At 38.9% G+C, this 68,246-nt stretch overlaps 5 protein-coding genes and 2 pseudogenes across 8 annotated transcripts in view; all 7 read left to right on the top strand.

The window, feature by feature from the left end:
• The first annotated feature begins 13,889 nt into the window (after positions 1 to 13,889).
• LOC101477150 (arrestin domain-containing protein 3) lies at positions 13,890 to 19,383 on the top strand. 2 transcript variants are annotated; one of them, XM_012917229.4, is made up of 7 exons: positions 13,890 to 14,329; positions 14,408 to 14,474; positions 15,205 to 15,352; positions 16,242 to 16,344; positions 16,455 to 16,720; positions 16,866 to 16,960; positions 17,913 to 19,383. In XM_012917229.4, exons 1-6 carry the CDS (start codon positions 14,059 to 14,061, stop codon positions 16,956 to 16,958), a joined length of 948 nt encoding a protein of 315 aa, XP_012772683.2. In that variant the 5' UTR covers positions 13,890 to 14,058; the 3' UTR covers positions 16,959 to 16,960; positions 17,913 to 19,383. The 2 variants fall into 2 exon arrangements, with proteins under 2 accessions (XP_012772683.2, XP_004544496.2); XM_004544439.5 differs by having other exon boundaries at positions 13,890 to 14,474.
• Positions 19,384 to 21,417: 2,034 nt separating this feature from the next.
• LOC143421407 (arrestin domain-containing protein 3-like) lies at positions 21,418 to 29,448 on the top strand (annotated as a pseudogene).
• A 2,695-nt stretch (positions 29,449 to 32,143) lies between these two features.
• LOC101476095 (arrestin domain-containing protein 3-like) lies at positions 32,144 to 33,345 on the top strand. The gene is made up of 3 exons (XM_024804431.2): positions 32,144 to 32,233; positions 32,738 to 32,994; positions 33,079 to 33,345. The coding sequence occupies exons 1-3, from the start codon at positions 32,197 to 32,199 to the stop codon at positions 33,334 to 33,336; spliced, it is 552 nt and encodes a 183-aa protein (XP_024660199.1). The 5' UTR covers positions 32,144 to 32,196; the 3' UTR covers positions 33,337 to 33,345.
• A 4,335-nt stretch (positions 33,346 to 37,680) lies between these two features.
• Positions 37,681 to 39,919, top strand: LOC143421406 (arrestin domain-containing protein 3-like; annotated as a pseudogene).
• Positions 39,920 to 44,635: 4,716 nt separating this feature from the next.
• Positions 44,636 to 54,210, top strand: LOC101476867 (arrestin domain-containing protein 3). The gene is made up of 7 exons (XM_014413985.3): positions 44,636 to 45,058; positions 47,193 to 47,234; positions 48,005 to 48,065; positions 49,799 to 49,949; positions 51,210 to 51,306; positions 51,386 to 51,642; positions 53,495 to 54,210. The coding sequence occupies exons 1-7, from the start codon at positions 44,797 to 44,799 to the stop codon at positions 53,759 to 53,761; spliced, it is 1,137 nt and encodes a 378-aa protein (XP_014269471.2). The 5' UTR covers positions 44,636 to 44,796; the 3' UTR covers positions 53,762 to 54,210.
• Positions 54,211 to 55,091: 881 nt separating this feature from the next.
• On the top strand, positions 55,092 to 58,905 carry LOC101476581 (arrestin domain-containing protein 3). Of its 3 annotated transcripts, none has more exons than XM_076890806.1 (6): positions 55,092 to 55,443; positions 55,534 to 55,594; positions 55,682 to 55,829; positions 55,943 to 56,033; positions 56,856 to 57,115; positions 58,637 to 58,905. In XM_076890806.1, the coding sequence occupies exons 1-6, from the start codon at positions 55,185 to 55,187 to the stop codon at positions 58,838 to 58,840; spliced, it is 1,023 nt and encodes a 340-aa protein (XP_076746921.1). In that variant the 5' UTR covers positions 55,092 to 55,184; the 3' UTR covers positions 58,841 to 58,905. The 3 variants fall into 3 exon arrangements, with proteins under 3 accessions (XP_076746921.1, XP_004544492.3, XP_076746923.1); XM_004544435.4 differs by lacking the exon at positions 58,637 to 58,905 and adding an exon at positions 57,536 to 58,371; XM_076890808.1 differs by lacking the exon at positions 58,637 to 58,905 and adding an exon at positions 57,348 to 57,508.
• A 7,044-nt stretch (positions 58,906 to 65,949) lies between these two features.
• The window catches only part of LOC143421351 (arrestin domain-containing protein 3-like), a 3,031-nt gene continuing 734 nt past the window's right edge, over positions 65,950 to 68,246 (top strand). Inside the window, exons 1-4 of the mRNA XM_076890465.1 lie at positions 65,950 to 66,702; positions 66,790 to 66,931; positions 67,050 to 67,140; positions 67,499 to 67,758. Of these exons, the coding sequence (XP_076746580.1) occupies positions 66,671 to 66,702; positions 66,790 to 66,931; positions 67,050 to 67,140; positions 67,499 to 67,758 (525 nt within the window). The 5' untranslated portion in view covers positions 65,950 to 66,670. The remainder of the gene's footprint in view (positions 66,703 to 66,789; positions 66,932 to 67,049; positions 67,141 to 67,498; positions 67,759 to 68,246) is intronic.

Genomic DNA, 68,246 nt, shown 5'->3' with positions numbered 1-68,246 from the left:
ATCTCCACCTAGGGGGATCTCTCTTCAGTCGCAAATCTTCATATATTAACGAGTTTGGCGAATGGTCAGATATTAAAATATTATCATAGTGACAGTCCTTTATTTTATAACTCAAATTGGCAGAAACTAAAAAGTAATCAATACGCGAGTATGATTTATGTGTATGTGAATAGCAGGAGTATTTTAAGACCTTAGGGTTCATATCCCTCCAAATATCCCTCAGATCAAGTTCTTTCATAAAATGTTGAATAGTTTGCCTACTTTTAGGATGCGAGAGATCAATACCTGAGCTCCTATCCAATTCTGGGTTCAACGTACAATTAAAATCCCCTGCTATAATAAGGCTACCAGACAGACATGATACTGTAAGAAAAAGATTATGAAAAAACTTTGGGTCGTCAGTGTTTGGAGCATAGATATTTATCAGGATTATTTTTTCCGTAATAAGTGTGCCCTGTAAAATAACATATCTCCCAGCCTTGTCTTTAATAACCCTTGTCACCTGAAATGGTATAGATTTGTGGATCAAGATCATAACACCTCTTGCCTGAGAAGTGAAGGGCGCAGAATATATACTGCCTTGCCACCTCCTCCTAATCTTCGCCTCTTGACTAGACAACAGGTGCGTTTCCTGTAGCAGCATGATATCAGAGTGCATAGAGTTCAGCCTAGACATTACTTGTTTTACCTTCTCCAGTTTTTGTAGTCCTCTGCAGTTCCAAGAAGAAATTTTAATTCTTATCCCACCAGACATAACATATAACACTGAATGAGCTTCCCAACACATTTGAAATATTAAAGGACAGAGAAACAAATAATACCTGAATGTCAAAAACTACATCCATAACCATGAATACTGAATATGCCCCTTTAACTTGAACTTGGGCACCCATTTCCCTCCCCCTATACATATTGGCACCTGTCTAACAGCTAAAGGTTGTTCCACCCAAAAGTGAGGATCAACCGACTGTGCCTGAACACTTTTCCCTTACCCCACCCCGCTATGCAAACAAAAAACTCGTTATTGAATACGATAAGAAAATCAGGGTACTAATAATGGCTGTGAGCCTCTGGACCAATAAACAAATAAATATAACAAACTGGCCTTTCTCTTTCTCCCTCTCACTTCTTTTTAAACTTAAAGCTCAGTAATCACCCCTCCATGCCAACACACTGTAGTATGACCATGATTACATCATCTCACCCCGGTCCACTTTCTGACCTCAGAGCCTTCACAAAGTTCTCCGCTTCACCTGGCAGGTTAAAGATGCGGGACTGTCCGTTGTGTGTCACTATCAGTCGCGCAGGAGGAATCATGCCGTACCGAATACCCATGGAGCGAAGCTGTTGTCTCACGGCGTCAAACTCTTTCTGTTTTTTGTGCACTCCGGTCGCTAGGTCCTCATAAAATCTCACCGGGCGATTCTTGAAAAGAATCTGTCCCTTTGCCCTGGCAGCTCTTATCACGGTCATTTTATCCTTGTAATTTAGAAACTTCATGATCATAGTCCTTGGTGCAGCGGTATTTGACATATTCTTCTGGCCGACCCGATGCGCTCTCTCCAGCGTCAGAGTGGTTCGTAGCGGCGCCAAGTTCAGAGCCTCCGGTAGCCAGTTTTCCAAGAAAGCGCACGCGTCTTCTCCTTCTGCGTCCTCGGGCAGGTTAACAAGTCTCAAGTTAGATCGTCGCGATCTGGTCTCCAGATCCAGCACTTTGTCCTCGAGGTTTTTGTTGTTATTTTCAAGAGTCCGTACCTTTGCTTCCAAGGTGGTAATGCTATCTTCCGCTGCAGATATCCGGGCCTCCGCCTCGCTGACCCGCTTGGCACACTCATTAACATCCTTCCTCACGGTCTCTATTGCTGACAAAATACCATCAAGTTTGGAGGAAAAATCGGATTTCAAGCTTGCAATAGCCGCCAGTATTACGTCTGAGCCTTCGGCCGTCTTTTCTCTCTCAGTCGGCTCATCATTTCCCTCCTCCACCGCCTGGCTAGCGTTAATATTAGTCTCGCTATCTTCACGGCTAACGCTAGCTTCACAGCTAGCCTCAGAGTTCAACTTAGAAGTGAAGTCAGATAATTTCGATTGAGTCGGTCTACCAATGTTTTTCCCGGGTTTCCTTTGCGAGAGAGGCATCACAGCTGTCCTAGGTGTCGTTCAATGTCTAACAAACGAGTATTATTCAGGATTTTACAGAAAGATAGCGGAGCAGAAGTGGGCACGTCCTTTCAGCCAGCCGCCATTACCGGACCTCCGACCCCCTATTTTTAACCATTTAGGGCAGGGGTGTCAAACTCAAATACACAGTGGGCCAAAATTCAAAACTGGAACAAAGTCGCCGGCTAACATTAATATTTATTGAAATATATTTATTCCTCCAGATATAAGAATGAATCTTTTCTCATGGACTCAAACACGTTTTGCTGAAAAACTGAATATGGAACAAGCAAAGCTTAATACTAAACAATATATATATTAGCTGTATAATACCAGTAGGCCAGCTCTAATAATAATTTGGTATGGCTTCGCGGGCCAAATGTAATTAGGCTGCGGGCCAAATTTGGCCCGCGGGCCAGAGTTTGACACCTATGATTTAGGGTATTTACATAAAGTTAGGCAGTGAGGTCCAGTAGTTTCCAAATTGGTTGCACCTTCTTACAAAAGACCATAAGAAAAGTTGCTTGTGAAAGGACTGCTGGGATGGGAGAGAAGAAAAATTTTATTGGACAAATTAGTATTTAGTTGTTGAGACTTCTCACTGATGTTTGCTTTTTATGTGAAAACTGTGAGCTTCTTTTGGCCTTGAGCAGTTATTTTAAACAAAACCACCAGAGAAGTTTGGCGCCCACATTTTTCTAAAAGGTCATAAAGATTGTGACTCACTATAAAAAACTTCTCTCCTGTTTTTATCATCTGTTTTCTTCCTCTCTACTCCTCCTTAAATGATGTTTCTTATTCCACCAATAGGCACTCTTTATTAGCTTTGCATCTTCAAGTCATTTATAAGCAAGTGAGCATATTCACTTAGTAAAATAGAAAATACAGTCAAAATCACCGTAATCTATGGGGTAAATCCAAAATCCGCCCATTTCTTTTTCTCTCTCGATACTCTGAGGCACACTTTGTTTGCCTCTTGTATGTCACATAAATAGTATTAACACACAGTAGGCAACACACACACGCGCAAGTAATATATTTTCCCTTCCCCGGCTTTACACCAACTGCCTTGGTATTTTGGCAAACAGCCTTTGTTTACTGAGCCTGTCGATGGGCTATGTAATCGTATATTTCCACTGAGAGTGTCTGTTAGCAAGGACGCTAATTAGCAAACGATTAAGCTCTCACACAAAAGAGGTTCTTCAGATTAATTGCTACTGAAGTTTACAGAAGCTTGTGTCTCAGTAAATAATTTAGTATGAACAATAGTATACCTTGTCACACTGTTTTGTTTTGTTTTTTCTTTTTTTTGGGGGGGGGCTCTCAACTAAATGCTGGTGTCAGAATTAGAGATGTAACGCTGTTTCAACAGTTGTTTACTAAAGCGGACAGCGGAGGATAGACTGAGCTAAATCAGTCTTCTTTCATTTGCATGCAGTCAGAAGCTCACCTGTTCACCTGCTAAAAATGCTTTCTCTTGCAAAAAGAAAAAAGAAACTAGGACACTGGGAAACATGGAAACACATAATACAAATGAGTAACATGCTAATGCACTAAATGCACACACATGTACAGATGTTTGCATGTAGATGCACATATGAATAAGGTGACATAAACGAAATAAAACCCCTCAGGTCCACGGGCATCTTGAAACTGTCTCCTTTAAACAGCATTTGCTGTTTCCACCCCCCTTTCTCTCTGCTGAAGAGGCTATCCCATCTGGGATGGGTGTGTGATTGTGTGTGTGTTGGGGGGGGGGGGGGGGGGGGGGGTGTTACAAAACTCTCTCTATTACTGTGTAAAAAAACCATAAAAGTTGCATTCATAAGCACAGTGATACTTCTGATATTGCCCGTATAAACAATTTGCCTGTGGGTGTAATTTGATTAGCACTGTAAAGCGAGTCAACTTACAAACTGGTTACACAGTTTATCTAAAAGGAATCAACAAGGAAGCGCTGCAGCCCCAAGATCATCCAGACTGGGCTGTGAAATAAACTTGGCATTCAAGGAAAAAAAAATGTGTTTGCTTCCTGCAGCTGATGCAACAGGGAAGCAAGAGTTGAAAACATCCTAATAAGCATGTCTAGTATCATTCTACGTCTCACCGACTTCAAGCAGTCGTGAAAATACAGGCCCCGCTGTGCCAACTCTTCTGTTCTGATGCTGGTTGACTCAACAAATTAATGCCTGGTTGTAAAATAGCCTGTCAGTTCTTTGCAGGGAATCAACCAACCAATATGTATTTAACTTGAAATAAGATTCCTCGCTAGCTCAAGTGCTGGCCTGTTTTTGTTTTAAAGGAGTTTGGACAGCCCGGCAAACATTTAATGGCGCCATCAAACAACCCCACCACCCCCCAAAAGAGAGATGCAGTGTATACAGTGGTGTTTAAAGTTCAGCGAAAGCATCATCTGTAGCATCATGTGGCGCTCATGCGGTCACATTCGTTTCTAATTTGTTCCCAAGAATTTTGCAACATGGAAACATAACTGTTGACGTGCTGTTCTCATTCAGCATTTAAGTTTCTCAGAGCTATAAAAATGTAAAAGTAATGGCAGAGCCAGAGTAAATGCAGATCTGAGTTGCTGATTCATACACCAATTAAGCAGCTGTTAAATGGCTTATTACTTAAAAAAAAAAAGGGCCTTGGGCATTTCCACTCAACAGATGTTCAAACATTGTGCAGATGATATCACTTTATTATAATGAGTGACTTGCACACCGTGATGGCCACTGTACTGTATCTTAAATTAGAAATAGCCACTATAATGATTGGTAAATTAGTCTACTGAAGACTCAAATAGTCACGGTGATTGGAAGATAGTATAGGTGTTTTACTATGGGAGCAGGCAATGCAACAATCCTGATTCAGACATGCAAAACTGACTTTTTTCAGTTTAATTTCTTCAGTTAATTTGCTGAGATGAAAGAGCATTTCATCCTGTGACTAAGCAGAGAAAAAAGAGCAGTTGAGCCAAGGTGGAAAACTCCATCACAATTAGATGTATGCACAGGCTTCTTCTGAATTCTGAGCAGGTTTTCCATCGGTGAAATTCCTGATGATCTGAGCTGAGCTGAGCGTGTGCTGGGTGCTGATGTGACTAACAGAACACTCCAGCAGCAGAGCAGCGATCGGGCTGCCGCAGAGGACTCTGGGTAATAAGGCTGCAGATGAGTGCGACCCAAAAAACAAAATGGGAGCGTGGGGATTGGATGAGTGTGTGTGTGAGCATAAATGTGTATGAGTGTGCAACAAAGACACAGCTTGCATGCTGCCAGCCAAAAGCACATTCTCAGATCTTCAACACTGAGAGCACAAGGAGCTTAAATAAAAGAACAGGCAGGACTATAGGCATTCTTCAGGTGGTACACACACAATTTCATGGCAGTGATCTCCTTTTCCTGGTATCCTAACTAAAGCCACTAAAACAAAACCAAACCAAAGTGAAGTAGGCTAAAGGATCTCAAGAAGCAAGGTGTCATGCCATGAGCTAAAGAAACTCAAGAATAGATGAGAAACAAAATCATTGACATCTATCAGTCTGGAGAGGGTTACAGGCCCGGAACGCCAGTGAACCACGGTGTGAGCCATTATCTGCAAAAGGAGAAAATTTGGAACCTGCCCAGGAGTGACCAGCTGACCAAAATGACTCCAAAAATGGCATCAATGGGAGAGTTCAAAGAAGAAAACCAGGACCTAAAAGGACCCAGAGCCTAGTCTCACATTTGTGAAAAAAATCTTGATGATCCCCAGGACTTGTTGGAAAATATTCTTGAAATTGATGCAACAAAAGTTGAACTTTTTGGAAGGTTTGACTCATCTGGTGGAAAATGAACTCAGCATTTCATAAAAAGAATATTATACCAGCAAAATGATGGTGGTAGTGTGATGGTCTGGGGCTGCTTTGCTGCTTCAGGAAGTCTTGCTGTAATTGATGGAACCATGAATTCTGCTCTCTACCAGAAAATCCCGACTGAGAGTGTCCGACCATCAGTTCGTTGCCTAAACCTCAAGGAACATCTGGCCCATGCAGCAGGACAGTCCACCTCTGAATGTCTCAAAAAAAACAAAAACAAAATGAAGGTTTAGCTGTCACCTAATCAATGCTTTGGTATGACCTTAGGCAGGGCATTCATGCTCAAAAGCCCTCCAATATGACTGAATTAAAGAAATGTGGGGCAAACTTTCTCCAGAGATGTTAAAGTCTCTTCTCTCAATAGGGTGACACAACCAGTTAGTTTTTAGGGCCAGGTATGTTTGGATAACGTTTTTCCCTTCATTGTCATTTAAAGCTCTATTTTGTATTTACACAAGTTGTCCTTGTCTATTATAAAATTTGTTTGATGATCTGAAACTTGTGTGACAAACATGCAAAAAGATAAAAGGAAGAGGGTAGTGTAGGTTTCAACACTTCTTACTTATAATCCATGTGAATAATTATCACTATAAGTCCTGTTACTACTAATAATAATGATAACCTTTATAATGAGAAGAATAACAATAATAATAATACAAAAAAATTGTTGTTTTAGGGCTAAAATAAGACAAGCTATTCTTTTTTTAATCCCAAACTTGGCAAATTTCTGAAATGGGATATTGGAACTAACTCTGCACTTCTCCTCAGCTCTGTGGAGATTTTCCACATCTTTAAGCTCTTTGGTTTTCTGACTCTGGTTCACTCTCTTTTCTCTCATGAGTGTTGTTTCCAGCCACAGCAGGCAAACGCTCTCATTAAACAACTTCTAAAAGTCTTCTGTACACTACAGAGCAGCACTGGGAGACAGACAAATTCAGCTGCAGATATTTCCTCGAGTGTTGATAGGGACCAAAAAAAAGGAGAAAGTATTGTGCTTTTAAAACAATGTGAAATGAATGCTAATGTAGCTCCACTGCTAAGGGATTTTTAAATAGGCAACCAGTTGCTAGTACAACTTTAAGACTAGCCTGCTAAATACCTAAATAGATATGAACAGAGTGGCCGAAAGTAAATGTAAGATAGCTGTCTGTCTCATCTAGGCCCTCACATCTAAGAGTTCAGGCAACTTTGAACTCAATCCCATAATACCAATTAACAGTAAAATATTAACTTTTATTATCAGCACTACTTATCCGTCTGTATTTATCACTGCCACAGTATTTTTCTGAACAACCCCTTGCAAATCCCACACGTAGGGGCTTTAATATGAAATCAGAACAGAGGTTTTATACTACATAGGATTGAAAACTCTAACCTTGGTGGATACACCTCTCAACCTTATGTCTCCTCTAAGCTTAGATGATGGATGGTCCTGCATCAAGGTCAGGACAGAGGTTGTGTGGCCATATTAACAACCCTCTTCCACTGATAGACTGTCAGAACCTTTGCGTCTGGAAGCCTCCCACCGGCCCCGATGTAAACAACTGCAGCAGCAGTGAGAGCACTACAGTGTGCTGGAAAGGGTCATTTTTTCATTCCAACTTGTCTTTTATGGCATTTTAGTGCCTGATAATGTGATCAAAGCTGCATTACACTTAAATGGGAAATGGGAAAAGCTTAATGAAGAGTCAAGGCAAAAGTGATTCGAGTGATGACATCTCTTTCTTCCCTGATTTATAAAATAAGAGTTTTGAGGGGAGACCGAGTGGATTTTTAAGCATTACCACTGTTGGCAAAAGATTTTCCATACTTTTCAAGGCAAATATTTGATTTAAACAAGCAGACGTGTGCAGAATTTTAGAAGTAGGCTTGTGTGTATCTTTTGTGTGTACATAGTTTAAAAATATAGGGATTGCCATGAAAACATACAAGATATTGCTTCCCACAGTAGTAGTACCAGTGACTTTAGTGATCCCCTGCCATTCTCTCACTAGAAACGCCTTTTTCTTATGTGTGAAACAATGACAAACGGTCCTGCTGTGGAAACTAACAGAATCAGAAGATTTTATTTAAAGCTCCAGACACAGGCAGATGATGAAGAAGAACGGCGATCTGGCTTTGACTGTAGAGCGCCACTGTCTTCATGCTCCACTGCCTGCTTTAAAAGAAAGAGTGTTGCTCTGTTCCTCGCCGAGGTCTTAGGAAGGTGAACGGTAATTGCTGAGGGAGGATTTAGCCTGACGATGGAACAAAGCACCTCTTTTGTTTTACTGAGGTAACTCTTATACTCTGAGATGGAGCAGTACTTTAGACATTAACTTTAGACATGAATATAGCATGTGGGCTGACAATTGTGTGTGGGTTGTTTGTGTGTTAACCACAGGCAGTGAGACAGACACACTCTGACTGACTGATTTGTAGTCTACATTACAGAACCCTGCAGTTTCTGACTCACTAGCTGTAGCACTGGCTCTGTGGTAATGACATCATGGTGGCAATAGCTTTTAAAGTCCGACCACAAAGAAACACAGACCGCAATCTGTGATGTTCTTTTAAAATAGTATTTTTTCGTACAGTTACTTCATCTTGTGGTAAACTTCCCAGAGAGCAAGAAACAGGTCGTCTCTCATTGTGCAAATAGTGCAGAAACATCATTACAGGAACGAGGACTGAATTAGTTAATGTAAAGACAGATATGAATTTAGATATTTAAAAAGGTCTCTCACAAACAAACAACAGAAAGAGAATAATTAGTTTGTTTAAGAGGAAAAATAGTAGCCCGTGCTTTAGAAAAAAACATTTTAAATGAAGCACGGAAATGAAATGATAAAAGCACACAAAAAGAAAAAAACAACAACAACAGAGGATATGAAGCATTAAGTGGCACGATTGTTCTGAGGTGATTTAGCTATATCTTCCTGCCACTAAATGAACGTGTCTGAGTGTTGAGCTGTCAGAGGCTGATAGAGAGCTTGGCTCTGCCTGGTTGTTGGGTCTTTCAGCACCCTTCTTGAGCCTTTCTAGTCTGGACCAGCATTGTTTGTGGAGAAGAAAGCTATCAGAGGATCTGCACAAGATTAGGTTTGCCAACTGTTCCCTTTGCGCTTTCCTGTTTTGCCGCAGGAATTCTATCAGCCAGTGCAAAATAGAAAAGAAAAGACATAACTGAAGAAAAACGTCTGACATAGTTAATCCTTTCCTCTCAGCATGAGCCTTATTAGAAATGTAAAAGTTCTCTTTTGAAGCTCTATGTTAAATGTTTCCATCAGACACTAAGGTTCCTCCACATCCTGGTTTAAGGAATAGTTATGAGATTTTAGAAACATGCTGATGTTAGATGAGGAGATTCTTATGTGTGCACAGAGCTCCTGCTTTTCAAATGAACAATTCATATTTTTACAGTTTGGTACTGAAAGCTGTGTTTTCAGTTCCTATTAATTTTTTGTCTTTATCCTGATCTAACTAAGCTGGAGACAAAATTTCCACATAACCATCAGGAAAACTGCGGATAAGCATATTTCCCCCAATTTTGAACTGTTTATTTTCATAGTATGTATTTGGATTTGGTGTCATTTGTCATACATTTGTAAGACATGATGTGCACAACTAAGCTGCCCCAACTCTTTCCACATTCTGACTTCCTGTCATTCAAATCCACCTGATGTATTTTCTGTCTTTGCCTTCCCAAAATCTTTTCCTGCAGTGCATGCATCCCTCCTGTCTTTCTCTTTCAGCTTACCGCAGTTCTCTGCCTCATCTTTTCCTTTTCTCCCCCGTCTTTCAGGTTCTCTCCTCATTTTCACCCTCATACACCTCCTCCTCCTCGTCTCCTTTCCCTCTATCTAAATTGCAAATGGCAGCAGTGCTGACTGCCAGAGGAGCTCCTCAATGTCATTAGAGCTGACCCTGTGGATTAACTAGAGGAGAGAGGCGGTGTGTAGAAACTACAGATCAATAACGCGGCTTATCCTCTGGGTTCTTTTACTTCACTTTGGATTTAGGTCTGAATTACTGAAATGTCTGCTCTCCTCTTGAACAACAAACAACGGGGTTACATGTAGCCAAAACAGAAATCATTTCAGAAATCAAGATTGTGAGGACATTAAAGTGGTGAAATGTAACAAGAAAAAAGAAGAATCACAAGCAAATCCACAATTCGAGCTCATGTAAAACAAAAGAAAACAGTCTGCAATACAGAAACTTTGATAATGATGGAAACATGTTGCACGAACCAGCTGACGAGATCAGAATACCAGCTGCTGTGTGGTTTAACTAACACTTCGATGTGATATCTCAGAGATAAAGATATGGATAGGCAGATGTGTGCGCAGCCATCATACTACGTGTGGTTGATTTACTGAGTTGGCAGGAAAAGTCAAGTCACCATGAGCTCAACTAAACCTGATAGGTGCCCTTATCAGAAACTGCTAAGCCTATTATGAATGGTCGTGTGTGCTAGTGCACTCAAGCAGTACACACACACACACGCGCATGTGAAGATCTGAATCAGCAGATCATGTTGCTACAACTCTCTAGCGTAATAGCAAAATGTGCCAAACACTCATTCACTTTAAATTTCCAGATTCACAACAACCAGGTAACTTTTACTACACTGCATCAACTCTGAGAAGACTCGTTGCAGGACTTCAGATCATTCACTCTGTCATTCAGGTCTTTTTGACTCAAAAATCTGCTTTGAAGATAAAACAGGTAAAGTGACTATATTCTCCCAAACATTTCAGTTTGTCTGTCAGCAATGTACCTGCGTAACGACACGATTTAAAACCAGTGTCTTGCTAATTTATCTGTTTTGTGTGGTTCAGTTTGTCAAGTTAGGTCTGAATGGTTCACTGTTTAGTGTTTAAGTATCTTAATAGACAAAAACCATCTTTCCAGAAATGATCAGGTACAAGGACAGGACTGAAAATGAGTGAAAAATAGAAAAAAGACCAAATCTAATGTTGTAAACAAGTTGCAACCTTGAAATAATAATTAACTGTAAACAGTAAAATAACTACTAGCTAAAGTTAATGAACTAATTTACAGTTTAAAATGGCTCCGTGAGATTTTATCTTTTATTTTGTCCAACAAAGGTAAACAAAAGCAGAGGAGAAATGGTTCCTGTGCTTTATATGTTATCTTATCCACTAGCTAGACTTGGTGCTAGTGTTAAAGGGATTGTAATTGTTAACAAAACCAAAGTTCTTCTGCAACAGCTGGGATCTTGAGCTTTCCACAAGTGGCGTCTCCCGCGCTATTGCAACAGTAAATTCTTTCCATTGTTTATAAGCCTGGAGTCTTTGAGTGGTTGAATAACAGACATCATTAAAGTTTGTTGATTAAACCGACCTCTGCTTTTCAGCTCGTCCTGTTTTAAAATGCAGCTGAAGCGCTGTCTTGATATTATGATCTAAATATTGCAAACAGTCTTGTCAAACATTTACATTTATAAAGGCCCGCACACACACACACACACACACACACACACACACACACACACACACACACACACACACACACACACACACACACACACGCGCACACCTAAAACATATAACATAAACCATAAAATAAATGTTCAGGCCTTTATAATATTGGCACCAGACTGGAAGGTCGGTTTAATGAAAGATGTTCTTAGTAACTTCTCTAAACTCGATGGTAAAATGTGTTCTACTGGCAGCGTTGAACAGTTAATGTGAACGGTTATCTGTGTGGGGTAGTCTGTGATCGCTGTCAGTCACTTGTATATGTTTTAACATCCTGTATATATGCACTACAAAGCAGCAAGTCTCTTACACATAGTGATATTTGGCTGCCGAAATCACAAACTCCCGTAAGTCCTTTGCACTGCATGTTGTGGCTCACTATACTCTCCATTGAAATTAAAGAGGCTGCTGACTGGTCTATTCCCTTCTCAAAAGTGGCAAGCGAGCAGGTCTGAAAAGATATGTGTCCAGGTTAACTTGTGCCAGGAGTTTTTAAATGTCGTGAGCTGTCAGTTTTAATGGGTCATTATCTTCATTTTATGGCTGTATTGTGTACTATAAACCCATCAAAGGGGAGTTAAAACACTTCTTATTAAAGCATAACACAGTAAAATGCCACTGCAGCTTATTCAGTGAGTAGTTCTGAAATAATTGATTTCCACATAATGGAAACATGACATTTGGGTTTTGCAATGGCGAGTGATGTTGTCAGTATGTTTTTGTATAATAATGCATGGCTTTACAATATATGATAGAGTGCCTCAATAAAGTATGGAGTGCCATCTAGTGGTGTAACAATTACACATTGTTAAAAGGTCAGGCTAGTTCAACTACAGTCATGTCAAGGAAAGCCTGCTCTCTTTCAGTTCTCGATGCAAGACATTAAAAAAGCGAAGTACAAAACATGACATATCACACCATGTTATTATTTATTTAACAGAAACTGAGCCAAAATTCAGAAGCAGCGTGCAAAAAGCTAAGTACACCCTTACTGCTTTCATAGGAATTAAAAGGGTAAGTAGCAGACAGGTGGTGCTAATCAAATGCCAACTGATCATCAGCAAGTGTGAGCGCATCTAAAGCAGGGGTTTTAGCAGTTTGTGGGTCTGTGTTAACACAATGCCAAGCAGGAAAGACATTACATTGTTACTGCACATCAATCTGGGAAGTGTTGTAAAAACATTTCCAAACAATTTGAAGTTAATTATTCATAAGTGAAAAATATATATATAAAACATTCTTCAGTGTCAAACTTGCACTTCAAATTTTGATTAATGTTCATCATTAAGAAATATACTTGCTTTGAAATATGAAAGTGTAAGTCTCTTAACAACCTTGATGATGATAGTTTTTTCTAAATGTTTCATTGTGGATACAGTCTGTCTCCTCTTATAATAAGAGATCACATTTAGATTAGAAAAACACAGTTAATTAGACAGATGAGAAAAGCAGTACCTCGAGGCCAAAACGTTATTTTGAAGCATGGAAGAGGAAGAAAAGCAAAAGGGAAAAAAAGGGATTTGGTTGTGTAACCCAATAATACCTGTGTAGACAGATGATTTTATATTATATACAGTGCTCAGAAAATTCACAAAGCCTTCTGTCAGAAACACAGGAAAACATAAATATTTTACAAAAACTTTATATTGTTATTTACTTACTATTTTTTTTTCAGCTTTTGTAAAAATGTTAACTTAAACAACAAAACAAAACAATAATTGTAACACAATAATAATAATAAAAAAATAAAAATAGATTAAAAATATATAATTTTGATTAAACAGCTGGAGAATACTGGTGTAGTTATTTTGGATATTACCAGTACTGTTAATTTATGTCAGCTGTGGGGCATAAGCATTGGGTGGTGCTCTAATAAATTGGTTGTACTGTGTATTATAACTGTTTCTTACAGTCTCCAGTTTGTCAGAAGAATGCTATCAATGGAAACCAATCTAATTTAATTTTTAAAAAATAATCTACATAAGAAATAAACTATGTAATGTAAGGAAAGATCCATCAAATAAAATAAATTAAGTAATTGAATAATAATAAATTAAATAGTCGTAAATTACAATCAGTGATATTTCCATAAGAAAAAAGTTAATCACACATAAGTTAATACATTACAGCAACACGTCAGGGATGTTACAGCTTCATAAATATGAATATTTATCAAAACAGGCTCAACTCATATTTACTAAAAGTAGATTAGTTACTTTCATGTAAAAACAACAACAACAACAAAGGTGGTTGTGAATATCTCAAATGTAAAAGTAACGGGAGCTAAATGGAGAACGAAAAGCGACAACTTTAAAATGCTTTTTTTTTTTCATTTCGACGGATCCACGGAGGTCACGGAATACTTGACCCGTGACCCCGCCCAATGTCAGGGCGATCCCCCCGGAGTAACGTGTCGCCTACGCAGTTTTATTTTTGTTGATTAGAAAAAAGTTATTCGATTCGGCTGTTCTCACTTTCTGTCTGATTGCATTTATCAGACGTATTAAACTTTTTCTTTCCTGTAAGACTTGTCTTTAGTTTTGTTTCTCTGCGATGTTCGAGCAGACAATCCGAAATTTCAAAATCAATTTTATCAGGCACGATGGACGAAATAGTTTTTCCAGTGGCGACCAAATCATAGGTCACATCTCTTTTGATCTGACAAAAGAAACAAAGATCACTTCAATAACAACGAGGCTGAAGGGAAACGTGAATGTGCACTGGACCGCCGGAGGAGGTGGAGGGAAACAGGAAACGAGGAAACGTTACTCTGCAAGGCTGGACTTCTTCGACTTAAAAGGAGTTATTTTGCAAGAAGACAGGGGTATGCTGTTACTGGTGCTGTTTGGACGCAGTGATACATGGCAAACAAACAGTCACTGTCTTTGTCCTTTTCTTATAGCTACTCGTGGGACAAAACTTCAACTCGGGACGCATGTGTATCCGTTCACATGTCAGCTCCCACTAGGGTGTGTATGACCATTTAACTGTGAAACACCCACTAGCGTGTGAAGCGTTTTACTCAGGGAGGCATGCTGACAAAAGTCTTTACCCCCTTCCTGATTTCTTAGTTAGTTTGTTTTTTCATCAAACAAATTTTAATAGACAATGATAACCTTTAAAAAAAATGCTAAATGCATTTCTATTTGTTAAATCATGAATGAACGGTGAATAGCCATGTTATTTTGGAAAGCTGAGTTTAAGTTCACAAAAAGCACCCAGACCTGATTACTCCCAGACGTGTTGAATGAAGATATCACTAAAACAGAACGTGTCTGACAAAGTCAAGCAGGCTAAAAGATTTAAAAACGAAGTCCAGTCCTCGAGGGCTGGTGTGTCCCCCCCTTAGATCTTCATTAAAAGGGCATTTTGTATTTACTTGAGTTATATTTGTCTGCTATTAAATTTGATTGCCGATTTGAAAAATGCAAGTGTGACAATTATGCAAAAAGCTAAGAAATCAGGAACTGTAGATTTGACTTAAGTAAAGAGCCACTGTTAAAAATGAAGGGATTTTGGTAGATATAAGATAAGAATGGGCCCTTGGTTTTTAAAATCCAAAACCTACAACTTGTGTTGTAGTTCAACCTTTTGATTCATTAACATAATGCTTACTTTTATTGTTTATTGTAAAACTGTTGAATTTGTATGCGCCTGAATCACTTTTTTTTCTATCTTTTCTATTATTTTGCATCCCAGAAACTTCCCATCGTCCTTTCATGGGGTTCACGGAAAAATAGCATATACCTTGACAGTGGGCATTAATAGACCGTGGCGTATGTCCAAGGACTTTGTGACAGAGCTTAAGTTTGTAAACCACATTGATACCAACCAGCCAGGGTTGAATGTAAGTGGTGCATTTTCAGATGAATCAGCTGAGGAGTCCTTGTTTTTGTTGCAGTGTCTGCAGTTTCTCTGTAATCAAACTGATATTTCTCACAGGCCTCCCTAAGTACACCTTGTTCGACTAATTGTCCCAGGAATCCTTTTAAGTGAACCAAAATTTGAAATTACTTGCCACACCTATGTTTTTCCTGCATTCACAACTCAATATGTTGACTTTGAAAAAGCTCTGCAACCCCAGGTTTGCTTTGTTGTACTTTCATTCAACCCTATGGGAGCAATTATTGTACAAGAATGATTCAGAGTTGTCTAACTGCATTTAGAGACAATTTACATCTTTAAAATCTGATTATGTTCCAGTCGTAACCAACACAGACTGAATGACCACTATTATATTGAACCTTGTATTGTGCTTCAGTTGTTCATGTTCTCAGACGTATTTTTCGAATAAATGGACACAAACCAGACTGTACACAAGCTCTCACTTCTAATAAATGAATCCCACCGAGGCTCTGAGTAACTATGGGACCAAAAGTGATGAATTTAAGATTTTTGGGGTTTTTTTTGTTACTGTAACTATAGCAAATGTTGGATATGTTTGGAGTTTTATACGGTTCCACCATGCAATGCCAAAGGAACCTGAGCTGCTACTGCAAATATGCAGTGAAACAGAGAATGATGGGATTGCTCCATTTCTTCATATTATTCTAAAGCCATTGTTTGATTGATTTGGTCCGCTGATGCTCATTTTGTGCAACTTTTTCTGCATAAGAGTAATAAATAGGTGTTGATTTCTCGTAATCCCAAAACCAAAACAGTGTAGTATTGGTATATTACACTTTTTTTTTTTTTTTTTTTATCTGTGGCACTATCAGTGTGTTGTTTTTCTGCAGGCGCCACTCTCAGGTTCAAACAGCGTGACACCGTGTAGCTTGTGGTGTAACTCCAGTCCCGTCACTCTGACAGTTAGTGTAGCGACGAAAGCTTTCACCCCTGGTATGGTTTCCATCCATCAGATAATCGTTTTATCTGTATAATCAATAATAATAGCTAAGTTTGAAGAATTTGATTGAAATAACTTGCCACTTTGTCTTTTCTTCCACTAGGCGAAACAGTGAAAATATTTTGTGAATTTAGTAACCCTTCATCTAAAACAGCTACTCCGAAGGTGAAGCTGCAACAGAAACAGACTTTCTACACCCACAGTAAGCGCAACAGGAAGATGGCTATCAAAACTTTGGCGTGTGTGTCAGGAGAACCTGTTGGTGCTCAGGTTTCTTATGTACGCACTGAGATCATGCTCGCTATTCCCTCGTCTGCATCTTTAACCATCTCAGAGTGCAGCATTCTGGTTGTTGATTACATTATTGAGGTTAGTACCTGTGATGGGTTGAGAAGTCATGGATGTATTGATAATCCAGTTTACCTCAGCTGTTCAGACAGCAAAAGCCTGTTTGGATCCATTTCTTTTTTTATTCATTAAAATCTAATGAGCTTCTGTTTTTTGTTTCCTGCAGGTTAAACTCCACGTAGGAGCATTGGATGAGGTCGTTGTGCTGTTTCCAATCATCCTGTGTGATACCCCCGTGCAAACTTATCCCCCAGTGTGATTGTAAGTAAAATTTGTTTCTACTATTACAAGATAATAATACATGATGCAGAATGGTATGATGTTGCATTGGGGGTGGCCTTTTTTCCACTTGTGAGTTTTAAATGTTCGCAGCTTAATGTCGATTTAATATTGTATTAAAATGTCTCCCTTTTGGTCAAAATGCAAAACATCATCTGTGCACCGCAGTCTTGACGAATAAGGCAATAACAATAACTTGGGGAAGAAGAATTATGCATTGTCATGAAAAAAAAATCTGTGTTCACAGTACTCAGGGGTTAATCTGACAGAATTCATTGAGGCATTTAAACATTTACTCTTCAGTGTTGTCACAGTATGCTGTGTGTCGATTAGAGAGCGATAAGGACCCATAGTTTCAGACACAGATGGTAGAGCTTCATAGAAAAAGGTGAGCCATTTATTTGAATTGGTACAAAGTTCAATAAACAAAATAACAAAGCCCAAAAATTAATAAAAACATAAATCTAGTAAGACCATGAAGATATTCAAAAAACAGAAATCAAAGGAGAACACAGATGACTCAACAATGATGAGACTGTATATACATACAGGGGCTTGGTTAGGAATTGAGGATGGCAATGAGGAGATAATTAAGACATTTAAACACAAAGCAAAGCTCACAACAAGACACAAGAGAAAGCGAGTTAAATAGTTCGAATAGCAACATAATGGTTTGATTCCATCCCTACAAACCTGTTAGTTGTTTTTTTTCTCAGTCTAACTGTAAATAAACTCTGGAATTAATTGCAAACCAAATTTTAATCTTAACTTTATAGACAATATTTTTTGAACATATTTTTTTAAAGAAATTAGTGAATGTATTTTATTTCATAACATATAGCACATATACCATGAGAAAAATCTACTTTTACCTCAGCATTGACTTACAGCGAGCATGATATTTTCACAAGCTTTTCATTTTTCCTTTGTGCAGCAACACAGGGTGTTTTTGAGGATCCACATGGAGCATATCACCACTGCTCTTCCTACACGTGTTACTGTTCATATGCCATTCATATGTTGATGACATGCAGTTGTACATGTTAATTTCCTCTGATGACCTCGATGCATCTTTCATTTTATCTTAACCATTTTTTTTTTTACCTGTTTACCTTTTTACTTTAAATGACTTAGATACTGTTTGTGCTAGAGACAAATTGTAAACAGTTTACAGTTTCTTTTAGTCTGCTTCACAGCTTCCTGATATCTGGTGTATTGTAAACGATACACCAGATATCCCTGTAAACTGGGATATCTGGTGTATCATTGAAGCACAAAGCATTCACAAGCTACTGCTGTCTGATCACCGATAGAAAAATCAGAAAAGTTGTTTGATGAATTGGTTAATGAAGATGATACAGCCTATCACCATTTGAGTAGGCATAAATAATTAAAATATTTTGCCAAATATGACTGGCTATACTAATTATGTGTTACCTTAACTTTACATTTTCATGTTGATAGTAGATTGAAGTAATACACTCAAAATCCTTTCAATAGTCAATAGAGCACCTTTATGCTTGTGTTCCTAGTACGGCGATGACTTACTCATTTATTAAATCCCACTAAGGCCTTTAAGGTCATCAGGCAGAGGTCTTGTAACAACACTCAGAATAAGATCCAAATCTGGTGCGGGTGGTTTCAGCACTCGCTCTTACAGAACTTCAAATATATTCCCACACCTGTGTCAGAAAACTGTGTATATTTGTATGCTTTTATGTGTCTGTATGTGTGTTTATGCTTGTTGTACAGTTTATTACATGTGTTATGTGTTTTGAGTGTTGTGTTTGATGTACATCAGGTTTATGCTTTATAATCTCATATATGCCACTTTTAAAAAAATCATCCCTACAGCCGTCTGTTACCAATTTTCACGTTATTGTGAATGTATTTGTATAAGGTGTGCTGTACTGCAAAGCTGCCATGGTGCGCACTGGCTAGACGCGACGTCACGAGTCACAGCGTATATCACTGCATTCGGGTGAAGGTCAATAAGTGTTGGTGTAAGTTTAATAAAATCCTTGACCTTTCCATCTCTGAGAAAATATGTGGTGGCTGTCAGAAGTTTAATAAATCATACTATGGAGTTTCTAACACTAAATTTTCATGGAGAGAGCCAGTATAGACTGCAAGACTGGAGGAGAATAGCCAGGTAAAGGATGTTAAAACTGGAAAGTCTTAGAATTGGAAATCTTTCTTTCCATCTACATGATGTGAATAGTCTGTGGCGAAGTTTTTCATCATAGTGACTGAAGAAAAAGGAGACTTGTGTAACAGTGTCATAGTCCAGTTTTGGACAAATTATCAAATTTATAAATTTATATGTACATATTCACAAACGCTGCATGTTATATTGTCATCATTTGCATTTCAACTGTTTATAAAAATAAAAACAATTAGTAGAACGTGTGTGTGTGTGTGTGTGTGTGTGTGTGTGTGTGTGTGTGTGTGTGTGTGTGTGTGTGTGTGTGTGTGTGTGTGTGTGTGTGTGATGTATTTCTTACTCTTAAAGATGATGTGGTGTATCTTGATGGTAATATTTGGGCCAATGATTAGGTCAGTGTATCTACAAGTAATCACTGTAACATTTTGCCTCTTGGGTCTTTGTGATGCTGGCAAGAAGGGATACTCATAATGTGGTCATCCCAGGAGACATCCAATCAGAAGATAGCCTGCTTAAAGGGAGGGTTGTCTACACAGTAGAAATAATAGATTTTACTGCTTATAAAGATTATTTTTAACTTTGAATTAAGCAAAGGAACTCCAGTGCAAAGTTAGAATAAGGAGCTTGTTAAACAAAGATGGATGGGAAAACTACCAAAAGTGGCTTAAGAGTCGGGATAAAGTCTGGATGGATTTGATTCGAACGAGCAACTGTATTTCAAATATATGCTTAGAAAGTTTATTGTACCTGTAAATCAACATAATATTTAAACAAAGTGGACTCAGCAGAAAAGGTTTCACTTCTTTTTATTTTATTCTGTCTGATTTCACTCATTTTCTTTGTGCAACATTTTCATTTATTATGACTAGAACAACATCAGTAAACAAAAAGCAATAATGAAGCCACTCAATTTAAATCGTGGGAATTCAAAACAAAAACAAGTTTGTCTCCGGAAAAAGAGGCACATGCAACGAAATGTTTAAGTTCAAAAAGAACAAGCCTGCGTGGTTCACAACTACTATTGTCAGCATCATGGAGCTTTTATTTTGCCTTTCTTAGGTTTTAGGTAAAAAGCTGACAGGCCACACTGCTTTTAAATGTAGTATTTAGCTCTTAGTGAATTTGCATATCAGTGCTAGTCAAATTAACAACAACAGCAACAACAAAACTATGCATAAATCAGTACATTCTTAGGGAAGCATGATTTATTGGGGTCATATTGTTTAATTATTAATTAAACCCAAGTATCTATCAGCAAATTCCTTCCTCATCACCTGCTCATAAAACCTCCATCCTCTCCGTCTCACGTATCACTTTATTGTACCGGTAGTACTGAGTAGGATGTTATGCCAAATAATATTAAGACCTCCTCAGCGGGATATAAGCCCCAGAAATAAAAGCAATTCTTTCAACAATAGTGATTTTCTGACAGGATAAATTACAAATGGGCTGTCACAAGACTGCAAAATACACTCAAGACAAACTTTATCACTGAGGAAGGTCAGGATAAGTAAGTTTTTTTGTTTTTTTTGATTGATTGATTTTATTTTGGTTTTTCTTGCATTGTTCATTAACTAGTACAGGACCATAGTATAGGGCCAATATTATTGCAGCTAGAAAAGTGATGTACTTATTCATATTGAGGAATAAAAAAAAATAGGGGTAGTACATTGTTTTTTTCATTTTCAAAAGTGACTGTACTTACTTTTTTGAACCCTTGCGTTTTCTATGCATTGTGGTGTGTCCACCTTCATATGCTATCAAACTTATCAAAGTATATTGAGGCAAACTGTAAAAATAAGCCAAAGTCCTGCTCCACTATAACAGTTTAGTCTTTTGCTAAATGGTTGCAAGGCAGTGTGATGGCATAATAATAATAAAGTAGGTGAAATGAAAATAACGTAATGCTTTTATAAGGTTTTATAGATCCTTTTTGGTCTTTCTTTGTCTTTCATTTTTTAAAATTTGTATTACAAAATCATTTTTCTTTTTCTTTTGCCTTTCTGGTATTTTGACAAAACTAGTCTACATGCTAAACATATTCTTACAGTTTACAAAATCAGACCCTGACTGTTGTAAGATGATCTTTTTTTCCCAAGACGTAAATGTAATCCTGTCCTATTCAAACTAGTAGCACAAATAATACAAGGAAGACTTACTAAATTTGTTTCCTAGTTTGTCCTCCTCATGGTGGAAACCGTCCTTCAGTAAAATTAGAAACCACAGTGACAAGAGCAATCCAAGAGTCTGTTTATAAGCCTTTCTTTAATGAGAAATGAAACGCTCTTTAAATGACTGCTTTAGTTCCCAGTCAGGCTGCCATGTCTGCCCATTCACCTTTCAAGTCCCTTCACAGTGAGTTGTCTCTGAAATGTATCGGGAAAAACTATTATTACCACAGACTTTAAGGATTAACACTTTCAAGTGTGTTCTCTCTTTTCTGAAAGATGTCCTGTCACTCACCCAGTTTGATTTGTACAGTTTGTGGTCACATCTCACAAAGAGCTGACGTCCTCCTTCAAGGGGAAAGGCTTTGTATGAAGTGGAGGCAAATCTGAGCTGCTTGATGAGAAAAGACAGCAAAGCAAAGGCAGTTCACTCTCATCCATGGTACCCTTACAAACTGCCAGACACCCCCACTGAGTTTGCTCAGTGGGGGTGCATTGTACATGCAATATTAATACTGCATGTAACCAGTTTGTGATTTTCCTGTAAGACTCCACAGCCAAGATAAGATTTCAATTCAGTTCAGTTTTATTTATACAGTGCCAAATCACAATAACAGTTGCCTCAAGGTGCCTCAAGGTGCTTTATATTGTACAATAATAAAAGATCAAATTTATTTATTTAGTGCATTTAAAACAAAAACTGTTGAGCAAGGTGCTGTACATTTAAGATAATCAAAAGAGATAAAAAGATACAAGGAAAACAGAAAACCCCAACAATTGTACGACCCCCTGAGCAAGCGCTTTGGTGACAGTGGGGAGGAAAAACAGGAAGAACCCTCTAGCAGAACCAGGCTCAGGGAGCGACAGCCACTGGGGCTGCGACTGATTGAGGTGATTGGAGGAAGACTGCACAAAAGACATGCTGTGGAAAAGAGTCAGCGAATAATAATAAGTAATGATTAATGCAGAGAGGTGTAGAGACGCACTGGGATCGAGAAAGACGACTGAGGAAGATATGAAGATGAAGCGCTTCACATCAGGATCAGTGACCATGGATGTTGCATGTTGTCCACGCACAATCTGTTATCTCCGTGTTGGTGTTCTTCCTGCATCATCATCAACATTGCAAATGGCCAGTGATGTTGTCTGAGCTTTCAATTAGCATTAGCCGAGAAGTTAGCTAGTGCATTTGAAAATTATCACTGGCAAACCCGCTAGGAACACAAGTAACTTAAATTTTGCTAACAGCAAACCTAACTTGATAATATACTTATTATATTGTATAAATTATTAAAGAAAACACTTAAACTGCTTATCGCTTGCTCCAGAAGTGAGGCTTTTCTATTGCAGAGCTGTGGCATCACAACAGGTAACTTTACAAATCCCTTTGTACATGTTTGAGCCTGAATCTGATCCCACATATGCGAGTGAACACAACAGAAGTATCCTGCAGCAACAAAGATTACAGCCAAAAATCTCAGCTTAGTAAACGATTCACTCATTACCTGCTTACTGTGGGACATGTGCCTTTTAGAAAATCTGTTAATAACACACATGAAAATTTTATGTAGGAGGCTTTCTTTACATTAAATACTTGCTTCAGGCCATTCAGCTATTTTTGTGTTGGATTGATTTTAGTACTTTTTAGTGCCAAAACAGTCATAATGTCAGTAAATATGGACTTCAATGCAGGACTCACTAACAGTTTAACAGGTGAGTGCACTCTTTAAAGGGGTGACGCAGTGATTTCTGCTGAAGAGGAGAGATCAAGCTAGAGATGGGTGAGGGTTACTTTGATTGCATGAAGTCATGTAGTCTTGGATTGATTACTACAGCAAGTTGAGGGGAGAGAAGGCTAGAGAGGCAGGTGGGTGACAGGGAAGTGTTTCTCTTTTAGCATAAGTAAACTAGCTCAGGGATTCAGATGAGTAGGATTTGTAGGAGTCAGCTTGAGTTTTTTCCAGCGACTATAACACCAAACGACTAGTCGGCAAGAGGAGCGAGAATAAATTGGTAGCCTTGTGTTGCAGCACCACCACTGAGCAGGCAATGATCTGGCAGAGAGTGCAGGTTCTTTAAATACTGCAGATTAAACGAGCTGATGGCAAGGATGATCTCAGGAAAAAGCTGAGGAGCCAGCTCACTCCAAACCTGAGAGGAAAAAGAAGCAAAGACAGAGAATCTTCTATTGTCCAATTTTACTGAGCCCATGCAAATTATGGTTTTAGTTTCCTGTTTTCTCTGATTTCGAGAAAAGTAAGACTTACATTTAATCTTTTTTCCACCACAGGTCTATCTGTATGTGAAGTATGCCTCAGGGCCAGAGATCAAATTCACCATATTTAAATTTCACTTTAAAAAAATGATCAAAGCTTTCCTTGTTTTCTGTTTAAACTCATGTTAAAATAGAAAATACCTAATCTCAGTACACTCTTTCAGAGCATCTTTCAGAGATTGTCTCAGATAATGTAAAGATTGTGATACCAATAGACTGCACTGTAAATAGTAAACAAAAGAACTATGAGTTGAAACAGCATGACCCGCATTATTTTCAGGCTTTGAGTGTCTGTTTATGTTTTTGTGTATGTGTTCCTGGAGATATGTAGCTGGAATGATTGTAGCTCAAATAGATTATTCGCTAATGGGAGATCAGTGGTTTGAACTTCCTTCAGTCCAGTATACTAATTACAATTTATGCCAAATAAATGACTTCACTGGAAGGAAACTTCTCTAAGTGGTCTGGAGTTCAACAACTCCCACGTTATCTGGGACTAGCTGCCATGGTGAATTAAGCTCATGAGCAGCGCCAGAGTGCTGCTCTCAGTTGAACAAATAAAGAATTTTACACCATATGTATATATATTTTGAAAAACTGCTTTAAGACAAAATGAGGTCAAAGGCTGATGCTGAATCAACCTAAGGAAACATAAAGAAAAATTTCTGGTCAACATTTTCTCCAAGCCAACGTTAGAGGCTGGTGGTGAGTTGGGATTTGCTCCTACAGTAGGTAGGTTGCGTCTTTTTGTTCCAGATAAAAAATGGCTAATGCTCACTTGCTATTAACATTATTTTCAGAACAGAAACATTCTTTTATTATTATCTCAATGATGTCACCCCCTTACAGTCCATCATATGCAGACTTTTAGAACCATTTTAATTAGTGCTAGCATTAAGGTGATCTAATGTAGTATTTGCATAAATTAAATAACACACACGAACTTCAACTAAAATTTGATGCAGTCCATCTTATTTCCCATAGAGGGCAGCAGCGTGCAGGTTTAAGGATGAAAAGGTGCAATTTAGCAGTTTACCTCTTACCCAAAGACACAGAACTCAGGGCGCTGTACATGAGCAGTCTCTGTTTGCCACTTTCCCTTCATGATCCATAACTAACAACTAACATAACAAATAATTAAGATGAAAAGTGTGTAACAATCTGCAGTGGTCATTAGGGTAGACAGAAATGACATCTCCTATATTACATGTAATGAAAAATATATATTGGTATGTTGGTGTGGTTTTAAAGTTCCCTCACTTTTTGGTTTCTCAGCATCCTGTAGTCTGCAATTACTTGCTGAAATCAAATATACAGGATCAATATTAGTCTCTTTACAAGTTTAATACAGGATCAATATTAATATTCACAACCTGCTGACATCCTTATAGTATTTTCAAACTGTCAGAGGACAAACCAGATCATCAAGGCACACCACAATAATTGAAAATAATATAGTTATATTGATGTGAAAGTTCAATGATGTTTGCATCAAATCAGGTGTATGATATGTGCAATGAAATGGCATGCAGTATAATAAGTAGTACACTCAATTGTCATGTGCTACGATGAGTCGAGTTTAGTCCAGAAAGCATTAGAAGAAAACACAGTTGAAATATATTATTCATCTCTTTTGTAAAAAGACAAGACCTTAAAAAATCTCAAATAAGAAGAATAAAGATTTCATTTTGGCTACACTCTGTAACACTACCTTTAAATACTTCATATTTCCCTGGAGTATTTCCACTGTGTTTAGTCACATGACCCATGCTTGGGACTGTAAAGTTTAACACACCCACAACAGGTGATTTAGGAATATCACGTGCTACCACGTGCTGTGTGAGTAATGCTGTTTACATGTACACGTGGTAACAGTGACCTCATTGAGGAAACTGCATTATTTCAATTTCATCATTCATTCACTTACAGAAACAGCATGCTCATATTTCATACATCATACATATCATTTCTTTCCTAAAACATTTCTATAGCGGCCTGCTTCGGAAGGTCTTCATATGCATGTCTCGGGACAGATTTTGTCAACCTGGTAGAACAGCGTTTTTGCCATATCCGCTCACACAGCTTTTCAGATTTTTAGTTGAGATTAACTCCAGGCCAAGTTTGAATGTGTTAGGTGAGGTCCTACATACAGCTCAGACTAGACAGATTACAGTTCACGTAAAAAATAAACAAATAAACAGACAAGCAAACAAACATAGCTCAAGAGTAGAGGGCTTGGGTGTGGCTTTCCCAAAGAAGACAATTTGTGTAGCTGGAGTGGCTGATGAATAGAAACAAACGGGTAAACATTAAAACATGCGTGAGACCAGATTTGTCCATAGGGCTTGACCATAGACTAATTAATGAGGATTTTATATTTATTTATTTTTAATAGCCTTACCTAGATGCACTTTCCTTTTAGTAAATATTTAATATTTCCCCAGTTCAATCACATGATCATATATATTGCTCAAAGTTTTCCAACAATCCCACAACAGGTGGCCCGGGAGAACCACGTGCTAGCACTTATTTAGGTCCCTGTGGTTTAATTATTACCAAAGTTCTTTGTAAGATGACTCTCGTCATGAGATAGAAAACCTCGCTGCTCACACTTAGCTGGCACTTGCTGTTTTTGTAGCACTGTGCAGCGTTTGATAGCGTTATGCCAAATATTATTAAGAGCTTTTTAGTGGGATATGATCCCATTAACAAAAGCAATACTTTTGCTAGTGGCGATTATATTACAGGACAAAATACACTGGAGTTGTCACAGGAATGCAAAATACAGTCACTCTTTGTAAAGCTGAAGGGAAAGGCGGAAAAACCGTCATAACCTTTTACAGCAAAGACAAATACTTCACCATCAAGCAGTTTGTCATTCAGGAATCTCAGGGTAAGTACGCTTATGTCTTTCAATGAACCCCCAAAATGAATCAAAGCACCCCCAAAGATTTCTTACTTTTTTGACAATATTTGCTGTTTGTGTGACACACTACTAAAAATATAAAAAGCATACAGTGCTTAATTGAGACGGAACATTTTAACAACAAAAGTATAGATACCCTCCCCAAATGGTTTGTTCCAGCTCGGCTCTCCCCTGCTCTGGCTCTAGCGTCCTTTCTGCCAGAGCGATGGTGGCTGAGATGCAGCGGAGCTGAGGTGTGAGTGCCTGGCTTAAAACAGGACATATTAGCTGCATTTAACCTTCAGTTACTCTTTATATAATTGGGTAGGAGTCAGACCATGTTTCTTTTTAGCTGAAAAACTTTACACCCAGGTAACCTACAGTGTTGAAAACGTGTTTTCCGACATGTTCGCTACAATCCGTCCTACTGTGTAATAAAATCAGCGACATTTGACCGCCCTGTTGCTCCCATTAAAATTTATACAGCCAATTTAAAATCGAAAACTTTAAATTGCTTGAAAGTACACTGAGAGAGGACTTTCTTATTAGTGATCGTAATAATATTTTTTTTTCATCTAATTGAATACAGTCTATTTGTGATTATCATTCCAAAGAGGGAGAGAGGATAGATGGGAATGTGAGGAGAAAGTACAAGGTCAGGAAGAACCAGGTAAGAAAACAGACAGGGAACAGTGACAGGCAAAACAGAAACTGTTAAACTGCTTGAGAGACTTGACCACCAAAAAGTGATAGACAGATTTTCCAACCTCAGGGTGAGGCGACATAGGTTAAAATAAAATAAAAAATCTGCAGAGCCATAGTAGTATCTGCAGTAAAGATCTTTTCATACATTGTATACATTGTTGCCTCCATTTTTATAATTTTTCTATCAATATTTTGTACATTTCAAGGACTCTATTTTTGGAGTGTATTTTTATGTATCTGTATTATACATACACATTAAAAGTGAATCTCTGTCCAAAAAATGCCCTCAGTTTACTTCTTACTCACTATGATCATCATTCATAATTTTCCCCCAGTAATTAAGGTTAGGATATGTATTTTTTTATTCCAATCCCTTCTTCTTTTGCAGCATTTAAATAACCTTTATCAGATTTGATGGTTTTGTTACAGACTTTTGCTTTTCTTTCACAATTGTGGGAATTAACTTGTGTTAAAATTTACAAAACAGTGATGTCGTGTTTTTTTGACAAGGACCCAAGCACAGAGAGACTTGATGAATTTAAGAATCTTATGATTTAATAAAGAAATTTGCAGACTTGCACAGAGATGGTAAAATTATGATGACTGATAACGGAGATGAAGACAACAGATGATGAGGACAGGAAGGAACAGGGGTTTAAATGCACCAAAGAGACATCCAGAGGGAACTCTGTACAACTGGAGACATTTAAGGATGCAGGGACTGACAGAGACAGGGTCTCAGCGTGACGAGTAAAGATTATCTTGCCTGGCTGAGCAGCTCTCTGGGTGCTCAGCACCCCCCAAAGCTCTGATCCTAGAATCGCCCCTGCCTGCAATCATATTTTTTTTCTTGCAACTTTAATTACCGTGCAAGTCAACCCCCAATAATTACTTATTAAAAAACTATTATTATAAGGATAAGCACTCTTGAGTGTTTTCAATTTTTCCTTAAATGATATCCTGCCACTCACCCACTTTGATTTGTTAATAGTATTGTCCTGTCTTACAGAGAGCTGCCCTCCTCCTTCAGGGGCTCACATGGAAAGATTGTGTATAGATTGGAGGCAAATCTGAGCCACTCAGTGAGAAAAGATAGCAAAGCAAAGGCAGAGTTCACTCTCATCCACAAAGGAAACCTTGATGGAGAGCTTATGGTACCCTTACAAACTGCTATATGTTACACTCCTGAATTAACACTGCATGTACATAAATTGTGATTTTCTTCTCAGACTCTGCAGCAAAATATGACTGATAAGAAGATGAACCTCTTCACATCAGGATCAGTGGCCATGGATGTAAGCATTCCAAAAACAGCCTTCCTCCAAGGTAATTATGACTTGCTCGCAATCTCACATTACTGAAATATACATTCACTCCACAGGGAATCTTTTTATGACTGAAGATAGACTATGATGACAGATAAGGCATGTAGTGCACATGTTGGTTAAATGTGAAATGTGTTATATTTTTGCAGAAATATAGAAAATCTTAAAACCTTTGCGAACTCATTCCTGCAAAGATCAAACAGATGATGACACAGCTTAAACTCTTAAAAGTTTGCAGTACTGAAATCCACAGCTCCACAGCTTTGTATGCAGCATAACATCAATGTAATTATATTGTAGGACAGAACTTTAACCTGATGTTGTTGTTTTTCCAGGAGAAGACATAAAGGTCATGGCTTCAGTTCAGAACAAATCCTCTCGTGACATTAAACTCAAGTACTGTCTCTACAGAAAGAACAGCTACTTTGCAAATAAGAAAAGGAAACTTGAAACAAAAGACATCCTGAAAGAGGAGGGTGAAGCCATCCCACAGTCAGTCACCAGACAGTCACCAAGATCATCACCGTCCCTTCCACCATCATCAAATTAGAGAACAGACTCCGGGTGAATAGGCCTATTTCATCTTCCTGAAAGTATTTCCCAGGCCTTGTTAATATCTTTATTTAATCAAGTATGCATTACGAGTCTAATAAGCACTGACTCTTTCTAGGTCCATCTGGATGTGAAGTATGCTTCAGACCCAGAGATCAAGTTCCCCATAATCATCCTGCCTGCTTTAGAGGGGTCTGATAAGCAGCAGTCATCTGACTATTCAGCCAGTGGATTTGAAGCATCTCCAAACTCTGACTTTCCAGAAGGGACAAGCTTTCTACAAAATCCAGCTGCCCCTGGAGTTGATGGCTTACCACCTTCCTGTGAGACATATGACATGTACCCCTCCCTGAACAGTTCAGACAGAAAGTCCTAGAAGCTCGGCTACAGATTTGGAGGGTACTGGGCTCTTTTTATTTTTGATTCTGATTTAAATATTCTGAATAGCTCAAGGAAGTAACACGATGTGTTACAGAGATGATATGAAATCTATAAAAAAATCACTGTATATAGCCACTTATAAAAACATTTATTCCAGACATTACTTAGTGCCTCAGAGAAAATGTATATTTTCATTTATTTTATCAGTGTGATGATAGAAGATTTCCATGACCGAGGCGTATTTTGATACATTTTTAACAGATGGATTTTTAAATATCAAATCTTTGCCACTCAGTGCATAAATATCTTTATTGCTGTAGAGTAGAACAGGGCCAGCAGGAGCAGATTCTGTGAATCCATAAAATACACTCATTGAATATATTTAATTATAATTATAATATTTTTAATATTAGTTCGTTTTAAGTTTTAAAAAAGATGTAGTCAGGCTTATTTGAGCTTTTTTTTTGTGATCTAATGTTTTGTTGGGAAGCACTGTGTGATGTTTATCTTGAAAGGTACTATTGAAGTAATCCTTTTATTTGGTCTACAGCATTAATACACAGAGCTAATTTGTTCTAAATATATGGATTTATAAATTTCACTTTATATGCTGCGGTATATTGATGCTGATGGGTATTGAGGTTTAAGAAAAAATGTGTTTGTACTGTTCTTCAAGTACTGTTTATGGGAAACTGATAAATAGCCCATAACAATAATCCTAATGCTGAGATTGTTTCTGAGACATCCACATGTCCACAGCAAATATACTGAGCCCCACAAATGGGCCCTAGTGTATTACCAGTGTGGAATAAAAAAAATGTGCATGTAAAAGAAATGTGTATGTAAACAGGTATATGTATTATGAAATCCTTTGAGTGATGGATAAGACTAAAAAAGGCTTTTACAAATGCACTCCTTTAACCAAACACTTTGAAGCTCTGCTCTGGGATGTCTTCATACGACTGTGTCCGGACAGACTTTGCTAACAGCAGCACCACATCTGTGCCAGATACAAACTCAGACCTGGTGTATAACACTTCAATAAAAAAAACAAAACAAACGAATGTGTCAAAACTTGAGATATGAGCTGTGCGGGGCTTCCAAAAAAAGGCAACAAGTCACGGAGTCTGAGCCTTGTAGCTGGAGTGGCTAATGAATAGAAACCTGACTGGCCAACAGGTGTGCATGAGAACACAATGGGCCAGATTTGGCCAATGGGCTACGACCACAGAATAATGAGGACTTTTTATGTAACTTTACCTTTAGACACACTGGTATATGGATGCACTCTCCTTTAAGTAAACACTCAACATTTCCAGTGTTTAACCACATGTTTAACTCCATGATCCATGCAAGTCACACCTTATTGTCCATAATGCTATTTGCGCCTACACACACTAGTACGAGGTTAGTGTTTCATAATTTCATTTATAGAAGAACCATGCCTACACATTTTATTTACACAAGATTTAATTACTCTAGCAGACATTTACAATGTTTCTTATCAATAAACATGAATATTTTAGGGCCCTGTGGTTTAATTATTATCAAAACTCTGTGTACTTGCACCTACAAACCCTCCTCATGACACATAAAACCTCTCTCCTCATGCTTATCTGGCATTTACTGTACTTGCAGCTTTGAACAGTGTACTATGTCAAGTAGTGTTAAGAACTTTACAGTGGGATACAATCCCCTAAACAAAAGCAACACTTTCAGTAGTGGTGATTATCTCATGGGACAAGTTACATTTGAATTAACTAATGAGTGTGAAGTACAGTCACTCTTTGTAAAGCTGAAGGGAAAAGCTCAAGTGTCATGGACTGAAAATTATGGGGAAACTATTGTGACTTACCAAAGCAAAGAGAAGTACTTCAGCATCAAGCAGTTTGTCATTCAGGAATCTATGGGTAAGCTAATGTCTTTCAATTTAGCACAATGCTGTAATCATTTTAAATCGTGGTATGTTCAATTAATCTGCTACTGTTAACAGAAAAGCTTTTATTTGAATGATCATTTATACAAAAAATGCCTTTTAACTAGTAAGGTTAGTACAATCTTGACCAGCTGATGGCAGCAATAATAGCAGGAATAACATTATCCTGCTCTTCTCTTTCTGTAATTTTCTCTCTTCTTCAGAACTATTTGCAAACCTGCTATTTCAATGAACAGCCCTTCTAAAAACAGTCACAGAGACAAATTTACAAACCTTCCTTTAATCAGACATAAAAAAAAACATGCTATCTGACTAATTCATTGTTCCTTAGGCAAAAATGATCTTTCCCCTGGCTGCCATGTCTACCCATTCACCTTTCAGATTCCAGTGCAGTGAGTTTTCTTCTGAACAAAATTATTTCCATTGGTGTTCCATATAAACATATTCAAACATGTTTCTTTATTTTCTATAACAATATCCTTTCATTTAAGTTTCATTGCACCTTTTGTTGCCACATCTTACAGAGACCTGCCGTCCTCCTTCAAGGGCTCATGTGGAAAGATTTTGTACACAGTCGAGGCAAATCTGAACCGGTCGATGAGAATGGACAGCAAAGCGAAGGCAGAGTTTACCCTCATCCACAAGACAAACCATGATCCAGTGATGATGGTACCCTTACATTGTTGTTGAACAAATACACACATGCACACACAGATTTTCTAAAATTCACCCTTTTTTTATGTTAGAGCCCACAGCAAAATATCATTGATAAGAAAATGAAGCTCTTCTCAACGGGATCTGTGGCCAATGGATGTAAGCATTGCAAAAACAGGCTTCTGCCAAGGTAATTTAAACCATTACTGAACCACACAGTCAATCTGCACATCATTCTAATAGTGGATTACAGTAGAAAATGGCAATAGAACACATTGAAATTCATCTATAGCTGAAACATGTGCAGCTCAAGGTCAATTTGCTCATGGAACACATTTATGGTCTAAAGATAAGATGATATCTAATGTAGGTCACAGGCCATGGAAGTAAAGACTGGGAACTAAATGTGATGTAAATACTTCACTCCTAAACGCATACCAGGAAATGTCCAAATGTAATCTTGGTACATGACCTCAAACCGTCCTCTCCTTGTAGTACTGCTGTCAAACTTTAAACTCATATAATTAAATGCATTTGTCTTCTGTGCGGAATTAATGCAAGTCATTGATTTTGTAATAGTGACACTCGCAACTTAAAAGTTTCATATTTCTGTAACCAGTTTTTTGATTATTTGTAAATTCATGGCAAACAGAGCGTAACGCTCATGTATAACCTGTTCTTGTTGTTTTTCCAGGAGAAGGCATAAGGGTCATGGCTTCAATTCAGAACAAGTCCTCTCGTGACATTAAGCCCAAGTACTGTCTGTACAGGAAATACAGCTACTTTGCAAATAAGAAAAGGAAAGTTGAAACAAAAGACATCCTGAAGGAGGAGGGTGAAGCCATCCCACACTCGGCAGGTCAGACTGTCACCAGGATCATCACCGTACCTTCCACCGTGACCACCTCAATCCTAAACTGCAACATCATCAAAGTAGAGTATAGACTCCGGGTGGGTAAGCCTATCTATCTTCACTTTTATGTTGTTCTGCATCAATGGGGTTGCATGGTAATGTTGACTCTTTTTCCACCACAGGTCTATCTGGATGTGAAGTATGCTTCAGACCCAGAAGTCAAGTTCCACATAGTCATCCTGCCTGCTTTAGAGGGGTCTGATAATCAGCAGTCATCTGACTTTTTGACCAGTGAATTTGACCAATTTCCAAATCCTTACATGTCAGGAGGGATGAGCTTTCTACAAAATCCAGCTGCCCCTGAACCTTCTGCTCCACCACCTTCCTATGAGACATATGGGATGTACCCCTCTTTCACAGGTTTAGATAGAAAGCCCTAGAATCTGTAGTGCAGATGTAGTTTTTATTGCTATTTTTTATAATAGCAATTAATTAAGAGCAAGAATAAGAGAATAAGAGTAAGAATAATTGGTAATAGGTTGATTTACAGCTTGATATTCTGGTTTAATTTCAGTCGTTGACCATATTTGTTCCCTTTAAATGTGTAATAGCAGGAATAAAAAAATATTTAATAAATAATCCTCTCATTCCAGAGATTATATATTGTCCACATTAATTATTTTTAATCCATCTGACAACAGAAGACTCACATTTGTGATCTCTGAACTATGACCAGCAACAAGATGCTGTTGACCAATCATGTGTCTGAACACTAAATGTTTGCATTATTTTCCCACTGAGGAAATGCAAGTCACATTACAGGTGTGCTGGAAATAGAACAGTGGACAGTCCTGCACTTTGCTTTTCTGTATAGCCTACTACCATGAAGCATCTAGGAAAATCTTGATTAAATGTTTTTGTAGTAACGGGTGGTGTTATTATATTTTTTAACAAATAACTGAGCAGACAGTTGAACACAACAATCTGCAGTGGCTAGTTCCTATACTACGATTAATAAAAATCATACGCACATTTTCTCATGCTTCATCCCTTTTTTCTCAACATACTGTAGTGTCTTTATGGTTAAATGAGTTTTACTTGTGGTATTTTAGCATGATAGAATTTCATCAGCCTGAAACAGTCTGGCTTCCTTAAAAAGCTGTGCTTGCCTCAGAGCAGTTAAAGAAACACCAACGTAAAGTTTAATGCTGCTTGAAGTTATTGTTCCTAAGTTTCCAAGCTTTCTGTTGATTCTGCACTTCATGGTGTTAATTTGTGCTGGGTCATTCTCATATAGATATAATGCCACATGTGACATGGCTCATTGTCTTTAATAACTACTGGTAGCAAAACCTGTTAGTTGTGCTCTGCTGCTCACCTTTTTAATTTTTTTTTAAAGAAATTTATTAACACCTGACTTTCTTTTTTTTTGTTTTGGTTTGGTAGAAATGACTGAAAGATTAATTGGCTCTGTTTTGAGTTTTGTTCAAAAAAGAATGACTTCATATAGGGAAAGATATATATCACATGTGCAGGACACCTGAAACATCACTGCTCTCGAGAAGATCTGCATGGAGGAATGGGCCAAAATACCAGCTACTGTGTGTGCAAACCTGGTAAAGACCTATAGTAAACGTTTGACCTCTGTTATTGCCAACAAAGGTTATGTTACAAAGTATTGAGTTGTATTTTTGTTATTGACCAAATACTTATTTTCCACCCTGATTTACGAATAAATTCTTTACAAATCCTACCATGTGAATTCATGGATTTTTTTTTTCACATTCTGTCTCTCACAGTTGACGTGTACCTCTGGTGCAAATTACTGACCTCTGTCATCATTTTAGGTGGGGGAACTTGCACAATCGGTGGCTGACTAAATACTTTTTTGCCCCACTGTATAGATTGGAGGCAAATCTGAGCCACTCAGTGAGAAAAGACAGCAAAGCAAAGGCAGAGTTCACTCTCATCCACAAAGGAAACCTTGATGGAGAGCTTATGGTACCCTTACAAACTGCTATATGTTACACTCCTGAATTAACACTGCATGTACATAAATTGTGATTTTCTTCTCAGACTCTGCAGCAAAATATGACTGATAAGAAGATGAACCTCTTCACATCAGGATCAGTGGCCATGGATGTAAGCATTCCAAAAACAGCCTTCCTCCAAGGTAATTATGACTTGCTCGCAATCTCACATTACTGAAATATACATTCACTCCACAGGGAATCTTTTTATGACTGAAGATAGACTATGATGACAGATAAGGCATGTAGTGCACATGTTGGTTAAATGTGAAATGTGTTATATTTTTGCAGAAATATAGAAAATCTTAAAACCTTTGCGAACTCATTCCTGCAAAGATCAAACAGATGATGACACAGCTTAAACTCTTAAAAGTTTGCAGTACTGAAATCCACAGCTCCACAGCTTTGTATGCAGCATAACATCAATGTAATTATATTGTAGGACAGAACTTTAACCTGATGTTGTTGTTTTTCCAGGAGAAGACATAAAGGTCATGGCTTCAGTTCAGAACAAATCCTCTCGTGACATTAAACTCAAGTACTGTCTCTACAGAAAGAACAGCTACTTTGCAAATAAGAAAAGGAAACTTGAAACAAAAGACATCCTGAAAGAGGAGGGTGAAGCCATCCCACAGTCAGTCACCAGACAGTCACCAAGATCATCACCGTCCCTTCCACCGAGACCGCCTCAGTCCTAAACTGCAACATCATCAAATTAGAGAACAGACTCCGGGTGAATAGGCCTATTTCATCTTCCTGAAAGTATTTCCCAGGCCTTGTTAATATCTTTATTTAATCAAGTATGCATTACGAGTCTAATAAGCACTGACTCTTTCTAGGTCCATCTGGATGTGAAGTATGCTTCAGACCCAGAGATCAAGTTCCCCATAATCATCCTGCCTGCTTTAGAGGGGTCTGATAAGCAGCAGTCATCTGACTATTCAGCCAGTGGATTTGAAGCATCTCCAAACTCTGACTTTCCAGAAGGGACAAGCTTTCTACAAAATCCAGCTGCCCCTGGAGTTGATGGCTTACCACCTTCCTGTGAGACATATGACATGTACCCCTCCCTGAACAGTTCAGACAGAAAGTCCTAGAAGCTCGGCTACAGATTTGGAGGGTACTGGGCTCTTTTTATTTTTGATTCTGATTTAAATATTCTGAATAGCTCAAGGAAGTAACACGATGTGTTACAGAGATGATATGAAATCTATAAAAAATCACTGTATATAGCCACTTATAAAAACATTTATTCCAGACATTACTTAGTGCCTCAGAGAAAATGTATATTTTCATTTATTTTATCAGTGTGATGATAGAAGATTTCCATGACCGAGGCGTATTTTGATACATTTTTAACAGATGGATTTTTAAATATCAAATCTTTGCCACTCAGTGCATAAATATCTTTATTGCTGTAGAGTAGAACAGGGCCAGCAGGAGCAGATTCTGTGAATCCATAAAATACACTCATTGAATATATTTAATTATAATTATAATATTTTTAATATTAGTTCGTTTTAAGTTTTAAAAAAGATGTAGTCAGGCTTATTTGAGCTTTTTTTTTGTGATCTAATGTTTTGTTGGGAAGCACTGTGTGATGTTTATCTTGAAAGGTACTATTGAAGTAATCCTTTTATTTGGTCTACAGCATTAATACACAGAGCTAATTTGTTCTAAATATATGGATTTATAAATTTCACTTTATATGCTGCGGTATATTGATGCTGATGGGTATTGAGGTTTAAGAAAAAATGTGTTTGTACTGTTCTTCAAGTACTGTTTATGGGAAACTGATAAATAGCCCATAACAATAATCCTAATGCTGAGATTGTTTCTGAGACATCCACATGTCCACAGCAAATATACTGAGCCCCACAAATGGGCCCTAGTGTATTACCAGTGTGGAATAAAAAAAATGTGCATGTAAAAGGAATGTGTATGTAAACAGGTATATGTATTATGAAATCCTTTGAGTGATGGATAAGACTAAAAAAGGCTTTTACAAATGCACTCCTTTAACCAAACACTTTGAAGCTCTGCTCTGGGATGTCTTCATACGACTGTGTCCGGACAGACTTTGCTAACAGCAGCACCACATCTGTGCCAGATACAAACTCAGACCTGGTGTATAACACTTCAATAAAAAAACAAAACAAACGAATGTGTCAAAACTTGAGATATGAGCTGTGCGGGGCTTCCAAAAAAAGGCAACAAGTCACGGAGTCTGAGCCTTGTAGCTGGAGTGGCTAATGAATAGAAACCTGACTGGCCAACAGGTGTGCATGAGAACACAATGGGCCAGATTTGGCCAATGGGCTACGACCACAGAATAATGAGGACTTTTTATGTAACTTTACCTTTAGACACACTGGTATATGGATGCACTCTCCTTTAAGTAAACACTCAACATTTCCAGTGTTTAACCACATGTTTAACTCCATGATCCATGCAAGTCACACCTTATTGTCCATAATGCTATTTGCGCCTACACACACTAGTACGAGGTTAGTGTTTCATAATTTCATTTATAGAAGAACCATGCCTACACATTTTATTTACACAAGATTTAATTACTCTAGCAGACATTTACAATGTTTCTTATCAATAAACATGAATATTTTAGGGCCCTGTGGTTTAATTATTATCAAAACTCTGTGTACTTGCACCTACAAACCCTCCTCATGACACATAAAACCTCTCTCCTCATGCTTATCTGGCATTTACTGTACTTGCAGCTTTGAACAGTGTACTATGTCAAGTAGTGTTAAGAACTTTACAGTGGGATACAATCCCCTAAACAAAAGCAACACTTTCAGTAGTGGTGATTATCTCATGGGACAAGTTACATTTGAATTAACTAATGAGTGTGAAGTACAGTCACTCTTTGTAAAGCTGAAGGGAAAAGCTCAAGTGTCATGGACTGAAAATTATGGGAAAACTATTGTGACTTACCAAAGCAAAGAGAAGTACTTCAGCATCAAGCAGTTTGTCATTCAGGAATCTATGGGTAAGCTAATGTCTTTCAATTTAGCACAATGCTGTAATCATTTTAAATCGTGGTATGTTTAATTAATCTGCTACTGTTAACAGAAAAGCTTTTATTTGAATGATCATTTATACAAAAAATGCCTTTTAACTAGTAAGGTTAGTACAATCTTGACCAGCTGATGGCAGCAATAATAGCAGGAATAACATTATCCTGCTCTTCTCTTTCTGTAATTTTCTCTCTTCTTCAGAACTATTTGCAAACCTGCTATTTCAATGAGCAGCCCTTCTAAAAACAGTCACAGAGACAAATTTACAAACCTTCCTTTAATCAGACATAAAAAAAAAACATGCTATCTGACTAATTCATTGTTCCTTAGGCAAAAATGATCTTTCCCCTGGCTGCCATGTATACCCATTCACCTTTCAGATTCCAGTGCAGTGAGTTTTCTTCTGAACAAAATTATTTCCATTGGTGTTCCATATAAACATATTCAAACATGTTTCTTTATTTTCTGTAACAATATCCTTTCATTTAAGTTTCATTGCACCTTTTGTTGCCACATCTTACAGAGACCTGCCGTCCTCCTTCAAGGGCTCATGTGGAAAGATTTTGTACACAGTCGAGGCAAATCTGAACCGGTCGATGAGAATGGACAGCAAAGCGAAGGCAGAGTTTACCCTCATCCAAAAGACAAACCATGATCCAGTGATGATGGTACCCTTACATTGTTGTTGAACAAATACACACATGCACACACAGATTTTCTAAAATTCACCCTTTTTTTATGTTAGAGCCCACAGCAAAATATGATTGATAAGAAAATGAAGCTCTTCTCAACGGGATCTGTGGCCAATGGATGTAAGCATTGCAAAAACAGGCTTCTGCCAAGGTAATTTAAACCATTACTGAACCACACAGTCAATCTGCACGTCATTCTAATAGTGGATTACAGTAGAAAATGGCAATAGAACACATTGAAATTCATCTATAGCTGAAACATGTGCAGCTCAAGGTCAATTTGCTCATGGAACACATTTATGGTCTAAAGATAAGATGATATCTAATGTAGGTCACAGGCCATGGAAGTAAAGACTGGGAACTAAATGTGATGTAAATACTTCACTCCTAAACGCATACCAGGAAATGTCCAAATGTAATCTTGGTACATGACCTCAAACCGTCCTCTCCTTGTAGTACTGCTGTCAAACTTTAAACTCATATAATTAAATGCATTTGTCTTCTGTGCGGAATTAATGCAAGTCATTGATTTTGTAATAGTGACACTCGCAACTTAAAAGTTTCATATTTCTGTAACCAGTTTTTTGATTATTTGTAAATTCATGGCAAACAGAGCGTAATGCTCATGTATAACCTGTTCTTGTTGTTTTTCCAGGAGAAGGCATAAGGGTCATGGCTTCAATTCAGAACAAGTCCTCTCGTGACATTAAGCCCAAGTACTGTCTGTACAGGAAATACAGCTACTTTGCAAATAAGAAAAGGAAAGTTGAAACAAAAGACATCCTGAAGGAGGAGGGTGAAGCCATCCCACACTCGGCAGGTCAGACTGTCACCAGGATCATCACCGTACCTTCCACCGTGACCACCTCAATCCTAAACTGCAACATCATCAAAGTAGAGTATAGACTCCGGGTGGGTAAGCCTATCTATCTTCACTTTTATGTTGTTCTGCATCAATGGGGTTGCATGGTAATGTTGACTCTTTTTCCACCACAGGTCTATCTGGATGTGAAGTATGCTTCAGACCCAGAAGTCAAGTTCCACATAGTCATCCTGCCTGCTTTAGAGGGGTCTGATAATCAGCAGTCATCTGACTTTTTGACCAGTGAATTTGACCAATTTCCAAATCCTTACATGTCAGGAGGGATGAGCTTTCTACAAAATCCAGCTGCCCCTGAACCTTCTGCTCCACCACCTTCCTATGAGACATATGGGATGTACCCCTCTTTCACAGGTTTAGATAGAAAGCCCTAGAATCTGTAGTGCAGATGTAGTTTTTATTGCTATTTTTTATAATAGCAATTAATTAAGAGCAAGAATAAGAGAATAAGAGTAAGAATAATTGGTAATAGGTTGATTTACAGCTTGATATTCTGGTTTAATTTCAGTCGTTGACCATATTTGTTCCCTTTAAATGTGTAATAGCAGGAATAAAAAAATATTTAATAAATAATCCTCTCATTCCAGAGATTATATATTGTCCACATTAATTATTTTTAATCCATCTGACAACAGAAGACTCACATTTGTGATCTCTGAACTATGACCAGCAACAAGATGCTGTTGACCAATCATGTGTCTGAACACTAAATGTTTGCATTATTTTCCCACTGAGGAAATGCAAGTCACATTACAGGTGTGCTGGAAATAGAACAGTGGACAGTCCTGCACTTTGCTTTTCTGTATAGCCTACTACCATGAAGCATCTAGGAAAATCTTAAGATAAGACCTTGATTAAATGTTTTTGTAGTAACGGGTGGTGTTATTATATTTTTTAACAAATAACTGAGCAGACAGTTGAACACAACAATCTGCAGTGGCTAGTTCCTATACTACGATTAATAAAAATCATACGCACATTTTCTCATGCTTCATCCCTTTTTTCTCAACATACTGTAGTGTCTTTATGGTTAAATGAGTTTTACTTGTGGTATTTTAGCATGATAGAATTTCATCAGCCTGAAACAGTCTGGCTTCCTTAAAAAGCTGTGCTTGCCTCAGAGCAGTTAAAGAAACACCAACGTAAAGTTTAATGCTGCTTGAAGTTATTGTTCCTAAGTTTCCAAGCTTTCTGTTGATTCTGCACTTCATGGTGTTAATTTGTGCTGGGTCATTCTCATAGATATAATGCCACATGTGACATGGCTCATTGTCTTTAATAACTACTGGTAGCAAAACCTGTTAGTTGTGCTCTGCTGCTCACCTTTTTAATTTTTTTTTAAAGAAATTTATTAACACCTGACTTTCTTTTTTTTTGTTTTGGTTCTTTGATTTTGCATTCTTGGTTGAAAGACTCAGAGCGCACATTAGCAGTCATCTAGATCTAGATAGAATAAATTAGGGTGCTTATGTAACAGTCAAGAGCGCAGGGCAAACTAAACCCTTTTGTCTCATTTGGGTGTGAAAGTTCAGGTCACTGAGGAAATTCATTTACGAGCCTAATTACTTAAGAAAATACAATTTTATATGTATGTATGTATGTATGTATGTATGTATATATAAATATATAAATATATATACATATATAATTTTATTATCTCTCTCTCTCTATATATATATGTATATATATATATAAACAGAGGCGGAGCCAGACATTTGAAACACCCGGGGCTTAGCCCAAAAGGGTGGTATGCATGTGGGATTTTTTTATTTTTTTTTGGGCGGGGTAGAAATGACTGAAAGATTAATTGGCTCTGTTTTGAGTTTTGTTCAAAAAAGAATGACTTCATATAGGGAAAGATATATATCACATGTGCAGGACACCTGAAACTAGTTTTTTAATTAAGCAGCAAGGAAGAACAAGGTCAGGGCTGTATCAGGACACGAGGACTAAACCCCAATTCAACCAGACCCAGAACTGATCCAGAATTAAAACAGGACTACAACAGTTCAAAATCAGGACTACTTGGGATTTAACCAAGACAGAACCAGAATCAGAACTAGATGATAGTAGCACTAAAAATCATCATAGACCTGCACTACACTTATTTTTTAATTCTACCAAAGTCCACTATTTAGATTGAGAAAAGTTTATATAATTATTTAGCCTTGTTGTGCAAACAAGCCTGCATAACTTAATAAATATAGAATCTGAAAAATAACAAACCTAAAAAGAAACACTAGGTACGAGATACATGAGTACCTATGATACGGTGATACTTTTGCTAAACGACCATTTGACTAACATGTGTGTCTCACCTGCTCTTGTTCCACCTCTGTTCTGTCCTCATTCTCCTCTCTCTCCCTCTCTGTTCCTCTCTCTCCCTCTTTGTGCTGACAATCATCAAATATACAGATATTTACAAACTCTTCAGATCAAAACACAAACACTTTTTTAATTGCAACATCAAATCAGACTAAATGTTTATTTTTTTAGATTGATAAATATAAAAAACATATTTGTTAACTTTAAGAGTAAAGAGAGAAACTATCTGTATTTCTTAATTGCAAATGGCACCAAATTGTATTCAAAATTGAGCCACACTTATGGAGATCCACAATTCTTTTCCTGGTGTTTTGGTTGACATCTCTTGATTTTCCCATGTTACAGAAACAGGCTCTGTGTTTTGCCTTATATGCATCCACAGCTGTGCCACCAGTTTACTCACATGGACTCTACTAACCTATCAGAAGCTTCTTCAGCTCAGAATGGAATCCTCTGGAGTTTTCTTATTAATTAACAAACTTAGTGTATATGTGCTCCTAAATTTGATGAAAGTGATAATAAATAGACAGATCTCTCTCTCTTTATTCTGACATTTAACTAATTCAAAATTATATTTCAATATTTATCTAAAGCAAAAGTTTACTCTAAATTGATGTTGTACAGTAAAAATGTTTTATGTTTTCTCCCTAAAGTGTATGTAAATATCTGGTTACAAATGTGAATATCCTGCTGTGTACTGAAATCCCTCTTGTTTTGCATAGAAATATACTGAACAACATACAAAGCATAATATATAAAATAACATTTACCTGAGTTTTTTCTTTGAAAGAAGCCTCTAATGTCCATTCTTATATTTCAGTACATAACTGAAACCGATTTAGTCGGGGAGGGTAAGAACTGAAAATATGAAATAAACACACGTAAGCTAAGACTCTCTAAAAAAAATAGCATTTGTTCGGCTTTTCATTTCGCCATTTGTTGATTCACTTGAAGAGCAAGTAACGTAATATTGGTCAAGTGATCAATTTGATATCAATCTTTCGTGATGCACCGTCATATTTACATTATTTGTACGGTAGGAATGATTTGCTTTGGTACCTGGTCAATAGTGATGGGTCGTTCGTGAACGAAATGGCTCTTAGAGCCGCCTCTTTGACGTGAACGACGCGAGCCGGCTCCTTATCGCGAGCCATCACGTTTTTTCCCCCCCTTTCTCTCAACCTCTCTCTAGCACTTTTTTTCGCTTCACTCCGCACGCGAGCTGTGTGCTTTACGCTGGGAAGAGGGGGGAGGGGCGGTAGTTACACTCAGCACAGGAACAGAGCCAGAGGGAGAGAAAGAGAGCCAGGGACAACAATGTCACATTAGAAAGGTATAGTAATCATCCACAACTATTTTCAGTTGCAGATGATAAAGGATTCAGAAAGTTTATTCATGCAGGTCCATATGACAGAGAATATGCATGTTCTTTTAGTTTTCATATTTTAATTTATATTTAATTGTGTTGTTTTACTTTAAATTTGTAAAAGGAAAAAGCTGAAAATTTAATTAGTTAAAAGTTGAAATGTGAATAGTAGATTTTTGTATTATATGATTTATTTATTACATTTTATGTGGAGTGAATAAATAAAAGTATATTTACGGTGGCCCCTAGAGACAAAGCACGTACAAACTTCAAATCACGTACGAACTCTGAAGCACGTACAAACTCAGATGCACATAAAAACTCAAAACACGTACAAAAGACAACAGAAGTGCTCCAGGATGCTAGGTGCAGTGTTGAGCTTTTGTTACCTAGTGGCTACACAAGCCAGCAAGTACCAACGACCGGATTTGGTGTGTGGTAGTAACAGGTAAATGAACATTGTTTTTAAATTATTTGAATATATATGAGTGCCTGTGTATAAATACACAAACAATACACATATGCTTTCATGCTTTCAATTGTGTAATTTAAGTGATCTAGTAGCTCTGCTTTGGAAGTTCAGTTCATGCTAGAAATGTGTTTTGGAGTTTGTATGTGTTTTGTCTCTAGGGGCCACCGCATATATTTATATATAAACATATATAAATAAAACCACTTTTTCTTACGTTAGTAATTCCTTTTGTGCATAATTTTATATTATTGTTAACAATAAATAAATTAAAGCAACAAAACAACCTGAAGAGCCGGTTCGGAGCCGAGAGACCCGGCTCTTTGTAGTGAGCCAAACCGAAAGAGCCGGGTCTCTAAAAAGAGCCGGAAATCCCATCACTACTGGTCAAACTTAAGCTCTCCTTAGTATGGCTGGCTCTGTTTCTCCAACAGCGCACTTACAGGCAGCAGCTGCCCCGCCCTCTCGCTCAGTCGCTTAGTGCCTGAGCTCGGATCATACCAATATCAGGGGGGATTCACGCACAGTCGTAAATTCCCACAGTGTGCACTATGTGCTTCGAAAATTGTGTGTACTTTTTGTTTTATACAGTTGTCAGCCAGGCATCTAACTATGAAAAAATTACACTCCAAAAGACCCCGGGCTTCTGACAAAACAACCCGGGCTTAAGCCCAGTAAGCCACCCTCACGCTCCGCCCCTGCATATATATATATATATATATATATATATATATATATATATATATATATATATATATATATATATATATATTCTCCAATATAAGAAAAAAATGCAAACAATAGCAAACTTATTCATTGCAGGTCTGGATAGGCTCCTCCTGACCCATTGGACCCCTGGGCAGTCAGTCCCACTTTCCCCCACACTGCTACTACGCCCCTGCATGTCACTGTGTGTCACCATATAAGTGACTAATTGGGTGCACGCATTATTGGATAAATGAAATCAGAGATACAGCGGAAGGCGAAGCCGCGGTAATGTAAGACCTCCTTCAGGATCGGGACACACCTACCGCATATCTCAGTCTGTCGGTTGTTACTCTGGTGTCCTTGGAACGTTTCCTAGTGCGCTACTACAAATTATGCTGTCCACAATCAAGAGATTAGAAGTAATCTATAACTCTATCAATGACAGCAACACTTTTACTAATGGTGATGTCATTTATGGGGAAGTCAGGCTGGAAGCGGAGAAAGACTTCCAGATAGAGTCCCTGCTCATTAAATTCAAAGGGAAAGCTGAGGTTTTGTGGACCGAGAGGCACGGACAAACCACGCATGTATACCACGCCAAAGACAAATACTTCAGCGTTAGAAGTTACTTCATCCGAGACAAAAACAGCAAAAGTAAGTTTGCTTTTCATTCTGCGCTGCGTGCACGGAGGAGCCTGCTTAAGTTAGAAAAAAACAAACAAAAAACTAAAAAGAACAACCAAAAACTAAATTATTTGTGTTCAGTTTATAGTTTTAAAGAATTTAGCAAACAAATAAATTCAGCTTAAGGACTAAAGTCAACGCAGTGGAAGGAAATGTTAGCATCAGGCGTTGTTTATGTTGGGTGAGCGGAGGGGGAGACTAATTCCTGCTGCACAACAACTGCTCAACCGCCGATCTCTTATGCTGCTGCTCTGTGGCTTCAGCCTAATCTAAATCTGCTTGAACTACTGAACATTTTGAAAGTTATTTTCTGTGTAATGCTGGGCTTACACTTAGGGTTGCCAACTCCCTGAAAAATAAATAAGGGACACCTCGTGGCCAGGGCCGGGCGACCCAGTTGTCTTCACCCTTCCCAGTGTGGTGAATTTTCTAGCTCTTTTTTTGTGTGTGAAATTATTTTTTTAACCATTTGACTTGAATTTGATTTAAGTAGATGTTTATTCTTTGTGATATGAACACATGTGAAACAAATGATCATTTAGCCATTTATTTTTAGCTCAAAATGACAACATTAACACAATAAAACAGGTCTCCTTCTTAAACAGAAGCCTGTCATGCTTAACTTTTGAGAATATAAGTAAATCTTTCTTTAAAAGAACTCTGTCCTGCTTAACTTAAAATAATAGAAAACAATAGAAAGAAAAACATTCTTGTAACAGTGCACATTTAGTGCATTTAGTACAATTGGCTTCAGCTGAGGTATTATTTCAGCTTTTCTAATGCTAATCAGCTGCTCCTGTTTGTAAACCCGCTTGTTCCCATGATTACGCATCTTAACTCATCATCATTATTCATCTATGTATTACTTTTATGTATTAGTCATCTATTTGTAATCATCTATCCTTGCAGTTGTTTATTACACAAAATAAATTATATTATCACACTTCTGGCCACATAGCGCTGATATTCACTGCACATGCCCATATTAACTTTTTCCAGCCAGGTGTTTTCCTTTTCCCATTCTTCCCTTTCTCTGAGGGGAACAAACATTGTTGCTCTAATGCTGGGCTCACACTGTGCGATTTTTGGCCCATTTTGAGCCGATTTTTGAGTGATCTTCATCGTGCATCGTGTAGTATACGTGGGGTAACGAGAAGCGATTAACACCTCACGACCAGCTCCCGATCATCAATCGCTCGTGAGGGTCTCATCACAGCCGCTCACACTGCTCGCGCGCAAACACGTAAACGTTGGTGTAAAAGATGGAGCAGCACGGCTGTGCAGCGTGTGATCTGGACACAAGCGATGGAGGCACAACTTGTAGAACTTTGGAAAGCTCATCCGAGCCTTTTCGATGTGGCCTCACAAAATTATCACGACCACAACAACCATGAAAATAGTTGGATTTACATCGCTGCTCAATCACAGCTGCCTGATCAATGTTTTTCATTAGCAATTTAGCAAAGTTGATGGTGGTGGTGTGTGTCTGTGTGAGTGTAAGACAGAGGGAGAGCGCGACAGATTTTCTGTTATAACCTTCATTTTATGGAGGCACAGTGTGAGCACTCAGGTCGCATCAGAGCATCGGGCCGTATAGTGTGAGACCTGCATCGTGACCTATGAACTTCTAACCCCTGCGAGTCAATCGTACAGTTTGAGCAGGAGCTGAATCGCGCGACTGAAAAAATCGCACAGTGTAAGCCCAGCATAACATGCAGCAAAGTTTCTTCCTGTAGAAATGAATTTTCAGCCCATCGCTGCTGTTCGTCAGTGATTATACCAGTCAGAACACATATACAACTAAAGCACCAGATCACCAGTTTTTACATGGATTCTGTACTAACAGTGAAAATATGATTAATCAAATCGAAGTAAAAGATTAGAGTTAAAATGATTCAGAGTATGATTTGCCTGCATTTCTCAGTGTAAACTTCTAAATTGAGAGTTTTAGTTTTAGACATTTTAATCCATCTCTTACTATATAACTCAAGAAATTAACAGACACTCAGAGATTACAATCATGATTTTCAGGTTTTTGCCCAGCCTAAAATAACACAGTAAGGTTGACAGATTGCGTTGCTTTCTGCTTGATTTTTCTCTTCAGAGGACGACAGACAGACACTAGTGACCGACAACTTACAAACATGTGAGTATTTGACCGTCCTCTCTCAGCCTGTAGTGGTGCTTGATTGTGTTTTTACTGAAATATATTTGTGTGCTGTCTGTGTTTGAGCTTTTATTTCATTCAGCTATAGCTTGAGTCACTTGTTGAATGCTGAGACTGCACGTCCGGTGTTGTGTTCACGCTGTCAGTCTGTCACTTTTACACCTTCTGTTGTGTCATCTTCTGCAAAGCTGGATTAAATAACTCTGGCAGATGTCAGGCTGTCTGTTCATTGAAACATGGGCAAACTCTTTGTGCTAAATAAACTCCAGTTAATATGAAAAATAAATGGCCATATCTTTATCTGGTATATAATTGTAATATTTTCAACACACTGAAACTTCATGTCTTGTCATTGTGGCTCGTAAATGCAATCCTGCTGCAGGATTACACTTAGAGTCGCAGTGTAGTGAGAGCCAGAGTGCTTTTTAATCACTGATGTCTAATTACAAGCATAAAAAACCCTAAACACATTAGCTAAGTGATGCAAACATGCGTTTTTGTTCCCTCAGACATCCGTTGAGCTTGAGGAGTTTTTTGTTCTTTTCCAGCTCTTGTGTTTGTAATCCCTAAATATTTGACTTAAACAGGAAGCCAAATCAAACTCACCCCAGCATCCCTTTACAACGGCCTGCTTCGTAATTGTAGGAGTTGTAACTTAAACACACATCTGAACAATTCTTCTTAAATTTGTATTTATCTTTTACATTTTTTTTTACTATTTGTTTTTTTCTTTTTTTTTTTTTTTTTAGACAGCAGCGTTGTTGCCCCAGGAATCCATGTCTACCCATTCAGCTTTCAGTTCCCCTTCCAGTAAGAAACATTTCTTTAAATGGTTGCAGTGTTAGTAAGAACAAACAGACAACCTCGTGTTTTGTTACTGCTGTGGTTCCAGAAAAGTAAGTGAACACACTGAGGTTGTGTATACATTAAAGCAACATTGTCAAAGGAGCTTGCAAAGAAAAGCGTCTGGACTTCTTTAAGTTGCTTGAAGACGTTTCACCTCTCATCCGAGAAGCTTCTTCAGTTCTAAGGTCAAATGGTGGAGAGTCCCAGATATAAACCTAGTGGGAGTATCCCCCCACAGAGGGACAAAAGGACCCCCTGATGATCCTCTAATCGCCTGGGCCAAGGTGGGAAACTGGGTGTGGGTCCCAATCAGCCAGAGTTTTGGGTGTTCATTTTGAAACCTGGCCCCACCTTATCATGCGAATTCCTGAGGTCAGATGGCCCAGGATGTGAGTGGGCGTTAAGGCGTCTGGGAAGGGATCTCAAAACTGGATTATAGATGGCAGACAGTTGGTGTCGTAAACCCCCGCCTCTGTTCAAAGATGGTCGCTCACAGTGGACATAGATGGCTTCTTTCACTCCTCTTTCAAACCATCTGTCCTCTCTGTCCAAAATGTGAACATTGGCATCCTCGAAAGAGTGTCCTTTATCCTTAAGATGCAGATGGACTGCTGAGTCTTGTCCTGTGGAGGTGGCTCTTCTGTGTTGTGCCATGCGCTTGTGAAGTGGCTGTTTGGTCTCTCCAATGTAGAGGTCTGAGCATTCCTCGCTGCACTGTACAGCATACACCACATTGTTAAGTTTGTTTTGGCGTTTTGTCTTTCGGGTGAACCAGTTTCTGTCTGAGCGTGTTGCTGGGTCTGAAATGCACCGGGATGTCACGCTTGGAGAAAACGCTCCTGAGTTTCTCTGATACACCGGCTACATAGGGGATGACAATGTTGTTGCGTCTGTCCTTCTTATCCTCCCTCGCTGGTGTCTGGTCTTCTTTTCTGTGCCTCTTTGCTGACTTTAGGGGGTCCAGGGGGTCCTTTTGTCCCTCTGTGGGGGGTCACTCCCACTAGGTTTATATCTGGGACTCTCCACCATTTGACCTTAGAACTGAAGAAGCTTCTCGGATGAGAGGTGAAACGTCTTCAAGCAACTTAAAGAAGTCCAGACGCTTTTCTTTGCAAGCTCCTTTGACTACGATGACCTGGATGACTGAGAACCTTCACAGACATTAAAGCAACATTAATATACTGAAGTTTTAGATACGTACATGTATGAATGTGGGCAGATAACCACCAGTAATTTTATCATTAATTGATTCGTGACTTGGTGAATGTATCAAGTCTGAATTCTGAGCTTGAGTTGATTCAGATATTTGAACACTCACGGGTCCATAACTCCCTAAACATTCACGGCACAGCTGTAAATCCAAGGATTCGCCTGATTTCACCGCCAGCTGGAATGTCGCTGGCAGTGCATAAAGGGAGTGTTCTAAAACATGTAAAAAGTGTCAGCATAGCATTAGCTTGAGCCAGTTGTGTTTGCAAACTGGAAGAACATCAGAACATATTTTATTTATTTAGTGCTGAAAAACCGTTAATCCCAAAGGGCTTCACTCGTAATTGTTCTGTTTATGGCTGCTGTATTGTTTATTTTGATATAAAACATTTTATTAAGTCATTTAGAAAATGTGAAAAGCTGTGTGTATTTTACAAGAAAGTGATCAACTCATCGCAGTTCTGTGGGCTTTGGTGTTTGTTCAATAGGGATTTACCCTCCTCCTTCAAAGGTGCTGATGGTAAAATTGTGTACTCGCTGGAAGCCGTGCTGAGCAGATCAATGAGGATGAACACGAAACGTTCAACTATGGTCAACTTTGTGTCAACGACAAATGTGAACAGTATATCTTGGTTACAGGTATGTGTGTTATCTCATTTGCAGTCATTCCAACAAAGTTGGCACAACCACAGAACAAACAAACAAAAAACAAGGGGTGAGTGGGCGGCAATAACCTGTTTAGACCTGCTTGGACATGTATTGAGCAACTTGTTTCAGTATTTGCATTCAGAGTGCTCACCTTGTGAAAACACTGGTTTTAAAGGCACCAAACATAGTCTTACTGGAAAGGGCCACTGGCTTAGCTTTGAGATCAATGTGGCTGAAGTCTATTAAAGTTAATATATCTCTGCTTTTGGGAGAATTTAAGTGCATTTGTGCTAGAGCAGGGCGATATGACCAAAAATATTTATCACGATATACATTTGAAAATTTGCAATAACGATAAAACTGACGATATAATTGACACTAGACAAAATACTTTACAACTCCACAACTTTATTAGTGCAAAATAAACAAACAAACATCAATTTATTCTCACTTGAACAAGCAACTGTTTGTTATGTGTTTTAAAGTTATATAAAAATTTAACAGTGCAAATACAAATTCCTTGCTGACAGTTTAACCAAAAGGCATTTCCAGTGGAAACTGGCCGACATATCCTCAGCATAACCGTGTATAATATCCACAAAACCTAAAAAGAGATTATACACAATACAGTAATATTATGTTGAAGCGCAGTACGTATCACTCCGCGAGGCTCCTGCCTACGATAGCCGTAATGCTCCGACAATCCATCAAGCGATGCGGGTTCGTAGCTTAGCAAAGTCGTACTAAAACATTTGACAGATTTTCGAGCGCCGTGTACGACATAAAATCGTTTCGAGGTCAGTAAACACAACCAGAATTCATACATAAGACCCACTGGATTATAAGGGGTACTGTCGATTTTCAGAAAAATCAAAGAATTGATTTTAAGTGTGCCGTATTTTCCAAAAAACACGGTAATACCGACGGCCCGCTAGCATGCCCTACCAAAAATAGTGTTTTGTTGAGTATCTGACGGACGAAAGCTAAACCAGTTCCACACCACTGAAGTTGCAGCATTTTTACAAACCAATTCTGGTTCATCCGTTTCATTCAACGATCCGCTTTCACCCTTCTCATTCTGCGTCGGCGCCGTATGCGTATGAAAACAAAGGCACTGCGCATGCGTCTTTTACCCATATTTTATCGCGATATTTAATTTTCTTATCGTTGCCCAACATTATACCGGTATTACCGTGAACAGTATGATATGGCCCAGCCCTAATTTGTGCTACATTCTTGTTTTTCTTTCAGACACCGCTGCATGACTCTAAGGATAAGAAAATGAACATTTTTACCTCAGGAAGTGTAGCCATGGATGTTGATCTTGAAAAAATGGGCTTCCGACAAGGTGAGAGGCTTGCAGGTGATACTGACATGTATTTGTTTAAAGAAAAGGTCAGGTTTGACTTTTCCGCTCGGTATTGCAGGAGAAGGATTAAAAGTTGTGGCCTTCATTAAGAACAGTTCATCTCGTGAGATCAAGCCCAAGTACTGTTTGTACAGAAAGCACAGTTTCTTTGCAAGAGGGAAGAGAAGGGTCCATACTAAAGACCTCTTGAAAGAGGTGGGAGACGCCATCCCTCCATCTGCAGAAGAAGCCGTCACAAGGGTCATCACCATTCCCCGTGACGTGGAGCCCTCGATCCTCAACTGCAACATCATCAAAGCTGAGCACAGACTCAGGGTAAGCAGCTTGAAAAATGTTTGCTGGAAACACCAGTAAATCTTAAAACTGTATTAATCGTTTCAATACAAGTTAGTTATTCCACAATACTGTCCAAAATTATTGATCCACAAAAGGATTTCTTTAAGTAGTCTTCAGAAATAGCTTTTTATTTTTTTATTTTAAGCTCTTCTTTGGAGGTCGGCTTCCTTTTCTTCTGTTCTCCATTAACATGATTCCACACTGCTTTTGTAATGTTGAAGTTCAGGCTCCAGGTAGGCCAATCCATACTAATGGCGTTGTTTGTGATCAAATGAAAAATGAAGCAATCCAATCAGGAAGCCAAGGAGGTACAGGACTTTTTCCTCTTTCTGTCTTTGTTTGCATCAATATAATCTTGCTTCCCTGTTTAGTTGTGCCTCTCTTCCCGTTTTATTTTGGTTATTATTTCTCTCTGTGTCCTCTGTGGGTTTTACTTCCTTTGTCTCATTATTTGGTTTCAGCTGTACTTCTGCCCTCATCACATTCTGTCTGCCAGTCTGTAACTTGAACTGCTTTATTGTCACACTGGAGATCAGTCACCAGATCAGCTAACAGCCCAGATCTAAGTTGTGCTAACTTAAAATGGTTCAAGAAGGAATGCTCTGTTCCTCGAAAGAAAATGCATTTCATTTTACTTTGGTGAGAACTTGTTAACTTGTTTTTTGAAATTCTGTAGTAGAAATGCACACATTAAACAAAAAGGAAAAAAGATACTTTCTAGATAGAATGTAAATTTAAATGGAAAACTGGTTCTTTGCTACGCTCTTTTTTTTTTTTTTTTTTTTTTTTTTTTTTTTTTTTTTTTTTTTTTTTTTTTTTTTTTCCTTTTCCCTGGTGTGAGTAGGCACTGGTTCATTCCTTGAGTTACCTAGCTTTCCTTTTCATGCATTAATTATTCATAGCTCAGTGTTAAGCATTTCAGCAAACAAAAAACATTCATCCTTTATTCCTCTTAAAAGGATTCAACTAAAAATGAATGGGGGGGGGGAAAAAGACAGCCAGCATCAAAAAAAGGAAACTGAAAGACTTTAAGAAAACCTGACAAACTATTTCTCAAGACCACTTTAGAAATTACAAGAAAGGAACCGGTGGGTGGTTCAAGACTTTTGCACATTATTGCATGTAAACTCCAAACCAAAAGTTCATTTGAGGGGCTTTACTGCTAAAATCCTAGCAAAGAATATAGAAAAGATCTGTAATGTAACTGATCACATCAATGTTGATGTGATCAGAAAAAATAAGCAAGATGGTATGAATGTTGTGAGCAATAGCGCAGCAGAGCGCTATTTGAAGCTCTCTGTCGGTTCTTTATTTTATGCAATGAAAGACTTTTGTGTAAAGCTGCTGAAAGCGTTTGAACACAATTGTCACGCTTTGTTCATTTGTTTGAGGAAAGTGTTTGCTTTGCACGCATGTGAACACAGTATTGTATAGAGCATAGTGGAAAACTGTCGGCACATAGGTTGTCTTTATAGAGCAAAGCTCCAGTGTCTGCCATGGTTTATTGACTCATTTTACTGAAAAGCAATAATGTAAACAAAAGACTTATGTGACATAAGAACCTACTAGTAGTAACTGAGGACAGCAGTTATATTTGTGTTAATGGGTAACATCTGCAGCTCAAAACCAACATAACCTGTGTGAAAGGGTTGAGCTACAAAATGATCAAACTTTTAATTAATACTAAAATAAGCATAAGCTGAGATACATGAAGTCCGTAACCAAAGAAAAGGCTGATAGATTTTACCTGTTGAACATGTTCTTAAAAACAGAGGATTGGTTCAATTCTGCAAATATTGAGTAACTTTAAACAATCTAACGTGTTTTACAGGTGTACCTTGACGTAAAATATGCTTCAGATCCAGAGATCAAGTTTCCTGTAGCCATCCTGCCAGCCTTCCAGGCCTATCCTGCAGTGCCACCACACTATCCCGCTGCTGCTGCTACCCCCTTTGGATTCAACCCGAACCCGAACCCTCCAGTGTGGGGTTTTGAGCCACAACAACCAATAGCAGCTCCCCAACCGTCAGATCCCCCTCCTCCTTATGGAGCATATGCAATGTACCCTCCATTGCCAGATTTTGAGAATAAATCCTAGCAACAGGTCTGACCAGATGTTTTGCCAGGAAATGGTGTGAAAACACCGAGAAGCATACTGTGGTCATTAAGAGCCACTCTAGTGTTCACCAAGCACTTCTGTGGCTATAGACTATACCAAATCCCTATAGTGTGTGTTTTACTGCCTCATATAGGAGTATCCACTCCTGATTGTTTCTTTTTTATTTAACACTTGATATCTTAAGTGCCTGCGTGTTACAGACAGACGACTGAATAAAAGGGACAAAATGTAAAACATTGCATTTATCACAGGAACAAGTAATGCTGTTTGACTGGTTTGTTTTACACCTAAAAGCCTTTCTGAAAAGTAAAGAGAAAAATATTTTCCATTCACTGGTTAACAACATTACAACATCAAGTTGGTGTTGGGTGGATTAAATCTTTGAAATGAAGTTTTGTATGATAATAAACTTTTTTTAAGGCAATAAACCTCTTTGGTTTTTGGATTTATTTACTTATTTTTGGTTTGTTTTTTGTGGCGTAACACAAAACATGAAGCTGACATAACTAGACATCTTTTACTTTGAGTTAATTGCTTTCAATTTATGGGGCCATCAAAATATTGACTGCAACATTTTTCTTCCTGGTATTTTTTTAGGTTTTGCCAGTGTTTCCAGATTAATTTTGACTATTTAGACAGTTGACAATTTCTGGTAAGATGGGTCATTAACACTAACTTACCTAGCATGTGTTTCCTCAGGAAAAGTTGATACCTTTCTTTTTGTATTATTTCTTAACCTACTGTGAATATTATAGTGATGTTAGTGACAATAACAAAGAAGAATTTTTTTTAATGTTCTTTGTGGAACTTCCCCTAAATTTATGCTATCAAAATATATGAAAAGATGTCTCCTAAGCCTTGGTAATCCCCCCCCAAAAGGCCCTTTTGTCATCTCTCTGAAAAAGGGGGTCTATTGTTAAGGTTACTTCTCATCACTTCTGCTTAGGATTTCAAAGGGTTAAACATGGCATGTAATGGGCATCAAGTGGAAGATTTACTGTAGGTGTGGTGAAATATATCATGTGATGCAGCCAGCATGTGGCAGTCACACCTACAATAAAAAATAAAGAGAAACAAGGTGGTATTTTTCACTGCCCCAATATGTGGTTGTGAAGAGACCATGCTGGTTATCCAGAGAGTGTGTGTGTCTTGACTGTCTCAAATCATTCATAATGTAATCTCATGTTAAACTCCGTCGAGTTTCCATAGCTGAAAATCTTTTAGTGCTACTGCTTTGAGAGGGTGTGTGATACAAGAAAAACTGGTTTCACCACAACATTTGCATACTTGAAAGCAGATATAACCGGCAGAGAGTGGCTGCGCTGGGCACAACTGGCTTGAGTTTTCTCTTGGTTTTTGCAACAGATTTTTGTTTTCCCCCACTTTTTGTCATCAATTGAAAATGACCATTAAAAAATTCTCAATCGAATACGATGCCATCAACAGCAAAAACACCTTCACGAATGGAGATATCATTAATGGAAGAATTATTGTGGAGGTGTCTGGTGAAACCAAAATCCAATCGCTGATTTTTAGAGGACAAGGGAGAGCGAAGGTATGCTGGAGTGAGCATTACGGACAAGATCAAACCCACGTTTACTGGGCTACTGAGAAATATTATGACATCAAACAAGATATCTTGAGAGAATCAAGACACGATGGTGATGTATTGAATTAACACAGTTGCTGACACGTGATACACTGTTCCTTGTTTAACAGACTGTTCAAAACAACACCTACTTCTTTTCCAGGCACTGAAGTCATTGGAAAAGGAAGACACGTGTATCCTTTTTCGTTCAGGATTCCTGATGGGTACCTCTTCTTGTCTTAATCAGAGGTTTAGATTCCCATTCTGCTTCTTTGTGGGTCATTTGAATGTTTTTGTATTGTATTTTACAGAATACTGCCATCAACCTATAAAGGAGCCCATGGAAAAATTGTTCATAAGGTGAAAGCAGAGCTGAAACAATCAATGAAGATTACAAAAAAAACTAAGGCCCACTTCACTTTTGTGTCCAAGACACACATGGGTATTCCTGGACTTCTGGTAAGAAATCATTAATCCTAAAAAGCAACGATTAAATTTCATAACTGATAGTGTTCAGGCAGACGAGATCATTACCTTAAAGCACATTTATAATGTGGGGGTCTGCTTTTTAGGAACCTCAGTATACTTGTAAGGATAAATCTGTTTTGGGCTCTGGAAAGGTTTCAGTAGATGTTCATACCACTCAGATGGGATACATGCAAGGTAATTATCTTTACTTGGCTTACTGCCTTTCAGTATTCAGTTTCTGCCCTCTCCCTTATTTTTATTTTTTATATTTTGGAAAGTGACTATAAGTTTGGTTGAGTCAAGAGCTTTTTACTCCTTAGACTCCTTCCCTAATGAAGCATCATTTAAAAATACTGCTTTATTTCATCCCAGCTCCCAGCTACTTAAAGTGCTTGTAAACAGGAAACCAGTGTGCATGATTCAGTGAGGGGTGTTTCTGTGGAACTGATCCTTTGATTATTGAAAGGAAGTTATAGCTGATTGAGTACTAAGCTAAAAGTTGTTGTTGTAGTTTTGTTTTTATGAGTACGAACCGAGCTGTATGATGCTGACGTGCTGTTTTTGGCAACATCTAGGGGGGTACATTTGGCAAGCTAAATTATCAACCACTGTACACTAGACTTACAAGGAAGGTAAAGACAAAAAGTTGAAAAGTCCAATAATCATTTAAGATAGAAAAAAGGTTGCATTTGGCGCCTTTTGTGCCAGGAACATTAAGTCATGTAAGAATAAAACTCTCCAGACTCTTTTGTGCCTTATTTTGTGTCATATGAATTTGGAGGAAAATGGCATAATGGCTGTGTTACACTGAGATGGATTTTGTTTTATATAGTTTCATGTTGTTGCTTTTTTGGGAGGATGACTCTTGATGGTATATGCCCAGATAATTTGGCCTCTGGATCACCCGACTGCATAAAAGCATCCTGAACTCCTGTAGAGAGATATTATGTAGATGTCAGAAAATGTCTTTCTATGCTTGGCAGTGATTTATACAGGATAACTTTCTGTACTTTACAGGCGAAGCTCTCGTGGTCACAGTTGAAATCAACAACAACTCGAGTCGCACAGTGAAGCCCAAATTCATACTGTATCAGAAACACAGTTTCTTTGCCCAGGGCCACAGGAAAGTTTACACACACGACATCCTTAAGGATAAGGCTGAGGCTGTTGAAGCATCTTCTGGCAGAAAAACCGTGACCAAGGTGATCACCATCCCTGGAGACCTACCCCCCTCCATCTTGAACAGCCACATCATCAACCTGGAGTACAGGCTGAAGGTAAACAACTTGTAGAGCTGTCCTTTTGTTTGTGTACTTGAGTACTGTTTAAGTAATATAACTAATGGTAGGAAGCTTGTCTTTGTTTCTGTATATGCCATTTAAAAGGTTTTATTTGGGCTGTTAGTTGGTTAGTGGCACCTCTTTTCTGTCACAGGTGACTGTAACAAATCATTTTTATGGAAAACTGTTAAACTGCTTTTCTCCTTCCTCATTTTAACGTTCACAAAAGGAAATAAAATAAAGGATGTAAGTACTCAGAGGAACTAATGGAAGAAAACAAAGATTGAGAAGCTTGGATTAAAACGTGAGAGCCCTCTAGTGACAAAACATGGCAACAACAAAGCCCTGCTGAAATCAATAATTCCTGAACAAAAAAATCTTAAACAATTCTGTTTGTGTGTTATTTTGTTTGCACAGGTCCAACTGAATATCAAATGTTCTATTGATCCAAAGCTCAAACTTCCTATAGTTATCATGCCTGCGGTGGTGAAACAACCACATCCTTCTGCTGGCATTGGATTTGACACTTTTAGGAACCCAGAAAAAACATCCTGGGGAACTACACCCCAGCAAACACCACCCCAGCAAACACCACCCCAACTTGCAGATCTTCCACCTCCCTACGGAGCACATGCGATGTACCCCACTACCACTCTTGATGATTATAAGACTGCACTTTGAAAATCTCCCTTGAGAGAGAACATTTAAGCCTTAAACACAGACTTGACACAAATGATTGAATACATTCAGAAAAGCAGACTGGTGTGCTGTTAAAGCTACCAAGCACCTATTGTTTGTTCCTTCATACCCCAAACTGTGAAGATGACATCAATTGAGGCAATAAATCAGAAAATGCTGGTTTTCATATTAGCAGTTGTTATCTTCTAACTCCTAACAGATTTTAATTTACTTTCCTATTTAAACTGTAAGATTGTATACATTTAATATCTGTGTAAATAATATATTTACAAGAGTTTGTCAGATTTGTATTGTTGATTGTCATTTATGCTTAGAAATATCTACTCATATATGCTTAGAGTTTTATAATCAATGTCATGTTGGTAGAGGTTTGATCCTTAGTAGTCTGTGGAGACTCTGTGTGCCTCCCAGAGCACTCTGTAGCACAAAGAACTTTGCCTACTTGTGTCTTGCTTTTGCTGTGTAGTAAAATGTCTTGAACGTTCCAGCGAATAGGTTTAAGCTGTGTTACTATATTTTTCTAATAAAACATCATATTTGAAATGCAAAACCAACATCTTGTGTTTGTGGCTGGTGATTCCAGTTTAATGTGAACCCTTATATTCTACTCATCATATGACACATCCTAATGTAATGCTTCTTCTAAAACCTTAGAGTCCATTTGGGCAATTTGGACACGACAACCATTAACTGATGTATAAAAGTATGTGCTCCAAGGTTCACGTTGGGGCCTATGGGGTCAGGAGTAAATTTGATATAGTCACTGTCTTTGGCAAATAAATTCAATTTAACACCATTTACCATTTACTGTTTGTACAGAAAGCACAGTTTCTTTGCAAGAAGAGAAGGGTCCATACTAAAGACCTCTTGAAAGAGGTGGGAGACGCCATCCCTCCATCTGCAGAAGAAACTGTCACAAGGGTCATCACCATTCCCTGTGATGTGGAGCCCTCAATCTTCAACTGCAACATCATCAAAGCTGAGCACGGACTCAGGGTAAGCAGCTTGAAAAATGTTTGCTAGAAACTGCAGTGAGTCTTAAAACTGTATTAGTTGGTTATTCCACCTTACTGTCCAAAATTATAGACTAGGGCTGGGTATCGTCACTGATTTCTAGAATCTATTCGATTCCAATTCACAAGGTCGTGATTCGATTCAATCCACAATTCGATCGATTCAGCATGAATCGGGGAAATTTTGCCTCAGACAGTCAGAAATATTATAATTCTGATCATTTATCAGTACATATCCATATTTTTATATCTATAAAAAGAAATCTGACACTTGTGAAACTTTATCAGAGGTGCAAGCAACAGTAGACTTGTGCGTAAGCGAACGAATAATGCAGAAAACAAACCTTTTTATCGTCCATCCATCCATCCATCCATCCATCCATCCATCCATTTTCTTCCGCTTATCCAGGGCCGGGTCGTGGGGGCAGCAGCCCAAATAGAGAAGCCCAGACCTACCTCTCCCCCAGCCACCTCCTCCAGTTTATCTGGGGGAAGACCAAGGCGTTCCCAGGCCAGCCGAGAGATATAATCTCTCCAGTGTGTCCTGGGTCTGCCCCGGGGGCTCCTCCCGGTGGGACATGCCCGGAAAACCTCGTGCAGGAGGCGCCCAGGGGGCATCCTTGTCATATGCCTGAACCACCTCAACTGGCTCCTTTCGATGTGGAGGAGCAGCGGCTCTACTCTGAGCCCCTCCCGAATGGCCGAACTTCTCACCCTATCTCTAAGGGAGAGGCCAGCCACCCTTCGGAGGAAGCCCATTTCTACCGCTTGTATTCGCGATCTCGTTCTTTCGGTCACTACCCACAGCTCGTGGCCATAGGTGAGGGTAGGGGCGTAGATCGACCAGTAAATTGAGAGCTTTGCTTTTACACTCAGCTCTCTCTTCACCACAACAGACCGGTACAGCGTCCGCATCACTGCAGCTGCTGCACAAATCGTCTGTCGATCTCCCGCTCCCTTCTCCCATCACTCGTGAACAAGACCCCGAGATACTTAAACGCCACTTGGGGCAGGGTCTCGTCCCTGACCCGGAGTGGGCACTCCACCCTTTCCCGGCTGAGGACCATGGTCTCAGATTTGGAGGTGCTGATTCTCATTCCCACCGCTTCACACTCGGCTCCGAACCATTCCAGGGTGAGCTGGAGGCCATCACCTGATGAAGCCAACAGGACCACATCATCTGCAAAAAGCAGAGATGAGATCCTTTGACCACCGAAGTGAAAGCCTTCCGCCACTTAGCTACGCCTAGAAATTTTGTCCATAAAAATTATGAACAGAATCAGTGACAAAGGGCAGCCCTGGCGGAGCCCATCACCCACCAGGAACAAGTCTGACTTATTGCCGGCTATGCGGTCCAAGCTCTTGCAACGGTCGTATAAGGACTGAATGGCCCTTAGCAATGGGCCAGACACCCCATACTCCCGGAGCACCCTCCACAGGACCCTTCGAGGGACACGGTGGAATGCCTTCTACAAGTCCACAAAACACATGTAGACTGGTTGGGCAAACTCCCATGTGCCCTCGAGTATCCTTGAGAGGATAAAGAGCTAGTCCAGTGTTCCACGACCAGGACGGAAACCGCATTGTTCCTCCTGTATCCGAGGTTTGACTAACAGACGGACTCTCCTCTTGAGCACCCTGGCATAGACTTTCCCAGGGAGGCTGAGGAGTGTGATTCCCCTGTAGTTGGAACACACCCTCCAGTACCCTTTCTTAAAGATGGGGACCACCATCCCGGTCTGCCAGTCCAGGGGTACTGCCCCTGATCTCCACGCAACATTGCAGAGACGTGTCAACCAAGACAACCCTACAACATCCAGAGCCTTCAGGAACTCGGGGCAGAGCTCATCCACCCCAGGGGCTCTGCCACCAAGGAGTTGTTTAACTGCCTCAGTGACCTCGCCCCCAGAGATTGGCGGGTCATCCCCTTCATCCCCAGACTCTGCCTCCGCCACGGAAGACGTGCCAGTGGGATTGAGGAGGTCCTCAAAGTATTCCTTCGACCGCCGGACAATTTTCTCAGCACTCCACCCGCACTATACACAGTGCAGGTATAGCATCACTTTCCCCTCCTGAGTCGCCTGACGGTTTGCCAAAATCTCTTTGAGGCAGTCCGAAAGTCTTTTTCCATGGCCTCTCCGAACTCCTCCCACACCCGAGTTTTTGCTTCTGCCACCACCCGTGCCGCATTCCGCTTGGCCTGTCGGTACCTATCAGCTGCCTCCGGAGTCACACAGGCTAACCAAGCCCGGTAGGACTCCTTCTTCAGCTTGGCGGCACCGCTTACCTCTGGTGTCCTCCATTTGGTTCGCGGATTACCACCATGACAGGCACCAACTACCTTGCGGCTGCAGCTCAGTGCAGCGGCTTCGGCAATGGAAGTGCTGAACATGGTCCATTTGGACTTAATACAGTGGCTTGCAAAAGTATTCGCCCCCCCTTGAACTTTCCCACACTTTCCCACTTTCTTCTTGCCACTCAGTGCACAACTAATAGTTGTCCTATGGTCAGATTCCTCCACCTGAGCTGTAGATCTCTGCAGCTCGTCCATGGGCCTCTTGGCTGCATTTCTGATCAGCGCTGTCCTTGTTCGGCCTGTTAGTTTAGGTGGACGGCCTTGTCTTGGTAGGTTTACAGTTGTGCCATACTCCTTCCATTTCTGAATGATCGCTTGAACAATGCTCCGTGGGATGTTCAAGGCTTGGGAAATCTTTTTGTAGCCTAAGCCTGCTTTCAGTTTCTCAATAACTTTATCCCTGACCTGTCTGGTGTGTTCTTTGGACTTCATGGTGTTGTTGCTCCCAATATTCTCTTAGACAACCTCTGAAGCCATCACAGAGCAGCTGTATTTGTACTGGCATTAGATTACACACAGGTGCACTCTATTTAGTCATTAGCACTCATCAGGCAATGTCTATGGGCAACTGACTGCACTCAGAGCAAAGGGGCTGAATAATTACGCACACCCCACTTTTCAGTTATTTATTTGTAAAAAATGTTTGGAATCATGTATGATTTTCGTTCCACTTCTCACGTGTACACCACTTTGTATTGGTCTTTCATGTGGAATTCCAAAAAAATAGATTCATGTTTGTGGCTGTAATGTGACAAAATGTGGGAAAGTTCAAGGGGGCCGAATACTTTTGCAAGCCACTGCATCCCCAGTCTCCCTCGGAATGCTGTTGAAGCTCTGCCGGATTAATATAATCTTGCTTCCCTGTTTAGCTGTGCCTCTCTTCCTGTTTTATTTTGGTTATTATTTCTACACTCATCACATCCTGTCTGCCAGGCAGCTATACTGTAACACTTACAGTCGTTATAGCACTTAATCCAAAGCAACGGTCGGATGCTATTCCCTTCTTATGGTCAGATGAAAGTTAAGGGATGTTTGCTGTTTTTTGTTATTTGAAAGAGTTGCTTAAAGTAGATTTTTGACTTTTAATTGTGTCTAAATACTAAAAAAGCTTTCACCAATATGTCCATTAAAAATCTTGATTTGATAAAAAAGGTGCCTAAAGTAGTTCTATGTTGCCCTCAAAAATATTCCCTTAGTAATTATACTGCGTCACATTGCTTTCACACAATACAATATGACTGGATTGTATTGCCTATAGTCAAGACTGTTTCCAGTCAGTAACTTAATACCCATTGTCACACTGGAGATCAGTCACCAGATCAGCTAACAGCCCAGATCTATGCTGTGCTAACCTAGTATTTAGTATTTAGTATTTATTTATTTATTGTCATTGTCAAGAACAATGAAATTGCGTTTGGGACTTCCATACAACCCCAAAAAAAGAAGAAAATAATAAATACCCCTTAAAACCCAAGTGTACATATTTAACCCAGTGTGACTCCAATGCAATAAGACAATCCTTAGCAATAATGTTCGTAGAAATTCAGACAAAGACCTGAGAAACATGACAAAATACAACAATGCAACCCATTCAATATTATTGTACTGTGAGATATGATATCAGATATGATAGTTATCTATTTAAGAAAGAGGGGGGGGGGGGGGGGGGGGCAGGAGGGGGAAGAGAATAAAGATATGATGCACCAATGCAGACCAGTTCATTGCTATTAAGAAGTTGGATATGGTTATTGTCCGTGAGAGGGGGGCAGAGAGTTCAGGAGCCTCACAGCCTGTGGATACAGGCTGTTGGCCAGTCTGGATGTTCTGGCCTGTATAGACCTGTACCTTCTCCCTGAGGGCAGCAGATGGAAAAGGTGGCGCGCAGGGTGATGTTGGTCCCGCAGGATACTGTGCACCCTCCTCAGACAGCGAGTGGGGAAGATATTACTGATCTCTGGCAGACCAAGAAGGAATGCTCTGTTCCTCGAAAGAAAAATGAATTTCATTTTACTTTGTTATCGCAGCAGAGCGATATTTAAAGCTCTCTGTCGGTTCTTTATTTTACACAGTGAAAGACTTTTGTGTAAAGCTGCTGAAAGCGTTTGAACACAATTGTCACGCTTTGTTCATTTGTTTGCAAAAGTGTTTTTTCTGCAGAGATTACATTTCCTGTAGCCATCCTGCCAGCCTTCCAGGCCTATCCTGCAGTGCCACCACACTATCCCGCTGCTGCTGCTACCCCCTTTGGATTCAACCCGAACCCGAACCCAAACCCTCCAGTGTGGGGTTTTGAGCCACAACAACCAATAGCAGCTCCCCAACCGTCAGATCCCCCTCCTCCTTATGGAGCATATGCAATGTACCCTCCATTGCCAGATTTTGAGAATAAATCCTAGCAACAGGTCTGACCAGATGCTTTGCCAGGAAATGGTGTGAAAACACCGAGAAGCATACTGTGGTCATTAAGAGCCACTCTAGTGTTCACCAAGCACTTCTGTGGCTATAGACTATACCAAATCCCTATAGTGTGTGTTTAACTGCCTCATATAGGAGTATCCACTCCTGATTGTTTCTTTTTGTTGTTGTTTTTTTTAATTAAACACTTCATATCTTAAGTGTCTACGTGTTCCAGAAAGCAGAAAATGTATAACAGTACTTATAATGGAACTGTGGTCAGTATTAGGACCCTACATTCTGTTTCTTTTAAATACTTCATTGATGACCGGAGTCTTCCCTGAATGTTTTAAATCTGCTGTGGTAGTGCCAATCTTGAAAAAGCCTGGACTGGATGTTGACTTAGTTGCAAACTATAGACCCATCTCACATTTTTCTTTTTTGTCTAAGGTCTTTGAAAAAGTTGTTTTTAAGCAGCTCACTGATCATCTTTCAACAAACAATCTGTTTGAACCATTTCAGTCTGCTTTTAGACCAAATCACTCCACAGAAACAGCTTTAATCAAAGTGGCAAACAGTCTGTTGGTAAATGCAGACAGTGATCGCACTTCAGTTTTAGTACTACTAGATCTAAGTGCTGCATTTGACACTGTGGATCACTGTATTTTTATCGGATAGGCTTGAACATTTTATTGGAGTTACAGGAAATGTTTTATCATGGCTGAGATCTTATCTGTCTGGGAGATCTCAGACTGTTAGTTTTAAAAATGATCTCTCCGAGACCTGTGCAGTGGGGCATGGGGTCCCTCAGGGCTCTGTACTTGGCCCATTGCTGTTTTCCCTGTATCTGCTGCCTCTTGGTGTTCTTTTACGTTCTTTTAATGTAACTTTTCATTGTTACGCTGACAACCTGCACCTTTATGTTCCTTTAACCATTGGAAATTGTGCTGACATGTCTAAATTAGAATCGTGTCTATCTGCAATTAGGGGCTGGTAATCGGATAACTTCCTGCTTCTTAATACTGATAAGATAGAGTTGATGGTCACTGGACCACAAAAATTTCAATACATGTCCCAAAATCTAATCTTGAAAATTGAAGGTAAAAAACTTGGGCGTGTGGTTTGACACAGTGCTCTCCTTTGAGTCTCATGTAAGAGAGACAACAAAGGCCACCTTTTATTATTTAAGGAACATAGCCAAAATCAGACAAGTTTTATCAAGCAAGACTGCAGAGGTTCTTCTCCATGCATTTGTGTCTTCACGTATTGATCATTGTAACGATCTCTTTTCTGGGCTACCAAAGAAAAGTTTTAGAGGTTTACAGATGGTGCAAAATGCAGCGCCTCGCATTTGAACTAAAACTGGAAAATTTGAGTGCATTACGCTGTACTGAAATCCCTTCATTGGCTATCTTGTCAGGTTTGAGCAGATTTTAAGGTCCTGCTGCTCACCTACAAAGCTTTAAATGGATTGCCACCTTTATACCTCTCTGATCTTTTGCACCTTTATGTTCCATCCCGTGCTCTCCGATCCCAGGATCCCTTTCTGAAAAGTAAAGAGTAAAATATTTTCCATTCACTGGTTAACAGCATTACAATATCAAGCCTGCAGGTGACATATAATGCACTTTTTTGTTTTGTTTTTTTGGTATCTTTGAAATAAAGCTCTGTATGATAATAAACTTTTTTAACGAAATAAACGTCTTTGGGGTGGTCTTTGGATTTTAGTAATTTTTCAAGATATACCACAAAACATGAAGCTGACATAACTAGACATCTTTTACTTTGAGTTAATTGCTTTCAGTTCATGGGGCCATCAAAATATTGACCGCAACATTTTTTTCCTGGTATGTTTTAGGTTTTGCCAGTGTTTCCAGATTAATTTTGACTATTAAGACAAAATTAATCTGGTAAGAGGGGTCATTAACACTTATTAACACTAACTTACTTAGAACGTGTTTCCCCAGGAAAAGTTGATACCGTTCATATAATATTATTTCTAAACCTACTGTGAATATTATAGTGTTGTTAGTGATACTTTTACTGTTTTATTTAATAGTAATGTCCTCCAAACAAGAATTTGTTAATCCTTTTTGGGGAACTTCCCCCAAATTTTTGCTATCAAAATATGTGGAAACTTATCTCCCAAGCCTTGGGAATCAGGGGCCGTGAGAACAGCAGCATGCTCCCCCCCCCCAAAAGGCCCTTTTGTCATCTCTCTGAAAAACGGGGTCTATTGTTAAGGTTACTTCTCATCACCTCTGCTTAGGATTTCAAAGAGTTTTAACATCATGGCATGTAATCTGCATCAAGTGGAAAATTTACTGTAGGTGTGGTGAAATATATCATGTGATGCAGCCAGCATGTGGCAGTCACACCTACAATAAAAAATAAATAAAGAGAAACAAGGTGGTATTTTTCGCTGCCCCAATATGTGGTTGTGAAGAGACCATGCTGGTTATCCAGAGAGTGTGTCTCAAATCATTCATAATGTAATCTCATGTTAAACCCCGTTAAGTTTCCATAGCTGAAAATCTTTTAGTGGCACTGCTTTGGGAGGGTGTATGATACAAGAAAAACTGGTTTCACATTATTTGTATACTTGAAAGCAGATATAACCGGCAGAGAGTGGCTGTGCTGGGCACAACTGGCCTGAGTTTTCTCTTGGTTTTTGCAACAGAATTTTTTTATCCCACTTTTTGCCATCTGAAAATGACCATTACAAGATTCTCAATCGAATACGATGCCATCAACAGCAAAAACACCTTCACGAATGGAGATATGATTAATGGAAGAATTATTGTGGAGGTGTCTGGTGAAACCAAGATCCAATCGCTGATTTTTAGAGGACAAGGGAGAGCGAAGGTACGCTGGACTGAGAATTACGGAGAGAATGATTACCGCGATTACTGGGCTACTGAGACATATTATGACATCAAACAAGATATCTTGAGAGAATCAAGACACGATGGTGATGTATTGAATTAACACAGTTGCTGACACGTGATACACTGTTCCTTGTTTAACAGACTGTTCAAAACAACACCTACTTCTTTTCCAGGCACTGAAGTCATTGGAAAAGGAAGACACATGTATCCTTTTTCGTTCAGGATTCCTGATGGGTACCTCTTCTTGTCTTAATCAGAGGTTTAGATTTCCATTATGCTTCTTAGTGGGTCATTTGAATGTTTTTGTATTGTATTTTACAGAATACTGCCATCAACCTATAAAAGAGCCCGTGGAAAAATTGTTCATAAGGTGAAAGCAGAGCTGACACAATCAATTACAAGAAAAACCAAGGCTCACTTCACTTTTGTGTCCAAGGCAGACATGGGCATTCCTGGACTTCTGGTAAGAAATCATTAATCCTAAAAAAAAAAGCAATCATTTAATTTCATAACTGATAGTGTTCAGGCAGATGAGATCATTACCTTAAAGCACATTTATAATGTGGGGGTCTGCTTTTTAGGAACCTCAGTATACTCATAAGGATAAATCTGTTTTGGGCTCTGGAAAGGTTTCAGTAGATGTTCATACCACTCAGATGGGATACATGCAAGGTAATTATCTTTACTTGGCTTACTGCCTTTCAGTATTCAGTTTCTGCCCTCTCCCTTATTTTTATTTTTTGGAAAGTGACTATAAGTTTGGTTGAGTCAAGCGCTTTCACTCTTCAGATAAAGCAGTATTTTTAAATGATACTTCCCATCATTTAAAAATACTGCTTTATTTCATCCCAGCTCTCAGCTACTTAAAGTGCTTGTAAACAGGAAACCAGTGTGCATGATTCAGTGAGGGGTGTTTCTGTGGCACTGATCCTTTGATTAGTGAAAGGAAGTTAGATATTATGTAGATGTAAGGAAATGTCTTTCTGTGCTTGGCAGTGATTTATACAGGATAACTTTCTGTACTTTACAGGCGAAGCTCTCGTGGTCACAGTTGAAATCAACAACAACTCGAGTCGCACAGTGAAGCCCAAATTCAAACTGTATCAGAAACACAGTTTCTTTGCCCAGGGCCACAGGACAGTTTACACACACGACATCCTTAGGGATAAGGCTGAGGCTGTTGAAGCATCTTCTGGCAGAAAAACTGTGACCAAGGTGATCACCATCCCTGGAGACCTACCCCCCTCCATCTTGAACAGCCACATCATCAACCTGGAGTACATGCTGAAGGTAAACAACTTGTAGAGCTGTCCTTTTGTTTGTGTACTTGAGTACTGCTTAAGTAATATAACTAATGGTAGGAAGCTTGGATGGCTTGTCTTTGTTTTATTTTGGTTGTTTTATTTGGGCTGCTAGTTGGTTAGTGGCACCTCTTTTCTGTCACAGGTAACTGTAACAAATCATTTTTTTGGAAAACTGCTTTTCTTCTTTTTAACGTTCACAAAAGGAAATACAACAAAGGATCTAAGTACTCAGAGGAACTAAAGTACTTCCATATAAAGGAAGAAAAGCACTCATTAAGAGGCAAGTGCAAACACTAATAGGGAAAAAGACAAAGAGTGAGAAACTTGGATTAAAGCACGGGAGCCCTCTAGTGACAAAACAGGGCAACAACAAAGGCCTGCTGATATAAATACTTCCTAATCATGCGAATCAACATCTACATTCATTGAAACAAACAAACAAAGCTAAACAATACTGTTTGTGTGTTATTTTGT

The sequence above is a fragment of the Maylandia zebra genome, linkage group LG12 (assembly GCF_041146795.1).
Source record: "Maylandia zebra isolate NMK-2024a linkage group LG12, Mzebra_GT3a, whole genome shotgun sequence".
NCBI classification, from domain to species: Eukaryota; Metazoa; Chordata; class Actinopteri; order Cichliformes; family Cichlidae; genus Maylandia; species Maylandia zebra.
This window is presented reverse-complemented; position numbering and strand designations above follow the sequence as displayed.

Coding starts and splice junctions, on each gene's coding strand:
- LOC101477150 (XM_004544439.5), top strand. CDS start 14,059: ATGTTCGAGCAGACAATCCGAAATTTCAAAATCAATTTTATCAGGCAC. Junction 16,345..16,454: donor GACGAAAGCTTTCACCCCTG/GTATGGTTTCCA, acceptor TTCTTCCACTAG/GCGAAACAGTGAAAATATTT. Junction 16,721..16,865: donor TTGTTGATTACATTATTGAG/GTTAGTACCTGT, acceptor TGTTTCCTGCAG/GTTAAACTCCACGTAGGAGC.
- LOC101476095 (XM_024804431.2), top strand. CDS start 32,197: ATGGATGTAAGCATTGCAAAAACAGGCTTCTGCCAAG. Junction 32,234..32,737: donor AAAAACAGGCTTCTGCCAAG/GTAATTTAAACC, acceptor TTGTTTTTCCAG/GAGAAGGCATAAGGGTCATG. Junction 32,995..33,078: donor AAGTAGAGTATAGACTCCGG/GTGGGTAAGCCT, acceptor TTTCCACCACAG/GTCTATCTGGATGTGAAGTA.
- LOC101476867 (XM_014413985.3), top strand. CDS start 44,797: ATGCTGTCCACAATCAAGAGATTAGAAGTAATCTATAACTCTATCAAT. Junction 47,235..48,004: donor GACCGACAACTTACAAACAT/GTGAGTATTTGA, acceptor TTTTTTTTTTAG/ACAGCAGCGTTGTTGCCCCA. Junction 51,307..51,385: donor AAAAATGGGCTTCCGACAAG/GTGAGAGGCTTG, acceptor TCGGTATTGCAG/GAGAAGGATTAAAAGTTGTG.
- LOC101476581 (XM_004544435.4), top strand. CDS start 55,185: ATGACCATTAAAAAATTCTCAATCGAATACGATGCCATCAACAGCAAA. Junction 55,595..55,681: donor TCGTTCAGGATTCCTGATGG/GTACCTCTTCTT, acceptor TGTATTTTACAG/AATACTGCCATCAACCTATA. Junction 57,116..57,535: donor ACCTGGAGTACAGGCTGAAG/GTAAACAACTTG, acceptor TTGTTTGCACAG/GTCCAACTGAATATCAAATG.